General features: G+C 38.8%; 1 protein-coding gene across 3 annotated transcripts; it reads left to right on the forward strand.

Annotated features, from left to right (window-relative positions):
- The first annotated feature begins 564 nt into the window (after positions 1 to 564).
- LOC118823365 (kelch-like protein 28) lies at positions 565 to 49,276 on the forward strand. 3 transcript variants are annotated; one of them, XM_036592912.1, is made up of 6 exons: positions 565 to 670; positions 4,036 to 4,296; positions 4,485 to 5,122; positions 27,142 to 27,585; positions 46,494 to 46,702; positions 48,376 to 49,276. In XM_036592912.1, exons 2-6 carry the CDS (start codon positions 4,036 to 4,038, stop codon positions 48,537 to 48,539), a joined length of 1,716 nt encoding a protein of 571 aa, XP_036448805.1. In that variant the 5' UTR covers positions 565 to 670; the 3' UTR covers positions 48,540 to 49,276. The 3 variants fall into 3 exon arrangements, with proteins under 3 accessions (XP_036448805.1, XP_036448804.1, XP_036448806.1); XM_036592911.1 differs by having other exon boundaries at positions 570 to 881; XM_036592913.1 differs by lacking the exon at positions 48,376 to 49,276 and adding an exon at positions 45,252 to 45,299 and having other exon boundaries at positions 570 to 881; positions 46,494 to 46,512.
- Positions 49,277 to 53,701: the final 4,425 nt, after the last annotated feature.

Here is a 53,701-nt window from a genome sequence, read left to right on the forward strand (position 1 = left end):
ACTTGTAGGTAATGTTAGCCAAAGTTGTGGGAATGTTGCCTGCTAGCCGGGAGAGCGCTTGCTTTCCTGTAAAACTGGTACATACTTTAGAAAATGAACTGGGTTTGAAAACAGCATGATGTTCTTCAGAGATGTTAGCTGTCAAAGTGTACTATCTGCATTTCATAAAAGGTGGTTTTAGTCAGTGGCCTAATTGCATTTCCTCAGTCAGCCAGTCTTTTCTTTTCTTTTCTTTTTCTTTTTGAACAATAAGTTTTGCCCCACCACTTTTGGAGGTGTCGCGCCACACCTTTGCGAACATTCATGTCTAAACCTTAGAAAAAAATGAGGTCCAACGTTTCACATTACACCTTAACATCACTACCTTCAGTGATATCTTGACATTGAGAGGGGTTTGGTAGAAAGGCAGCCTCAAGGGAAACCAGTGTGAACCAAATTTGACTGTAACATTCTACTTCTGTCGTTTCAATTCATATCTGTAATGTATACATTCTTCAACCGTATAGCGCCACACTTTGGTTAAAAAGCGTTACATTTTGGCGTACCCGGCTGGCGGAAGTGACGCGGGTAGGAGCTTTTGTCTGTTTGTTTTTCTCCGAGGTTTCAGTCTCCACCTTGTTGACCAACGTTAGCGCAACAAATCACATTTTATTATCGCATCATCCCAAAGGTACTCGACCCAATTCTTTTTTTGTCGTTTTTTTTACAGCGATTTCGTGTGCTATGGCACGCTCTCGTAGCTGTCTTGCTAACCGTAGCCAGGTGGTGCACACAGCCTGGCAGTGTTTATTTTTAGCAACAGTCGCGACTAACGAATGTTAGCCGCTCCGGCTAGCCATTAGCGTGTTAGCTCGCTCTCATCATCTTCAGGATTCTGACAGGTAATCTGATCTTCACCATGGATATCGACTCTAAGTGTCCTCGTAATTTCTAACATCTGGTTGAAGTTGTAGCGTTGTAAGGTTCAGTGGCTAGGCCGAGCCGTGATCTTGCTACCAAGTTGAAGAAGCAGATGCTTTCGGGGTTCGGAGCTTTCTGGGTTTTGCTGTGTTGCTAGTAGTTTAAACTGTTATTTACGGGATCATAGCCGTGCGATCGCGTTTACTAGGCTCTAACAAACAGCAAAGCATCGCGAGGTTCTAGACTGAATGTGTCACAGGTTGGTTAGAAACAAATGAGTTATTAGCAGAGAGAAGTTAAGATATCTGCGTGCCACGAACGTAACTCTGTGTGTGAGATGGTCTTCCCTACTTTCATGTCTTTATTTAGTAATTTCCTCTTTACAGAAAGACCTGACTGGTTTATACAATGGAACTACCAACATATTCTGTATTACAAACTTTTTGCGTAAATGATTTTAGAATGAGATCTCTTGGCCAATGTAAGCATGCTACTGGGTCGCTTTCATCTACTAGCAACGATATTAAATATGTATCTTTAGCCAAAAGTCAAGTTCTTCCAGCTGGAAAAGAGGAAAGGGGTATCTCATAGAGCAGTCCTCACATTTGATTATCCTGCTCTGGGAAATACCCCACAGGAATAAGTAATGTCTTTCTCACAGAATGCCACAGGGATTAATTCCTATAATAATCAGTGAAACTATAACAATATTTGTATACAGAAACACAATCAATCTGTCAATTCAATTCTTCTTTCAAGCTGGAAATAGATTGGAAAAGTTATAGAAATGTATATATTCACTAAAAACATTAGTTATGTATACATTCGCTACAAAAATCTATATACTGCATATTTGAATGACCGTGGTGAAAGACATACCTCTGCTTTTGTTTTGCATTTGTAGTGAGATTGGCAGCACTGTAGAGTTAAAAACCAGAGACATCTCTATGGAGTTACTTTTCTGCCAGAATTTTCAAATAAAATAATAAAATCCACAAGCAAAATGTTAAGTATGCAAAAATCCAAAATATAGTGCAAATACAAATAATGAGAGTTAAATTAAACTTTTCTATTTTTAAACAAAACTTTTAAACTTTTTTGCTACTCCTTTTCACTAATATTAAATACATTTATCTCTAATTTTAGCAGTCTTTGCTTCATTTTTTTCTGTCTGAAACAAAAATATTAGCAAAATCAGTAAATAGAAAAAATGAAAGCAAAGACCGGCAAAGTAGGTAATACAATAATATTGAAATTTTGCTTGTGTATTTTATGTTATTATAAACGATTATAAACAAACGAAGCACAAAAGTAACTCCAAAAACACCTGCTGCTAATTTAATTTATATTTTTTTGTCATCTTTGATGTGTATATCATGAGTATTTGAGGATTAAAGGCTCTGCTGCCTAATAATGGGGTGTGCTTTATGTGGAGAACTCACTGATGTGAGTGACATATTCAGTGCATCATGGATTTCAAGATGTTGCAGCAACCCTACCCTGAATCACCTACCTTGCCATGCTTGCAGTTGTTTTGGTTAAGTTGCATGGGGCATCATGTTTAAATTTATTTTGTATCATGACTCTTTAGTGTAGTTTTTACCCTAGTTGAATTACACTTAACCGACACAAAAAGGTGGATATGTCTGCCATTTAATCTGCATTTCTCTGTTAATCACATGATATTGTGCTTTTGTTGTAGCTGTTTGACATGTAATCTGACAAAGTAGAAAATTTGTAGATCTTTAATTAGTCTGTCTCACAAACTACATTTTTGAACAAGAAAACACATGAATGAAAATAAGTCACAGTCATTTTTTTATCATTACTTCGATCAGTAATAACCACTTGAGGATTTGAACTAGCCTCTTAGTGAGCTTGCATTCTCACTTGGGGGAAAAAAAGCACAGTGTATCCAGCAAAATAGAAACCTTTGTGCATCTTTTACACAGTGATAGAAACACAAAGTACACATTTTCTCACTGATATATTTCACTCTAGCATGGACAGGGCACGTGGCATAACTCCTCTGGTGGCAGATTTAAACAAATTTGAAGGGTTATTGCCAAATTTTCAGACTAGTGAGACACTCCATTCAATAAGGTTAATAAAATCCTTTGGGGGGAAAAAAAAATGCACAGTTGCCACACTTTTATGGTGAAGCATAACTAGTAAACTAACTAGTAGATCAACTTTGGTGTAAGCTCTGTTTTAACCTGCATATAAACACAGTCACGAAAGTAACTTTTTATCATTTAAGAAATATTGCTAAAACTAGACATTTTCTGTCTCAGAATGATGTAGAGAAACTTGTTAATTCATTTGTTACAAGCAGAATTGATTACTGTAATGTCTTCTTACTGGGCTTATTAAGAAAATAATACATCCTCTACAACTCAGCATGGATCGTAACAAAAGCAAAGTAGAGCAGTTATCAGTCACGTATTAAAAGAACTACACTGATTGTCTTGTCTTTTTTCTTTATTGTTATTATTATTAATAGTAGTAGTAGTAGTAGTGTATGGATAATGTCAAAGTTTGAGCTTTTTTGAATGTGAAATTACGCTGGTGATGCAGTTTTTTTCCCCCTTAGATCTGCTAGACACAAACACCCACCAACATGTTTCGGTTGGAGTAGCTTTGTGGTTAATAATATAAAACATAAAATTTAATAATGATGATTAATAAAAGTAATGTATAATAATTTTAGTGGCTGATGTTTTCGTTATTGGAATTTTAGCCCCTAAAAATTTGTATTGGACACACATTTTTCACATCAGTCAGGCCCTAGGTTGAAGCAGACCTATTTTGCATGGTTGAAAGAACAAGATTGAAAGCTAAGAGATGTAAAACTGCAAACCTTTCTACGCAATGTTTTACTCATGACATGAGAAGCACAAGTCTCATATTCTCTCAAATTCTGTATCATAGATTAGGTATTGCCCAGGGACAGTTACAGAATAGGGGTATTAGTTTATGAATTGTGTCTACAGTCACAGGCAACATAAGGCCGATATTTACAGATGAGATGCTACAAGATGTAGTTTGTTTTTGCGGGTAACATGTTGTGTAAAAAAGTGTTTATTAATTTATTAATGAAATAAATAATAATGTTGTATGTGTCTCTCTTAAAAGATGGATCAGCAGTCCCAGTCCTATATGTTTGCCAGTCTGACACGACCCCATTCAGAGCAGCTGCTGCAAGGCCTACAGCTGTTGCGGCAAGACCATGAGCTGTGCGACATTGTGCTGCGAGTGGGAGATGTCAAGATCCATGCCCACAAAGTGGTCCTGGCCAGCATCAGCCCATACTTCAAGGCTATGTTCACTGGCAATCTTTCTGAGAAGGAGACTTCAGAGGTTGAGTTCCAGTGCATTGATGAATCTGCGCTACAGGTGACAGAGTTTGGTTCTGTCCACTATTTTCAGTTTGCAAAAAACAGGTTAATACCTGGTTAAAGCTGTCTTAATCAGTCATTACCCAGATATACATATTAAACTAGCCCTAATTTTCAAAATAACTTGATGACAAGCTATGTTATTTCAATTTTTCATAGTTCAGCAGTTTTCTGTATCTTTTTCAGGCCATTGTGGAATATGCCTACACAGGAACAGTTTTTATTTCACAGGAAACAGTGGAATCTCTTCTTCCAGCTGCCAACCTCCTCCAGGTCAAACTGGTGTTGAAAGAGTGCTGCAGCTTCTTGGAGAGTCAGCTGGATGCTGGGAACTGTATTGGCATTTCCCGTTTTGCAGAAATGTATGGCTGCCACGATCTCTGTCTGGCAGCCACTAAATTCATCTGTCAAAACTTTGAGGAGGTCTGTCAGACAGAGGAGTTTTTCGAGCTGACTAGGGAAGAGCTGGACGAGATAGTTTCCAATGACTGCTTAAAGGTGGTCACAGAAGAGACGGTCTTCTATGCCCTGGAGTCATGGATTAAATATGATCTGACAGAGAGGCAGCAGTACCTGGCTCAGCTCCTCCACTGTGTGCGACTACCGTTGCTCAGTGTTAAATTTCTGACCCGCCTCTATGAGGCTAACCACCTTGTCCGTGATGACCATGCCTGCAAGCACCTTCTCAATGAGGCCCTCAAATACCACTTCATGCCTGAGCACCGGCTTTCGTACCAGACAGTGCTGTCTACAAGACCACGCTGTGCCCCCAAGGTCCTTCTTGCGGTGGGAGGCAAAGCTGGGCTCTTCGCCACTTTGGAAAGGTAACAGTGGAGCCATTGCGTTTCATATATATGTATGTGTGTGTGTGTGTGTATGTGTGTATATAAAGTGTGCTTTATGTGTTAGTCCAATGTTGAGTTAGACCTTCAGGCAGGAGGTCCATCCAAACATGTGGCATATTTAGCATATTGCATATAGCTAGATTTTTGTCGTGTGTGTGTGTGTGTACATATATATATATATATATATATATATATATATATATATATATATATATATATATATATATATATATATATATATAATATCAGATATGTGTGTGTGTGTGTGTGTATATATATATATATATATATATATATATATATTTATATATTAATCGTAAACAATGAATGCTTGCTTTGTGTAAATTGTAATAATAATAATAATATGTAGTAAAGTTAAAGTAAATGTAGTAAAGTTAACACGATTATCTAATTAATACAGTAACTATTAAATTAATTAGAAAATTCGACATTTCAAATGTTTCTGTTTTCCTAAAACTTGTCTTTTGCCATGGCCAGGCATGGAAAGATTACTGAAAATCTCTACTTGGGGGAAAAAAACTGTAGTGATCATTTTCTGGAGTACAGTTAATTAATGAAAGCAGTAGTTGCCTAACATATTACATGAGAAAAATATGTGAAGTCCTGAGACTGATTACAATATGCTCTGCTAGTGCACTTTCAAGCATCTTTTTGAGTAGACAGAGAGAGAGAGAGAGCACACAGGCTGTGATGCAGTGATGAACTGAAAAAACAAAAAGTCTCTTATAATCTTAAGATGTATCATCTGCGAGGTGAGATCAAGTGGCAAATATATTTTTGCTAATTCATATAAGTAAGTTACATTCCAGATGCGGCATCTTTAGGGTTTTTTTCTACAATCAGATTTAGGTATGGATAACGTTAGGATTTGATCAATACTAATATTGATACTGCTTAACGATACCGATTCTTAGTGATACTCTTACTGATTGCCTTCTGTAATTCAGTGCAAAAAAATAAAGGCATGGCATGGAAAGATGTGAAAAAACTCAAGATGTGAAAAGGCTATGTTCACTACAGTTGAAAATATTAACAACCATAAGCAATACAAAGTCAGATACCCTGTTTGTCACAACAGCTCACACTCAAGTTTAAAGTTGCGCTGCCCAGCAGTGAGCAATTTATGCTAGCTACTGACTTTTCATTCAGTACAGACTAAGCTTAATATTACTACTCCCCATCCCAAAAAAAGCTGATTTTAGCTGTCAAAATATCCTATTTTTTTTACTGCTGGAAACATTTTCTGGTAAGGACCTTTAGACTATTAAACTATGAATTTAAGGTGTAAGCTGTAAATTTAAGGTAGTAAATTTAAGGTGGCATTGAAATTAACGTGACAGTAAATTTATGGTGCCCCTTGTTTTAAACTAACCTTTATGGTCTGAACATGACAAACACTCATCAAACAGTGGAACATTTTACAAATCTGTCATGGGAGAGTGGGAGAAAGTGTCTGATTAGCTGTTTTTACCAGCTGGAAAAGCACGGCTATTTTTGTAGTAGGCATAATTTAAGAAAGAAAACAGATTATTTTTAGCTGATGACGAGCGCTCGGCTACCCCATTACAAATGACATCACAGTATTTAGACACCAGCTAGCGACGACTGGATTTCTCTATTCAATTGTAATAGTTTATATCAACACCAGACAAACAGAGTCCTCCTTTTAGGTACGTTTAAACTGAAAGCGGTGCTTTTGTGTCTTGTCTGATCTACAGTATCATCAATTCTCCGTTTTTGTGGAGTGACGAAGCGCTGCTTCAAGTTAGCCAGCTGCTAAAAACAGCTAGCCTGGAAAGATAGCTTAGTGCTCTCCCGCTCTCCAATGCCTCACAGCTTCCTCAGTTTGCTTTCGTTTAAATCGGGACTGTAACTCACATGAACTCACTTCTTTCTTTCACTTTCATTGCTTGGAAATGCACTAAACTTAAATATGACTGTCCGAGCACTGTAACAGCGCTGTAGTTGTGAGGATTGTGATTTAACGCTGCTAAAGCTGGTTAGGATGTAACTTACAGAAAGAGGTGAGTTCACTGTAGGACAGTACAGTTACACCACTGACCTCATCACTCACACTCGGTCACAGGAGAGCAGATCGCCGGTCGCTCCACTCAAACAGGGAATGTGTAACTCCGTGTTTCAGCCGTTGCTAAAGACTCATCTTACTTGTGGCCCCCTCCCTCTCTAAATCATGTTGAAAAACTCGGAAGTGCGCCCTCTCCTGGCGACAGCAGAGTAGTGTCGCTTTCCTTGCAGCAGAAAACGCCACCAAGGCTTTCGCTAGAATGCAGAAGTGTAAGAATGGAGTATTATATCGAACATTTATCGAACATGTCGTATCGCTCTATCGAGGAAAAGTTATATCGCAATAATTATCGTTATATCGCCCAGCCCTAATATATATATATATATATATATATATATATATATATATATATATATATGAGAGTGGCATTGTATTTGAGGTATCAGTAAATTTAAAGTGCCATTGTATTTATAAGGTGGCAGTTTAAGGTAACACCTAGCAACACCTCCAACACATTTTAACATTTTATAATGTAATTAGCTGGCTTTATCAAGGCAACTTAGTTTGTTCACAAACCAGGAACAAAGTCTCAAAAGAGGAACTCATCCTCCTCTGGTCAACATGGTAGCAAAACAATAACATGAGCAATATAAACAGAGAATAAAGTTTTACCATTACTATAAACTATTAAATTATAGAAAAGGGGAAAAGCAGTTGAATCATTAAATGGTTCACATCTCTGCATGCAGAAGTATCATCAGGCGGATCAATAGCATGAAGGTGAGGTTTGCACAGCATTGTACAGCAGGAAGCTCCATGGTAGTCAAACTGGTCCAGAAGGCAGTAGGCACCCGAACAATGCAGATGAAGCAACAGCATCGGACCACACAGGATGGACAGTTGTTCAGCTCAAAGAAACACAGAGTTAGTTCTGTTAAGAGAAACAGATAACCGTATACAGTTTGTATACAGAGTCCAGCACAGACTCCACCAGGTCTAGCTATTATAGCCTAACTAAAAGGGAGAGCCAGAAGATAACAGAGACATGAGGGCACGCTGAGATGTCAGCAACCCTCCACTCCATCAGCAAACTTGAGTGAACGTATGAGAGCAGCAGGATGACAGTGCCAGCACTCCAAGTTTACCATAATACTCCGTCCATGAACCCCCAGATTTGCATTTTTTATCTAATGAGAAAAAGTAATTACCAAAGGCTTGACTAAACACTTTTAGCCTAGACTTAAAGACTGAGGGTGTGTCCCAAACACTGACTGTAAGATTACTCCTAAGCTGTGGGGCTTTATATGAAAAAGCTCCAGCCCCTGATGTAACTTTATTAATTCTAGGTACTAATTATAGGTAGGCATAATGGTTCATAATAAGAGAAGTTCACTCAGGTACTCAGGGTCAAGGCCATTTAGAGCTTTATATGTCAGTAAAAGCATTTTACTGTTCTTGTGAGGACTCTGGCTGCAGCGTTCTGGACTAACTGAAGCTTGTTAAGGCTTTTGCTGGAACATCTGGACAGCAGGGCATAACAGTAATCCAGCCCTAAGATCCTCTAGAGACTCTAATTTGGCAATAATGCACAGATGGAGAAAAAGCTATCGTAGTAACATGGTTACATGTGTTTCGAAGGACAGACTGGGATCGATCGTGACACCAGGGTTTTTTTTTTTTTATAGATGTGTAATGTCCCATAGATTTTATGTGTTTTGTACTTTACACTTGTAAATTGGCACCACCTACTGGCAATGTTCTATATGTGGCCTAAGTAATGTGACTTGTCCTTGGTTGATGATGTCATCAGTGTGAGCCTGGTTCATGCAGTTATCAGTGGAAGCATGGCTTCCCTCTGTTTCATCTTTAACCATTTGCATTTTGGCTTTGTTGGTGTGTAAAAAGTTTCTTCCACTGTTTATTTCTCTCTGTTGATAAGCATTCATGAATTTGTGTAGATTTAAAAGTGGATTTAGTAGATTGATTTGTTAATTCCTCTTGTGCCTACTATGCATATCCAAAATTCTCCCTTGCTAATCCATTTCACTGATACCATTAAAATTTTTCTATTGATGTTATCATGTACAATGCTTGTATTTGATATCTACTCAGCTGAGTCAGCTGAGGCCTCACTGGATATATTACGCCTTAAGAGAAAAGCAGCAGCTGCTTTAGCTAAAGCAGAAGCCTTAGAAGCTGCAGCTGAGCAAGAAAACGAGGATGTCCTCAGCAAAGTCCACCTATTGTCTGATGCTCAAAGAACAATAGGTGGACTGATGTACAAAGGAATATGTACATGGACATACTGCACACGAAAGTAGCATAACCATGCCTGTGCTTGAGGGTCCTTTCTTTCATAGTGTTCATCTTGCTGGTTCAGTGCCCCAGTACAAACCCACAATTACCATTCAGCACCAAACTGATGAACAAGGTAATGAGTATGAAGAGAGTAGCAGTCTCCAGCAGGATCCAAAACCTCTCACAAGAACACTAGGCCCAGATGTCAAGAAGACATTTCCAAGTATGTGTCAAGACACAAATGGACACATCTTTCCCCAGGTTAGACACAAGGATGTCCATTCACCCAAATTACCACAAACAACATCCCTAACAATGCCATTTGGAGTCCATTTGGTGTCTACAACAATGGCAGCACTCACAGACAGATGACTAGTGATCCACAAAATTATTACAACACTGCTCAGGGGTATACGGGTCATACCAACTTCACTCAGGGGAGAGTGTCAGACTTTGTGAGATTCATTGCTAGACGTGAGCTTGTTTCTACTGGGCTTATGCAGTTCAATGATCGTCCAGAGAATTATAGAGCATGGAGAGGTATTGATAAATGCTATCAGAGATCTTAATCTCTCAGCTAGTGAAGAGATGGATTTGCTTGTGAAATGGCTAGGCAGTGAGTCAGCAGATCACGCAAAAAGGATAAGAGCTGTGCATATCAATCATCCTCAACAAGGACTCAAAGTTATATGGGATAGACTCAATGAATGTTATGGTTCAGCAGAGGTTACAGAGAGCTCCTTGTTTAAGAGGTTAGAGAATGTTCCAAAGATCTCAAACAAGGACAACCATAGGTTAAGGGAGCTTGGAGACCTTCTCCTGGAACTTCAAGCAGCAGAAGCTGATGGTGATCTGCCCGGTCTTACATACCTTGACACACCCCATGGTATCAACCCAGTGGTGCAGAAGTTGCCGTTTTATCTGCAGGAAAAATGGCTCACACTTGGTTCCAAATACAATAAGGAGCATAACTTGTCTTATCCTCCATTCAGCTACCTTGTGGAATTTGTATGTCATCAAGCAAAAATGCGCAATGACCCAAGCTTTAGTCTCCTGACAGTCCAAGAAGGATCATTAGGGCAGAACATGATCATCGAAGGCTTGTTGCTGTTCACAAGACAGAAATTCCTTCTAATAGTTCGCCTGTTGAATCAAAATCCAAGAGGAAAATAGATCCAGCAAAGCACTGTCTCCTGCACAACAAACCTCACCCTTTGCCTAAATGCTGTGGGTTCAGGGAAAAACCTATTGAAGAAAGAAAGGCATTTCTAAAGCTACAAGGAATTACAAGTGCTGCAGATCCTTAGTGCACATGGCAAAGAACTGTGGCAATGACGTCAAGTGTGTGGAATGTGGAAGTGACACTCACGTTTCGGCACTTCACCCAGCACCTTCTCCATGGTCCTCCAAGTCAGAATCTCCAGAGCACGGTGGGGAGGAAGCTGCCAGCCCTGTAGCCCTGTGTCTTCAGCATGTACAAAGATCTGTGGAACGGGCATCTCAGGAAGCTCATGCTCAAAAATCTGCCTTGTCAAAGTGTATCCAGCAGGCCATCCAGGAAAGGCAGAATGACTATATGCTGTATTAGATGACCAGAGTAACAGGTCAGAGTTTTTTGACCTTTTCGATGTTATAGGCTACAGCTCTCCGTATTTCCTTAAGACATGTGCTGGAATATTAGAGACAGAAGGCAGACGAGCATGTGACTTTCAGAATCAATTGATGGTAGCATCACTCTCCCTTTGCCAACCCTGATCGAATGTAATGAGATTCCTCATAATCGTCTAGAGATTCCCACACCAGAAGTGGCACTTAAATACTCCCACTTGAAATACCTGGCTATTATGCTTCTGCTGGGCAGAGATGGAAACATTCTCTACAAGAATTATAATGCCTACAGATCCCGAGGTCATACTCTAGCCAAGTTCAGAGAGCTCTGCGTTTTCTCGGATGCTTCAGAGAAGGCAATAGCTGCTGTAGCATATCTTAAGGTTGTGAACAAAGATGGAAATTGCCACACAGGATTTGTCTCAGGCAAAGCAAGACTGGCCCCGCATCCAGAACAGACCATACCCCGCTTGGAGCTTTGTGCGGCAGTAATGGCAGTAAACGTGGCTGAAACCATCACCTCTGAAATAGACGTCAAGATTGATGCAGTCACCTTCTACAACGATAGTAAGGTCGTTCTCTGGTACATTTACAACGAGAAAAGGAGATTTTATGTCTATGTTAATAATAGAGTTCAGAGGATCAGAAGAAGCGCACTTCCAGAGCAGTGGTGTTATGTGCACACCGAGCATAACCCTGCAGACATTGCAACACAGCCAATACCCACAGTCCATCTGAAGGATACCATCTGGTTTACTGGTCCCAAGTTTCTCAGGCAGATGAGCCTTCTGCTAAGGAGACGTTTGAACTTGTGGAACCAGCACAAGATTCACAGATATGGCCACAAGTGACGTTTGATATCTACTCAACTGAGTCATTAGTCATTTCAGTTCTGTTGTACTCAGTTATGTTTCCAGACTTAAAATGTTACAGAGAATTGTGTTGATTTTTCTCTCAGTTTTACCCTACTCCAAGTGCCTTCAGTAAACAGAGATATACTGGAATCTCTCGTCGAGCTAAGCAGAGCACTTCGGTTCAGGACAGATCAGATCCTGATGCAACTGAGTAACTATTAAGTTTAAATGTTAAATTGGACAGTTTATTTCTAGCAGCTTTTGGTCCAAGACGAGGAACCTCTGTTTTGCCTGAGTTGTGTTTAAGGAAGTTATTGGACATCCACTATTTTATATCTTTTACACAGTCATTAATCTTGAAGAGTAATGAGTAACAAGAGATGGTTTACAGTTTTCACTAGCGCTGTCTTTGTACTATAATGAGGTTTAAATCCACACTGAATTTTTTTTACATATGTGATTCCTATGCATATAGGAACTGTGCTATGATCTGGGATCAAAATCAGGTTTCTTAATCAGATGTCTAATTACTACTAGTTTGTTTTTGATGTATAGCCAAGGCTGAGAGAGGGGTTTATTATTGACAAAAGAGGCTTGGTTATTTTTGGCAAAATTGTTAGATTTGGATCTGCAAACTTGTGAGAATTGGATCTGCAAGCAAAAGATTTTGAGGAGGAAATCATTCTAACTAGCTCATTTTGTTGAAGTAAGGTAAACGATTGCAGTCTCTCTGATTTCTTTCAATTTTATTACTGAAGAAATTCATAAAATCATTGCTGCTGTAGGCTGATGTCATCTGGGCTTCAGTAGCTGTTTGGTTCTTAATCAGTTTAGAAATCTAGAGTAGAGCGATAACTATCTTCTAAGCACTCTGTCATAATGTGTAATTCGGTAGGTTCAGATGGACAGCTGATAGGAGCTGACATCTGTGAGGTTTCTGATAAAGCTCCTAACCTTGGAGGATTTTATAGTTTGCTTAACATGAGAGCATGGCAAAGAACATGTATTACGACTTAAGCAAGAGGTGTGGTTGCAATAATGAGTTGACCCTTTTATTTTCAGTAAAAACCAATAGAGTCACTTCCGGTTAGGAATGCGCTCCGAGTAGACGTGCGTTGGCACCGCTTCCGTAGCTACACAATAATATACTTTATACCTTTGCGGCAACAGAGTTATTATTTTGTTAAAATTCCCCAACGCCTTTCTTATTTGGATTAGTGTTAGTCTGATGTTGCGCAATTTGAGAGAGAGAAGCCTATTTAAAACCGCACCTACCACTGCTCGCTCGCAGACAACTCTGGAGCAGTCGCTAATTGCGGGGGCTAACACAGGGCGACATGCTAAGGACTCAACTGGCTCTCGAGCCCATGCAGCAGACAGCCCCTCCCATGACACGGTTGCACCCTTAGAGAGGCCTAACTCACCGGCAGTTAACATCATGGCTGACTCAGCTGACACTCCGCCTTGGTTCCTGCCAGCGCTCGAAAGCTTGAAAAGTTCTTTGCTCTAATCTCATTCGGGGAGCATTAAGGCCCTGGAAGCCTCTGCCTCAGATCATAGCAATAGGATTGTTCAACTGGAAAATCAGTGTAGATCACAGTGTAGAAAACTCCGCACTGCTTGACAAGCTCGATGACATCGAGAACCGCTCCCGTCGCTCAAATTTGAGAGCCATTGGTATCCCGGAGAAGATGGAGGGTGCAGATTCAACACACTTCATGACGGAACTACTGTTGGAGGCATTCGGCTCGGACTTCTTCCAGCATCGGCCCATCCTGGAAAGGGCGCACCGGCGCGGCGGTACAGACTCCAACAAGTCGAGGCCCTTCATTATGCTCTTTCACTCGTTTCAGGGCAAGGAACGCGTCCTTAGGAGGAGCAGGAACGGTGTGAGTTTTCAAGGTCACAACATCAGATTTTTCCAGGACTATAGCGCGGACCTCTCTCGGCGACGGGCTGCCTTTTGCACGGTCAAGGCCGCGCTATATAAAGAAGGGGTCGGGTTCAGTATGCTCTACCCGGCTCGACTACGTGTTGTTTCCAAAGATGGTTTCAAGTTTTTTGAAACTCCGGAAGAGGCCCAGGCCTTTCTCTGAAAGATCATTGCAATCGCTGAGCCACTCTTATGTGTCCTGAGGTAAAGCAGCTTCATGGTGCTTAATACCAGTGACATAGTTTTGTTTATATATTTCACGCTCTGTTAACCAGTTAACTAGTAAGAGTTTACATACATGTGGCTACGACTAAAGTTTTCTTAACGCACAAGCTGCATTGTATATGTGAAGAAGGTGTATTTCTCTAGTTTTGCCTACATATTGTATACATATAGTGACTAGGCTTGCCCTTTCTGATAACTTGGTACCGAAGGACAAATAGAAAATGCACAAACATAAAGGCGAACACATATAAATAGTTAGCTTATGTAGTTAGTAAATATATGTGGAGATTTAATCAAGACAGGATCTCAGGGGGTTTTCTTCCCTTTTTTTTTTATTTATTTATTTATTTTTTTAAACCCCCCACTTTCTGTTGTCGCTGGGTACATTCTCCCGTTGTATAGGAATATGTGTTGGCGTTAGTGGGGGCGGCGGTGTATTTAAAAGTACATGTGCTTGACGTGTTCTAGGCCAGTCTGTTGGAGGAGTGTTCACTGGAAGTACATTCAAAGTGGGTTTGACTGTTTAGAGGGCTGTTGTTCCCTCTTAGGGTTGGGGTGTGTTGCTGTTTTGTGTGTGTGTTTTTTTTTTTTTGCCCCCACTTTTTCCATTCCCCGCTCCCCCAATGTCACTTGCTCTTTCTTCTCGAGGTCGCTATGCTAACTTTTGCACAAAGATCTCAGATTCTATTAGTTTTTTCTTACACACTAACAAAACTGATTCCGTTTCTAATTCAGTGCTATGGGAGACACTCAAAGCTGTTATTCGTGGTGAAATCATCTCCTACACCTCTTATATTAAGAATACCAACAAGGAAAAGTTGGACGAGCTTTCTAGTTCCATATTATCTTTGGATGGTCAGATTTCTTCCTGTCCCACTCCAGAATTGATTAAAAAGTGGCTTGACCTACAAGCAGAATTCAGTTTGCTTTCTACACAATATGCCGAAGCTTTTATTTTACGTTCTCAAGGTTTTCTTTATGAGTATGGGGATAAAAGCGGACGATTACTAGCGCATCAGTTAAGGAGACAGGCTGCATCTAGAGTAATACACCAAATTAGGGACACTGAATTTATTGACTCATTCTAAAGATATTAACAAGGTTTTTAAAAATTACTACTCTTCGTTATATACTTCAGATGGCCCAGTTAATACTACTGCTATGCACTTATTTGTAGATAAACTAGCACTCCCGGTTTTAGACCCCATATTGGCTGTAGAGTTGGATCGTCCATTTACCTTAAGGGAAATTTCTGAAGCTATTAGATCCATAAGTAGTGGTAAATCCCCAGGACCAGATGGGTTTGGAATAGAGTTCTTCAAGAAATTTGACAACCGTCACCTCTCTTGCTGGAGGTATTTAACGAGTCCCTGAGAAGAGGTTCTTTGCCCCCTTCTCTGACACAGGCTAATATCTCACTTATTGTTAAAAAAGATAAAGGTCCTACGTTTTGTAGCTCATATCGTCCCATCAGTTTGCTTTGTAACGAGGACAAAATCCTAGCTAAGATTCTGGCCAAACGCATTGAGACTGTCCTCCCATCTATTATATCAGAGGACCAAACAGGATTTATCAAAGGGAGGCACTTATTCTCTAATATTCGTAGACTTTTAAATATATTATATACGTCTGATAACCTGATAAAGCTGTTGTTTCACTAGATGCAGAGAAGGCCTTCGACCGTATAGAATGGGACTATTTATTTTTAGTTCTTAATAAATTTGGGTTTGGAAATACATTGATTTCCTGGATTAAGTTGCTCTATACTGCACCATTTAGCTCGTGTCCATACAAACTCTGCATATTCTGATTATTTTTCTTTACATAGAGGTACACGCCAGGGATGCCCCTTATCTCCTTTGCTTTTCGCTATGGCCATAGAACCTCTTTCAATGGCTCTTAAATCAGCTCCTGGTATACAAGGAGTCACTCGGTACGGAATTGAAAATAGGGTCTCCCTCTATGCGGGCGATCTCTTGATATATGTAACTCACTCCCTCTCTGCCATTCCTGTTATTAATTCCATTTTAGTAGAATTTGGCTCATATTCGGGCTACAAGCTAAATTCTTCCAAAAGCGAATTTTACCCAATTAATGCTGCTGCTTCTATAATTACACAAATGGAAATCCCTTTTAGGCTTGTGCCTGATGGATTTAAATATTTGTTAATATTACTCGTAAAATATCACTCATTCAGGATGCTAATTTTTCCCCTCTACTTACTAAAATGTGCGGTGGAGTAGTATCCCCCTCTCTCTAGCAGGTAGGGTACAGTGCATTAAGATGACTGTCCTTCCTTTTTATTTCAATGTCTTCCTATTTTTCTTCCCAAGTCCTTCTTTGTTTCTATAGATAAGGCTGTCACTGGCTTTATTTGGGGTGGTCGTGTCCCCCGTATCAGGAAAGGAATTCTTCAGTGTCGCCGTTCTTTTGGTGGCTTGGCCCTCCCTAATTTTATGTATTACTATTTCGCAGCCAACATACAAAAAATTGCCTTTTGGTTTAAATACCCAGAGGCTGTATGGTGTATCATGGAATCCCTCTCCTGTCACTCATCCTCTACTCGTGCCTTGGTCTATTCCTCTCTCCCCATATTCCCTTCTCATTTCTCCTCCAATCTGTTAGTAGCGTCTACTCTAAAGATCTGGACCCAGTTTCACAGAATGTTTCACTTTACAGAGGCGTCTGCCTTGAGTCCAAGATGTAAAAATAATTTATTTAAGCCCGCAACCCTGGACTCCAGATTTACAAGTTGGGAGGGGAGAGGTATTACCACCTTTAGGGATTTCTTTGATGACACATTTAGCTGCCTAGAACAGACCTTTTCCGATTTTTCCAAGTTCGAATCCCTTTTTCCCATGTTTCTGGAATGCCCCCCAACTCTTCCTTGGAAGGACTTTTTTACTGTGCAAACCGAGGGAAGGCTTATTTCAATTTTTATAATAAGATTTTGTCTTTTAATAAGGCAAAGATTTCTGAGGCCAGGGTTAAATGGGAGGCTGGGTCTTAGGTTGGAGGAGAGATTGTGGACTGAAGCTTTAGCTAGAGTTAACTCGTCATCCTCTTGCGCAAGACTAAACATAATGCAGCTGAAGGTTGTCCATAGAGCTCATCTGTGCAATGCTAAACTAGCACAAATCTATCCCGAGGTTAAGCCAACGTGCCCTCGCTGTGACGAAGATCCGACGACTCTCTTTCATATGTTTTGGTCTTGCCGCAAACTGTGGAGACTTTGGGACTTTCTATACTCTACTCTTTCTACTGTCTTTAATAAACATCTGAGTCTCTGCCCTTTACTAGCTATTTTTAGTATTTACATCGACACTACCCAGTTGAATTCCCAAGAAATAGACTCTATTGCCTTTGCTCTGTTACTAGCAAGGCGTAGAATTCTTATCGGCTGGAAGTCTCGCTCTCCTCCCTCTCATTCCCTTTGGCTGAGAGATGTTGTTTTCTTTTTGCACCTCGAGAAGATCAAGTTTAGTTTGAGGGGTTCTGTGGATAGCTTTTATAGATGCTGGTCACCTTTCATCACCTTTTTCAGGTCCGTTCCGCAGCTTCCTGCAGAGGACCTGGGTAATTCCCCCTCTTGAATGCACTATAACGCCAATCTCCCAACCGCTCCCCCCCAACCCTTTGGGCCCTTTTTTTTTTATTATTATTATTTTTTTTAATTATGTTATTTATTTATGTTAATCACTTATATAGTCATGCTATTTTATTTGCGTATTGACTCATGCTTATATGGTCTGATGTTGTAATTGTTGTTTTAGTACTTTGGTGTGTATATGTTTTTCCTTTGAATTTGTGTTGTAAGACGTTTAAAAAGCAATTAAAAAAACAAAACAAAAAAAAACAATAGAGTCTAAGATAGATGCAAATACCTTACCAAAGGTGCTGTAAAAATTATTAGATGAATAGAACAAACTTCTTGAGATTTTGTGAAATTTTGTTTTATTTGTGGAACAGACTAAAATTGGGTGGAGGCCACTGACTGTCCTGCACTGATGGCAATCTGAGAAACTATGAACTATGCTACAGGAAGAGAGAGCAGTACCCTCCTGCAAGGAGTGGATGCCGTGCCAGCTCAAAAGACCAGGCTTGCCCTTAAAAGTAGACCAGTTATCTACAAAGCTCACATTGTTTTCTGACTTGCTCACTTGAAATGAGTTATGAAGACAGTAAAGTTAGTCTCAACAACCTTGTTAGCAAAATAACGGAATTCAGAAAAAACAACCACAAGCAACTAAACTATATAATGGTGGAAATAAGTTGAACAAAGATTAGACGAAGTCATGGCATGCATTGAAGGAGCAATGACATATATACGGAGGAGGTGGTCACAAAAATGCTAAAGCTACAAGAACAGCTTAGCTCGTGGCTAACAAATCAAGTAGGCCATTCCACACGGTAGAATGCAAGAGTCTACAGTGTGCCTGAGGGTTCTGAAGACAACACCACCATGGAGGCTTTCCTTGAGGGATTACTGAAATTCCAGTTGGATACTGACTCCTCCACTGACATGCAAATGGAGAGAGCGCGCACTGGGCGCTATCCTTAAGATGAATGGATGAGTTGAAACCCAGGTCTATTGTGGCAAAGTTCATGACTAGCAAAATAAAAGAAGAGATTACAAGGCTTGCTTGGGCTAAGAAGAGCTTCACATGGCAAGATCGTAGAATAAATATCAACCATGACTTTGCTCTAGACGTCCTAATGGAGCGTAGGTTTAAACTGATTTTCCCATCAAGACTGAGAGTGTACTACAGCAAGGGAATGAAAGAATACATATACGGACATGCTGGTCATCGAAACACCACAGTCTCTTCTGGAACAAGTTCAAAAGCTGCAGTGGCAGACTGTAAGCAGAAAGACTATACATGTTGGTAAATGAGAGGTTGCAAGCTACAAAGAGCAACTCCTTCAGGTGACTTTCTTCAGACTTGAAGGACTGTACTTAATCGTAGTGACTTTGGTGGCATTTGATAATTGGAAAATTCTAAAAATGTTGCGACGTGGAAGTGGTCATGTCGTTTTTTTGTTTGTGTTGTTTTCTCTTTTTTTGGGTTTACAAACATTGTAGAGGGTCCTTTCAATTCATGGTACACTTTTGAGATACAAATTGAACAGTACTGTTAAAGCATCAAGGCAGGGAAGTACATTAGACAAAATTAGAATAAGATCATTCAACGTGAATGGAATTCTCAATCTATTTGAACGCACTAAAATTCTTACAGCTGAAAAAAAGACCAAGCTCATATAGCCTTTTTACACAAAGTGTACCTCTCTGAGGTGGAATATGCAAAATTAAATAGGTAAGGGTTCAAGTGTTTGTTTTCTTCAGCATACAGATCGGGTAACAAACCTGTTGCAATCTTGATTAATAAAAACTGTCTCTGTAACTAAAGACATTGATGGCAGATTTACAACAGGTTTCTCACAAGTTGAACCAGGTTACTTGGTCCTTTTTGAAATAGATAAACAGAGGACCCCATATTCTATCAAACTGCTCTAACTGGTCATTGTTTAAAAATCGCAGCTTCTCCAAATGCAATACGTTAATTAGTTCCTTTATCCACATTTCATATGTTGGTACTGACTCTTGTTTTCACATTTGTAGTATATATGGCTCAAAGTGGATTAGGTATCCAGTCCCTTCTAAATGCTTCTGACAGGCAATTAAATATACTGCCCCAAAATGTCTATAGCTTGCTACATGCCCATAATGAATGTATCTGTGTACCTTCCATTGTATTTCATTTGTTACATAAAGGTGAAATATTTGGAAAACCCTAGTGAAGCTTAGTTTTACAGAGGAATAATTCTATGCAGGCTTTTAAACTGGAATAATTATGTCTTACGTATACTTATGTATATTCTTCAGACAGACCTCCCATACATCATTTTCTATTTCCATTCCTAACTCGTCTTCCCACAGAAGCTTAATTAACTCTGTACTAGTGTTCATGTGTCTTAATAATATTTGATAAAAATTGGAGACTGTCCTTTGGTCCAGAGGATTAAATCGGTTGATTTCTTCAAGTGTATTTTGTGTGTATGTGGTCTGAGATGTGACCTGGCAAAATCCCGGACTTGTAAATACCTAAAGAAGTGTGAGACAGGAAGTTTGTACATTCTTTGAAGTTCCGCAAAATGATGCAAACTTAGCATCTATATGTAAGTCTCTAATACATTTTATCCCACTTTCTTTCCATTGAATGAACACAATATCATTTAAAGCAGGGGGAAAGGCATGGTTTCCACATATGGGGCTATCCAGGTATGTATCTGGGCTATCTATATGTGCTTTGATCTGCTTCCATATCTTAAGAGCACTGCTTATGATAAAATGCCCATCGTATAATGATGTACTCACTTTATTAGGTAAGTATGGCAGCAAGTGTGGTTTTATTGCAGAGAGACCTTTCTATTGACAACCATGCAGGACAGTTAGCTGTAAAGTCTGCCGGGCCTTGTTTCCACCATGAGAAAATATTTAAGTTTGCTACCCAATAGTACAGTTTAAAATTAGGTAGACCAAAACCACCTTCTGCCTTTAGTTTACATCAATGTTTTTTAGATATCCTTGGTATTTTATAATTCCAAAAGAATGATGTTATCAGCGAGTCTAATTGTTTGAACAAACTGAGTGGGATAAAACATGGGATGGTCTGAAAAACATACAAAAACCATGGGAGCACCATCCTCTTAACTACATTAATTCTTCCAGCCAATGACATGGGTAAAGCCTTCAATAGTCATTATTTTGTTTTAATTGCTCTATTTTTCCCTCCCAATTTACCTTTAGCAGGTCTCCTGAATTTTTTGTCACCCTTACACCAAGATATGTGAAATCGCGGTAAGCTATTTTAAATGGGGTAGACTGTAAAAACTGCACATTCACATTTTAATGGGCATCAATTCACTTTTTTCCCAATTAATTGTAAATCCAGAGAATGATCCAAAAGTATTTATCAGCAAAAGAAGTGGAGCAATGGACACTGAAGGGTTGGAGACATCCAGCAATATATCGTCAGCATACAGAGATACACTATATTGCCAAAAGTATTCACTGACCCATCCAAATCATTGAATTCAGGTGTTCCAATCACTTCCATGGCCACAAGTGTATAAAACCAAGCACCTACGCATGCAGACTGCTTCTACAAACATTTGTGGAAGAATGGGTCGCTCTCAGGAGCTCAGAGAAATCCAGCGTGGTACTGTGATAGGATGCCACCTGTGCAACAAATCCAGTCATGAAATTTCCTCGCTACTAAATATTCCACAGTCAGTGGTATTATAACAAAGTAGAAGCGATTGGGAATGACAGCAACTCAGCCACGAGGTGGTAGGTCACGTAAAATGACAGAGCGGGGTTAGCGGATGCTGAGGCGCATAGTGCGCAGAGCTTGGCAACTTTCTGCTGAGTCAATCGCTACAGAGCTCCAAACTTCATGTGGCCTTCAGATTTGCTCAGGAACAGTGCGTAGAGAGCTTCATGGTATGGGTTTCCATGGCCGAGCAGCTGCACCCAAGCCTTACATCACTAAGCGCAATGCAAAGCGTTGAATGCAGTGGTGTAAAGCACGCCGCCACTGAACTCTAGAACAGTGGAGACATGTTCTCTAGAGTGACAAATCACGCTTCTCTGTCTGGCAGTCAGATACACGAGTCTGGGTTTGGCGGTTGCCAGGAGAACAGTACTTGTCTGACTGCATTGTGCCAAGTGTAACGTTTGGTGGAGGGAGGATTATGGTGTGGGGTTGTTTTTCAGGAGTTGGGCTTGGCCCCTTAGTTCAAGTGAGAGGAACTCTTAATGCTTCAGCACACCAAGAGATTTTTCATGCTCCCAACTTTGTGGGAACAGTTTGGGGATGGCCCCTTCCTGTTCCAACATGACTGTGCACAAGTGCACAAAGCAAGGTCCATAACAACATGGATGAGCGAGTTTGGTGTGGAAGAACTTGACTGGCCTGCACCCCGATAGAACATCTTTGGGATGAATTAGAGTGGAGACTGCGAGCCAGGCCTTCTCGTCCAACATCAGTGTCTGACCTCACAAATGCGCTTCTGGAAGAATGGTCAGAAATTCCCATAAACGCACTCCTAAACCTTGTGGAAAGCCTTCCCAGAAGAGTTGAAGCGGTTATAGCTGCAAAGGGTGGGCCGACTTCATATTAAACCCTATGGATTAAGAATGGGCTGTCACTCAACTTCATATGTGTGTGAAGGCAGACGACCGAGTACTTTTGGCAGTCTAGTGTATATATTGCAGACTTCTCTTCATCTTGATGGGCATTATTTCTGTATGCTGACTTATGCTTATAGCAAGTGGCTCTATAAGAATCACAAACAAATATGGGGAAAGACAACAGCCTTGACGAGTTCCTCTGAATACTGAAAAAGGAGAAGAAATATTTTGATTGGAAATAACTGATGCTGTTGGTTGTTTATACATAATTTGTATCCACTGCAGGAAAATAGGTCCAAACCCAAATTTCTCTAAGACATACATCATATATGGCCACTCAATCTGATCAAAAGCACGTTGTGCATCGAGAGAAATGATAACAGCTTCCGTCTCATGCTTGGCGTAGAGAATGTTAAACAGGCAACGGAGATTGAAGAAGGTGCGTCTACCCGGCATGAAACCTGACTGGTCAGGATGTACAATTGAGCCTATGTGATCTTTTAACCTATTCGCAAGTAATTTCCCTAGCAGTTGGTCTCTATAGGTAATAAGGAAATAGGTCAATAGGATGAGATTAATAAAGGTTTCCGACCTGGGTTTGCGATCAGAGCAATATTGGCTCTGTACAATGTTGGAGGAAGATTAGCTGTTTCCAATGAATGCCGAAACATGCGAAGTAGTAATGGACAAACTTCTTTGCTATATTTTTTATAAAATTGTAAATCCATCTGGACCTGGGGCTTTATTGTTTCAAAATGAAAAAATGGCTGCATATATCTCCTCCAGCATTATGTCTGCATCTAAAAAATCTAGACCCTTCACTCAGTTTTGGAACACTAAACTAAGAGAAAAAACTGTTTGTGTCACTTAGCCCACCTTTGCACTGTGATTTATACATTTCTGTGTAAAAATCAGCAAAACGCTGATTTACTGCTAAGTCAAGATAGAGCCATTGCTCGATTTTATGCGATGTATGGCTCATGCAGATTGGGTTTTCCTCAACTGGTGGGCTAATAGTTTGTGAGGTTTGTCACGTATTTCGAAGTCTTTTTGTTTGACCTGTTGAAGAAATTTAAGAACATCTTTAGAGATAATCTGATTATATTCTTATTTTAGTTTCATTATATTATTCAGTATGCTAGTTTTTTTAGTTGCTCTGTATGTTTCTTCTAATTTAGTTAATTTGTCATTAATTTCCTTTAATTTGGCCTTTACTTGTTTTCTTTGGAGGAGATTAACTTTGAGTCTAGAAGAAAATAATCTATCCTAGAGTAGGATTTATGGACAGGGGAAAAGAAGGGGTAGTGTCTGTCTGATGGACGAAGCAGTCTCCATATATCTACTGTGTTTAAGCTATCCATATATTTGCTCAACACTGTATCTTGATTTTGATGTATGAATTTGGCTTGGTTGTCTGTCTAATACAGGGTCAAGGACACAGTTAAAATCTCCACCAATAACTACATTACTCTGTGATAAATCAGGAATTACAGCAGATAATTTCTGGAAGAATGCTGGGTCGTCAAAATTCGGACCATAAATGTTGACGGTCGTAACAGGTGTCAAGTTAATAGTCCCACACACTATAACGTATCTACCATTCTGGTCTGTAATAGTTTCCTTGTGTCTAAAAGGGGTGTTTTTGTTTATGATTATAGCCACTCCTCTTGCCTTCATGCTGAAATTTGACTGATATACATATGATGCCCGGGTTGGACAAAGCATCCTATGTGCTGTTTTTTTAATATGTGTTTCTTGGAGAAAACATGTGTCTGGTTTTAAGAATTTTAAATGTGAATAAACTTGGCCTCGTTTTACTGGGCTGTTCAAACCCCATACATTCCAGCTTACAAATCTTGCGAGCCTACTGCCATACTTGGCGTGCTGGCTATGTAATGTATGAGTATTTCCTGCCATGCAATCGTAAAGACACCTTTAACTGTACAACTAAACCTCGTTAACCCAAGAACAAATACGAGAACATTTTCAACCTCCCTTTCCCAAACAACCTCCCCACTTCCCTGTCTTAACTAAACTACACCTTAATTAACGCCAGCAATGAAGTAAATCGTATGTGCCCCTTCTTATGAGCTAAGTTACGTCAAGAAAAAGTCTGTCTCCTTCTTGTGAAAATACAAGTGAAACTTAAGTCCTCACCTTTTAGGTGAAACTGAATTCAGTCTGAAACCACGTTAAACTTCAAAGTAGTGCTGTACAGTCTGTCTTTCTTTCTTTACCGTTTCTCCGTGTTTGCGCATTAGTAGGCTCACCGGTCTTTAACCTTCCTACGAAGGAAATTCTCTGCCTCTGCTGGTGTAGCAAAGGTTAAGGTGATGTCTCCTGCAGTTACAATGAACCTCGCAGGATGTTGAAAACCACATCTTATGACCCTTTCACTGCATTTCCTCATGATTTTGTGGAATGCTTGCCTTTTTCTGATGATGTCGGAGGCCAGATCCTGATAGATAGACACCCGGGATCCCTTGTAGTGGAGCTGTTTCTTTTGTCTAGCCAAACATAGCACAAGTTCTTTGACTTGATAGTGATGGAGCCAGGCTATGCTAGGCCGTGCCCTACCCTCGATGGCCGGCTGCAGGCTCCTGTGTGCGTGGTTGACCTGAATTGGCTTGCTGAAATGCTCGTTTCCCAGAATTTCAGGGATTAATCTGGCAACAAATTCTGTCAGTCTACCGTTCTCCTCCTTCTCTTTTATACCGAGAATTCTAATATTTTGCTGACGGGAGTGTGACTCCTCCAACTTAGCCTGCAGCTGGGATGCATCTTTTTGTAGCGCCGCACACGTGTGCTCTAATTCCTCAGTTCTTTTTTCATGCTCCATTGAAGCCTCTTCTGTTGTTTTCATCTGCACTGTGATATCTGCCAGGGCTTTATTCTGATTTGAGAGCGATGCAGCAATTTCTGCACGTTTGTTGTTCACGTTGCTACTAAGTGAGCCGATAGCAGCCATGAGGTCATCATTGGTAGCTGAGCCGCTAGCATTGCTAGCTTCTTCATCTGAAGCCGACCCTAATGCGGCATTGCTGTTGTCATCGTTTTCACCTGTTTTGTCGTTTTTCTTGACTTTGTTTGGTTTCGTCATGACTTATAGAATCTATCTGACATCAAGTTTCGGCCTTTTTGTCTGTAAAAAAAAAAATGAAGGTGAGGGTAAATTGAGAGAAGGAGTACGGAGCTTCTGGAAACACGTCTACTCCATCTAACGCTACCGGAAGTCCCCCACTAAACTATTATTGATTACAGCTTGAAGAATGGCCAAAAAATTTAAGATGTTTGAAAGCTGTGAAATGTCCCTTTCCTAATTAGACTTGATTTAAGATTTTGAATTGTTCTGTTTTGTTGTCATACAAAGCTTTTGTTCTATACGACTAAAGATGGAAGAGCACAAGCTAAGAAAATACTGAAGCAAATTGGAATTTCATTAAACATTTATTGCTATTCCAATAAAAATGGCACAGCCTTGTGGACAGCCTGTGCTGAGAGTGCGAGTGGGAGAAGTGTGGTTTCCCATCCTAACAGACTGAGGCCTGAGGAAATCTTAAATCCAGCTGCAGACTGTGTGACTGATTCCTAGGGTCTTGAGCTTGGAAACAAGTCTAGAGGGGATAATTGTGTTTAATGCTGAACTAAAATCAATGAACAGCACTCTTACCTAAGTGTTTTTGTTCTCCAGATCATTCAATGCAATGTGCATTTCCAGGTAGATCGCCTCTTCGGTAGATTTGTTCAGATGATAGGTGAACTCATGAGAACTCAAGGGAGACAATTTTTAACACGAGTGAAGACCAGTCTTTCAAAGCACTTTATTATGATGGATGTGAGTGCAACTAGGCAATAGTCATTGAGACATGTGATGTTAGGTTTCTTTGGTATGGGGATGATGGTTGTGACTTTGAAGCAGGTAGGAACAGCAGACTGCGCAAGGGAACTTGGTCGACTTTGAAGGTGGCAGAGAATGAGATGAGTTCAACTGAGAAGGAGGCATCTGTGGCCGATGAGCTGGTGACTTTGCTCTTGTAGTCAGTCCCCGCCTGGATTCCCTGCCACATGCGCCAAGTGTCTGAGTTTGAACTTACGGGCTGCCAAAAATGCATGCATCTGTCCCATGTTTGTTCACATCTGCCTGAGAGCCTGTGGTGCCTGATGTTCTGAACATGTCCCAGTCTGTGCATGCAGCTGTCCTGTAGTGTTGATTTTGCACCTTCTGGCCACAGGCGCACTATTGGTACTGCACCCTTAAACCATTTCAAGTGCTGCCAGTACATTGGTTTCATGAGCAGTGAGATATGGTCTCTTTTTCCTGATAGGCAGAGTACTACTGTAAGCATCCTGCATGTTTGTATAAACATGATCTAGTGTGCTTCTCTGTCAGGTCACACAGAACACATGCTAGTTGAATCTGGAGAGGACTGTTCTGAGATCTGTCTCATCATTGAAAATGCCACATTAGTGCAGAAAGTAATGAAGCAAAAAGTGTAATAATTTATTTTTAAATGTAATGGGATAAGTAAAAATAATTTAAAAAGTAAATACTTCAATAAAGTACAGAGACTTGAAAAATTTACTTTAGTATCGTAACAAAGTACATGTATTTTATTGCTGGTCGCCATGGCATAATAGCTAATAAGATGTGCAACTTAGGAAACAATGTTATTTCACAGTGAGCTGATGTAATAAGCATGACAGCCGCACAGAAAAAGTGTTGTGTCCAAGGAGTAACTATTTTAATTTAGCTTAATCATTTAAATAAAATGTATATCAAGTTAAAATTAAGGAAGGAAGGACTTAAGTGATTAAGCTTTATTCCTCTCTCTTTGGCAGTATGGAGATGTACTTCCCTCAGACAGACTCCTGGATTGGGCTGGCCCCACTCAATGTGCCCCGCTGTGAGTTTGGAGTTGCCGTGCTGGACCAGAAGGTGTATGTTGTGGGCGGCATTGCCACACACATGCGACAGGGTATCAGCTACAGACGCCATGAGAGCACAGTGGAGAAATGGGACCCAGACAGCAACACCTGGTCCTCAGTGGAGCGGATGGCGGAGTGTAGGAGCACGCTAGGAGTTGTGGTGTTGGCAGGGGAGCTATATGCACTTGGGGGATATGATGGCCAATATTATCTTCAGTCAGTGGAGAAATATGTAACCAAGGTGAAAGAGTGGCAGCCGGTGGCACCCATGACTAAATCACGCAGTTGTTTTGCCACTGCAGTACTAGATGGTATGATTTATGCCATTGGGGGCTACGGACCTGCTCACATGAACAGGTAAGCTGAATACTTGAAGATTGCAACACATGCTTTCTGTATGGGTTTGTTTGACATGTATCGATTAGATTAGGTGATAATCTATAATCGGTTAGATAGGTTATACCGTTAATGAGAGGTCCAGCATTTTTTTCTTCCAAAATAATCTAGTGTTTTTAAAAGATTTTGCATTCTTTTCAAATGTAAGACCTAATACATTCAAAACCAAGAGAAATGAACAGGCTGCTGTCACATATTAGAGTGATCTGAAATCGTCACATATTCATATTCTTATAAAATGGTTATTTCACATAAGTAGTCCAATAGAACAAAAGATGTAATTTCAGTCTCACTGTGCACATATCCAAAAAAAAAGAAAAAAATAGGCTCCACTGCAGTATTTGAAAATTAAAAAATTGAAAATTAAAACTTAAAATATAACTGCTGGCCAAATCATGAGAGTTCAATCAAATTTGATCCTAAGCAGAAATTTAACACACAATAAAATAATCATCAAGTAGGCTAAAAAAAACAAAACATTTAGTCCAGAATGTCGCATTATGCCCATACTAATGAACTGATTTAATTCTAGGATTAATTGTCAGAGTAGCATTTTCTCGCCTAAATTGTGCAGCTGTGTTTTCATAAATAGCAGGTCAGACATGGTAGTGGTTGAAAACATTGCCCATTAGTGTCATGAATGAGGTAGAGACAGCTTCTAAACAAACGCAGTCCAAATGCCAGCAAATAGGCTGCTGGGAGTCAAAACCAGAACAGAGTAAACTTAAGTAAAATCTTTGCACAAAATAGCAAAAATGAAAAATCTGTTACTAAATGAACTTCATGCAGCATAAAAACAACATTTAAAATATACAGTGCACAGAGCGGTCAGACAGAAAACAGTAGTTTAATCCATTTTAAATACACATTAAATAGTTCTTTTAAAAAATATATGAAAAATATGAAATTAAAACCTCCCCACAATCAAGCACATAAGAAAATTTAAGATTATATGACGTGATAATTCTGATAAGCACCTGTGTTTAGCTTGTATCTGAGTAGCCTATCTAATGTTTTATCTCATTCTCATTATTATAATTATTATTAATCTTTATTTTTGCAAAGACTTTTTTTGTCTGTTACCGTAAAGACTGGTTCATTAAGTCTTGCGTACATCAGTTATGTTATTAGTTGTAGTACGAACACAAAGGCTATGATTTCTAAAGTTATCCAACAACAAAGTGCAAAGGTTTGCAGGGAAATCCACTGACTTTTGAAAATTGTCATTAAATGATTAAGATGTTAACAGTGATTCCAATGCTTCATTACTAAGTCAGAAAAGCGGTGATGATGGGAACAAGGGGTTGTATTACAGAAACATCCTATCTCTGAAATCTTATCTGTTTAGTAGGGCTGGACGATTAATCGAAAAGTAATTGAAACCGACATTCAGAACCTCTACCCGACATAATCTTGCCCATCTCGGATTATTTTGAATTTTTTTTTTCTTTTTTTAATTCTATTAACCCTTTCCCCACTCTGTGTTTATGTACTGTCCCCTTAAAAATATACTACCGTGCATGTAGTCATGACTCCGCCATGTCCAGTCTGCGACATGGAAGCTAGAGCTATGTTCACACAGCAGTTTAAAGTGTCCCGAATCAGATTTTCTCACCAAATCAATTTTTTTTTTTGTTTGGCTGTTCACAACACCTTTTAAATGTGACCTGTATGTGGCATCACGTTGCTTCTCTTAATTTTACTAACTACATATAATTTTAATAACATTTTTTTTAATTTAAAGACTCTCTGCAAACATTTTTTTAAATACTTTTCTTGGATGCCTTGTGGAGGCTTTCAGTACAAAAAGTAATGCGTGAGGTGCTTTGTATTTGCTTAGTTTTGTATGGCCCCATCTGGCTCCACTAGATGTCACTGCGTCATATATATATACACAATTCTTTTTTCTACACAACTAACATTGTTGCACATTCATTACATATGACAATGGTAGCATTGTCTGAAACGTTCCAAATATTTTCCTGTACCTGTTGTGAAAATGCCAGTAGCCTACCTATTTCTCCTAGCAGTCTTTGTTTGGTGAGCGTGGGCCTGGACCATCAGCGTTCATCTAACCAAGTGAGCAGTTGCAAACACTGCGCATGTTCAACACGCTTTTAATAACCAGCTGTGGGGCACAAATTATTAAAAAAATAATAAATTTACATACATCCAGATGTTAAACATCATTTACAGCATGGTTGTTGCTATGCAGCTAGCCACGTTCCTCATCAGTTGTGGTAGCCACTCCTAATGGCAAGGCAATATAATGAGTCAAGTTGAAAATGTAAAAAAGTATAATTTGGTACCCTGCCATTAGAGCAGAAATTAGAGATTAAACATTTGGGACCACACCAGCCAGAGGATTTCAACATCATTCAGTCTGGAAAGGACAAAAGCATGGCTAGCTGTGAGGGTAGGTAAAAACACTCTTCTGCTGTCCTTGCCTGCCCTTTTATGCGCTTGCTATGCTGCCAGTTGAATTCATTCATGGATTGGTGGACTTTGAGAGAAAGCTATTTGTCATGGGTGAGTCATTTTGCTTTATTACGAGGTGTGTTATTCATAGGCCTGTTCTGTAATGCAATGCTGTATAACAAGGTTTTGTGAGATCTAATGCTGTTATCCTATCACTCGTATTCCTATCTCCACTTCCGCTATCTACTGCGCCATGTTACGTTATTTTGTGAATGTGTGATTTCACTGATGGAGTGCGTTTGTGTTTGAATTAGGTTTGTGTATAGTTTCACTAACGAGTTGACTGCTGCTTTCTGGCTTTCTGTGCCAAAGACGCCACTGTGTACATCACACATGAGCTTAAACCTATCATGGTCAAATATACTAAAATACGCTAATGAGAGAATTACTATATGGTGACAGGAAGCTTGCTTACAGCTACAGAATGTGCCTGTACTAGCGTAGCTTACTTGTTTGAAATGTTAGGATTGTGTAGTAAGCTACTTTTATCTAAAATGTTAGATAAATGATGTGTTTAAAATTATGACGTCTAATATTCCACATTTATCTAATAAGCTGTCAAACATGGTGTTCTGGTAGCAGGTAGCATGCTACTACAGTAACTTAGGACCGAAGCTATAACAAAAGAACAGTTCCTAAGTTCATAATCTTATTCTAACTCCAGACAGGAAAATAGTATTACAGAAGCATCCAAACTAGATAAAATTCCCAAAATACTATCCTAACTTTAGGACATGATGTGATGAGTACTGTAACCTTCCTTCAGGTCATTAAGAACATATTCTTATCTACAACAATGGGCTGGCAAGCAGAAAAAAGTACTTGAGGTAAAACTACTTGATTAACAATTACACCACAGAACTAAAAAAGACAGTATAAACCGGCATCCTGTGCTGATCACCCTCAGCATGGCCTTACCACTCTGTGTAGTGTAGAAGAGAATGCATGCGCAACTCTACGGAGAAGTGAGCTTGATTTGAAAGGTGATTGGTTTTACTCAATATGTGGTTGATCTAATAATGCTATGGGTGGGTCATTGAGACAAATTACAGATGTGTTAATTGTATCTAACAATTCAGGAACTCTCAAAAACACTGCCAGTTAATACTGATATTAACACAAACAAGTGATAAGCTAAACTAAACTATTATAGACGGTTCTGTTAGGTTCTGCTTTTAATAAGATGATGGAAGTAAAATTGATTCTGTAGGAAGCAGAACCTGGGCAATTTTTGTAAGCCAATGTTGTACACGCCATTGTTAATGAAATTGGTTAACTGGAGTTAAATTAATAATGGAGATCATCTCAGTTGGTGGTTTGATAAAAAAATTAGGGGTCTGGCCCCCCTCCACCGTGGGCTCCAGTGCGACTATTCCTTCATTAGTTACGTCTCTGTACTCGACAGTGGCTTCTTCCGAGTAATCCAGCTTCTCTCTGTGACGCGGAAACTGATTTTGTGGCGCCGTTTTGCCGGCTGTCCAAATACCAAAGACAACAAGACAAGCTGCTCCAGACACCTGCTGAAGCAGCTTCCAGTGGAGGATACATGAGTGTATGCTACCCATGAAGTCTTTTACAGATTTTACAGTGACGTTAATGCACGTACATCAGAGAGGAGGAACAACATGTAGGAGGCCAGCTATGTTTTTCATTCTGTGTTTTGTTTGTATTTATACTGACCGGTTGAAGCACAACATAGGCTGGTTTTGCTTGTGACCAGCTATGCTGGTCTGTGCTGGTTTTCTAGCAGGGTTCAATGGTCAGGACCCCTGACAGAGCAAGTATTATTTGGGTTGTGGGGCAGTCTCAGCATTGTAATGACACTGACAGTCACTGAAGAAAAAAGAATCTTTGGTTCAGTAAGCCTTACAAAATTCAATAGCTTATGCTTTAAATCTGCATTTTTTAGCTTTATATAAAGCAGTGTATCTAATGCAATGATGTAATTATTTTCTGAACTCAGAGAAACATATTGAATAAAAGAATAATTGTGAGTTAATTCAGCATCTACGTAATTCAAGTTCGTTCAAGTTTTTTCAGGATCTATTCTATATTGTTCCTAAGCCATTTTGCACCAGGCAGCCATTTTATGGATCCATAGAGCAAGGAGTTTCAGAGTACTTTGTCAGGCAAGATAACTTTTTTCAGCCTAAAATATGAAGATACACTCATGTGTACAGTTTGCTAGTACTGTATTATATTTGCATTTGGGCCAGTAAGAGATCTACTTAATCATTACCTGCCTCATCAGCTGCTTGGAATAAGGGGAGGACCAATGCAAGTTAAAATAAACTTTTACTAAACAGTCAACAGTTTTTCCTAGTTTGACGATTTGAAACAACAGTGTGCTTTGAATAAGACCAGTAATTCAGTTGGTTGCAATCTGCAACCTCACCGCTAGATGCCACTTTACCTTACACACTCCTCATTTAAATCTTACTGAAATACAGTCAGAAGAAATGTCTGCATCTTAAAGACTGTAGTGTGACATACCTGACCAATAAGGTCCAGAAACTGATCTAAATCCTCACATTTAACAGTACTAAGCTTAGTAATGAGCTTTTTCAGTGCATGTATATCCTTACTCTGTTTTTTTTTTCACTTTTCACAGTCTGCACATTTGCGAAAATAGAGCGCTGTCACAGAAGCAGCAAGCAGTGTTTAACACAGCACCCATGGGATGGCCACAAAAGGCTTTTAGAACGATGCTGAAACCAATTACCTTGACGAAATGAAAAATTTAAACACACATCTTCGAAATGATGTGTATTTATATGTTCCTCTTAAAAGCCATGGCATAACGTTTGAATTTTAAGTTATCTGTACACTGCGGCAACAAGGCCTATCAGACATAGAGAGATCATCCACTGTGGCTAAGGACTCTTTCTGGGCTGGGAGCTTCCGGGTCCAGCCGGCTGAGCAACACTGCAGCGCAGCTACACCCCATCAGCTAAGGAGTTTTTCTGGGCCAGCGATGTGACTCTTTACTGTAATCTGCAGAGTTTTTCCCCTTGCCAGTTTTGTCGTTTGTCATACTTTACAACTCTAAAGTTGTATTTTAAAATACATAAACTGCTTTTGTTTTGAATTAGACATTTTCAGTATAACCTTCATAAGTTTACATGCACAATTTGCACAATGCATGTATATATGGAGCACAATAAATAAACGCAACTTACAGTAGTATTTTGGTGCATCAGTTCATTTTAAATTAGTTTATACTCATTACATTAAAGAAGTTTAACTAATGTTCAGGTAGATAATTTAATATACAACAAAATCCATTTTTTCCCAACTTGCTTGAAAATCCCCATGTTGAATGTACTTAAAATGCTGCCCAAGTAAATCCAACAAATATTTTTTTTTCTCAGTGAGGTGGTGGCATGTTAGTGCGACAGGATCAGATACAGTAGTACTGCTGGAGTTTTTAAACTCTGTGTCCATTCATTGTCCACCTGTAAAGTCAGAGACAGTAGCACAATAGCTCATCTGTTGCTGCACAATTTGTGTTAGTCATTAGTGGTCACAGGACGCTGCCCACAGGGTGCTTTTGGTGAGTGGACTACTCACAATCCAGCAGTGAGGTGTTTAAAAACTCCAGCAGCAAAACACCAGCAGTCTGATCCACTCATACACAACACAATAACAAACCACCACCACGTCAATGTCACTGCAGTGCTGAGAATGATCCACCACCCAAATAATACCTGCTTTGTGGTGGTGCTGTAGGGGTCCTAAACATTAAAGTACAGGATGACAGAGGACTAACAAAGTATATAGAGATACAGATGAAGTGTAATTGTAAAATTACTAAGTGCACCTTTGGCAAGTGGAGCTGATAAAATTGATAGTGAGTGAAGATATAAGGAGGTGTACTTAATCAAATGACCAGTCACTGCATATAATGTCAGTTTTTTGTTTAGTTTGTACATGTAAATGGGCATTCACTGTGTAGTAACTGATTGGCTACCAGGAGTATTAGAGGCGTGCTTTGAACCGTTTTTTTGCAGTAGGCTTAGTTAATCAGTAATCTTTTTTTTGCCTCTCTTGCCCAAGTTCCTCCATATGTAGTGCATGTCATGGATTAAATCTGTAAGTAATGCCTTACCATGCCAGTTGTTATTCTAGGGATGCTTCCATGCTATCAAAGGTATCTAGGAGTTATTTTTTCCTCTCTATGGAAGTTGGTACCACAATCGCAAATGATCTCAGAAGGCCATCCTGTTCTGTCTGTGAAGTGCCAGAGGGCAAGCAAGAAAGAATCCATGTCCATACAGGTCGAGATACACTTACCTGACTTTCAGACACTTTAAGATTATGCCCTGATCTTTCCTCTCCTCTTGTCACTTCCCCAGCTTATGTACATGGACTCAAATAGTCAAGAATAAGGAATAAATGTTTAGATAAAAGCTGAGCTTCTAAAAAAGAAAATTAGGGTATTCTCCTCATACCCCCTTGTTGGCGAGGCTTGTATCTCCAGCTTGGAATTCTCTTGTTGTTCTGTCTCTTTGACTAAGATTTTCCTTGTAAGAATGTGTTTAGATACAGAGCACACTAACTTTGGCTAGACTCTTGATACATTTTACTGTGCTGGAGTTTCTTAGGGAGGAAAAAGAAAGGGATGTTTTCATGGTGGCAGAATGATTGAGTTTGTACGCAATAGTAAGTAAGAGTATAAAAGCATTACTTATAGGTCATTTTGTGTGTGTGTTTAGATATACAGCACCAGGGCTTCCGAGGGGCGCAGCCATCTTAGGGTTAGGCTCTATTGTCAGGAGCCCGCAAGTCAATCCCCAGTGATGCTACAGCCATTCAAAAATCTGCAGCTGTGATGAATCACGCTAGCAGCTATCTATTCTTACCAAAAGTCTTAAAAACTGTCACAGTTTTTGTGATTAAAGATGAAGTGCAAAATGACAGCACTGGTATTTTGGTATACATGCAAACTTATTGCTTTTTTTTGGACCAGTTTTTCTGTTTTGAATCTTGAACATGCCTTTCAATGAAACGTGTGGATCTGATGAGCTGTTAGTTTTGGGAAGGAGGGGTCTGCTACCGGGAGATAATTGTGAGCGAGAATCCCTCCTCTCCCCCCAAATATAGCACAGCAGCAGTTCACAGTGATTAAGCTGTTCAGATATAGTGTTTAATTCTTATTGACCGGTTAGATCTAAAATGAAATTGGAATATGATAAAAGTCATAGTTTAAAAGTCATAAAAAGTTTTAAGTCATAGTCAAAGTTTAATTTTTGCATATTTGGATTTTTTTTCTTTAATAGTATTTGAATGATGGATAAAAAATGGGTAGTATGTGTAAATTGTTAGCAATTTTGACATTTTGGGCCAGATTACTGAGGAGTGCCTGCTAACCTGCTATGCCTGCTGAAAGTTAGCGAGAGCAGCTGGCATGATTTTCTGTGACCTCTTATTTAAATGACTTGCTCGCCCTCTGGCAAACTGGTCAGTTTAAATAGTAGTGCTAAAATACAGATCTAGGCAGTGCGAACAGCTGCAGACAGGGGAAAACAGACAGAAAAAAGTGCATTCAAGAAGAGCTGGAAGTTTTGACTGCTGAGGCAAACCTCAGCAGCTAAAACACAAGCAGTTTGGGAAATCACAGTGAAGAAAATAAAATAAATAATAAATACAATCAAAACTATTAAAAGATCTGTGGATAAATAAAAAAAAAAAAAAGAAGTGGCATGCAAAAAGCTGGTTTGTCTCACACAAGCAAAAAAGTCTTGTGATTTCTTTTTACATTTTTTAAATTGCAATGGTAACACTGTACAATAAGAGTACATCAATTAATGGTACTTAAGAGAGTAATAATCAATGCTAAGTGGTTAATAAATAACTTAATCATTAACTGGCCTTCTGGCTTTCTTGTAGCTAGCCAGGTCACCAGAGTTGTAGGCAGCGGCCCGAGCTCTTTGATCCAGGGTTTCTGGTTGGGGAAATGTTCTGACATTGATTTTTGACACAGTGTCATCAGTGCTCAGTTGATGTAGCTTGTGAGGAAGTCAGTGTATTTGTTTATTTATTTGTCAGTTCCAGCTGCGTCACAGAACATCTTCCAGTCTTTAGATTTAAAGCAGTCCTGAAGTGTGAAGATGGCCTCTTCACTCCATTGAAAGACTGAAAACTGAAAACTTCTTTCACCTGTTTAAGTCTTTGTATGCGGGCAGGAGAAGAATGGAGGTGTGATCAGCTTTGCCTAAGGCAAGGCAGGGGAGGGGTTCATTACTCTCCTTGAGTGCAGTGTAGCAGTGGTCAAGAGTCTGCAGAGTAATGCTATGGAACACATATAAACAAGTTTATGTTCATTCTTACACTCTGCTCATTTAAATGTAATGAAATGAAAACTTTCAACATCAGTTATCACGCTTGAAATCAGTTTACTTTCTTATCACAAACTTTTTGTTTTGAGCTGAAAGATATCAGGTGAAAAAAAGACTAGGCCATTAGCATTTCGTCCACTTGGAATTATAAGGTTCTATCTGCATTCTGAGCAGTTTTGAGATATTGAGCTTCAAAGATTTTGCATTCTAAATTGGAAGACTGATATGTGTAACAAGTCTGTGTCAAACATGAAAATGACAGATACCCTACTTTTATTCTAAATGTACAGCATCAAAATCCTATCAAATTTGTAAATGAGTTTTTAAACAGGTCAAATGCAGGTAGAACCTTCTAATCCTAAGAACTCACTTTCTGCTTGGAATTATAAGGTTCTATCTGACAAAGCATGAAAAGAAGCAATGACTTTCAAGGAGCACAAACAGGTTACTCTGAATCTGTTTTGTACGATAAAATGTATTAAATATAGTGTTGTAGCAGAGTGTCTACATTATGAGAAAGTGAAATTTAATGCCTTGTTTGGCATTTTTATGACATTTTTATTGTTTTCTTTTTTTTGTGACATTTCTTGTTTTAGGACAAATCATCTCTTCTTCTTTTTCAAAGAAGCATTGCTGTTTAAGTATAAAGGTCAGTGCCAAATATTTTGGCCAGTGCAGAGGTCAGTTTAAAGTAGGAACCATTAGTTTAAGTGTCCTTTAGGTTTTACAGCAGTCAGCTACTGTAATGAACTGCCCCAGCAAGTAAGTGTAGCTGGTCAATCTAAAGGCAGTATGAGCCAAAATGTTTTATTTTGGGAGAAAGAAAGAAAAAAAAAGCTGGATAAATGAATTAAATTAATGTTTATGTAGTAATTAAGACCCCATCAATTCAAATGTTTGTAAAGAACTGCAAGGAGACATACAAATATTCAAACTTAGAAATAATTACGTATTTAAATTAATTAATTATTAATTACACAATTGTCAAGTCTTTACAAAACAGGGTCATTACGAAAAAGTTACTAGCATGGTACCATTTACTAGCTAAAAGCTATATTAAAATCTAATATTGCAATCATTCTGCAATAATTAATATTTTAATACAGAGGTAGCTGTTAGAACGATCTTTCTTCAAAACCCAATCATTAGCATTAGCTGGCAGACTAACAAGCTAGTGTTACCTGGCTAGCATGGTAGCTAACAATGAAAATAAAACTCCTTTGCAAATCTAAAATGATTAAAAAAATACTTAACTTACCTGTCCCATCATCAATGAAATCCTCCATCTTGAAGTTTTGCTCAAGTTATACATTGCATGATGTTTTCTCCTATTTGATTGCTGTGCTCGTTTTTTTCACAGTCACTGAGCAGTGCGGTGACATGACAAAGAAGCAGAACCTGATCGGTCCTCTTGTATGTATTCGAAGTGCTGATTGGCCTTACAGAAATAAGTTAAGGTTTGACTTTGGACATAGAACCTTTTTGTTTTCTAGAAAAAAAAAAGACCAAAAATGTATATAACTTAAAAACACCTCACATAATTTTATGCATTTGTAACAGAGTAAGAAAATGTAAATAACTCAATTTTGACAAAAATGTCAGATAGAACTTTATAATTCCAAGGGGACGATTTGTCTGTTCATCTAAAAGACTGACTGGCTGTCTCTATGTAAATTTCAGGTCACATGTGACCTGCTGTGGCTTTCTGGGGTCTCAGTATGGCTTTAATTTAATGTAGCAATGGCTGAAGGCTGAGTGGAGTCAGTTGTGGAGTGTCAGTGCCGGTGCACAAATTTTTGGATGCTGCACAACACTGTACAGTGACTGTACATGATCAAACCAGAGTCCGGACACAAAGAGACTGCTGTGCAGGGTTAACTACCTTCCAGGATGCTGTAGGGTGTTTCTGAATGATAAGGGTTACGATCATGCATAGCCGTTTTTTGCTTGGGCATGGTGATTTATTGACAGTGTTATCTCGTTGATTCAGCAAACAGACAGGAATTTAGCATTAACTATCCTATATAGACCCATCAGAGATGTCAAAGCAATGTGTGTTTCTTAGACTTCTACATATCAGTTTTGTATTATTAGTCTGATTAAAGTCAGAATGCTCAGTGCTCCAAAAACCAGCCAAAAACATCTTTAGTCGCAAGAGATATGAAAACATTTCTCCGAGGGGCACGTCATGTGGTCCTTTTAACTGAAATACAGAATCTAACTAGGTGTTTATTTGCCTACATGATCTAGGACTTGAAAACATGACTCACTAGTAACCTTGCATCCAAATGTAGGCACATCTATTCTTGTTTACGGCAAGGCAGCAGAACTTCAGAGAATTCACGTTTCGCGATTTCTAGGGTGGAACATACAGTGACAAGTAAAGCAAATGTAGGGTTGTTTACTTGATCACCTTTAAAGGAGGATTTTACTTAAAAAAAATGTTGCTTGATCTCCCAAAAAAAAAAAACACACACAAGTTTGAGTATGTCAGTAAATGTGTTGAGATTAGTTTTGGCCTCATAAAAAGGTGAACTGCATCTTTTTCCTCACTTTTTATTATTATTTGGACCCTATTGTTTTTGCTCACGTAGCACGTAGTCAATAGCACAACATCAGCCCAATCGGCCTAAAGGGGGCGCTAAAGCGCTGAAAACGGCATTTTGCCTTATAGCTCCCAAATCAAATTTTTTTGAGACAAAGTCTTTTTTTGCTGATTCCTTGGGTCCAAACAAACAACTTTGCAATTTGAACCATTTAGCTCCGACCCCAAAGATTTTTTGCAAATTTGCATAATATGCGAAACCTACTTTTGCGAACTAGTTCTACAGTTTTTGCCCCATGCTCATGTATTTGGTGTCAAAAAACTCAGAAGAGCCTGAACCTCAATAATTATCAAAAAAATGTTGACATTTCTAAACCATATGGCTGCCATATGCTAATGAACCCTTCTGGAAAAACTCAAAATAATTCATAATGAATTTAAAAATCTATAACTCAAGAACCCTCCAGTCAAAAATTTGAAACTTGACAGGCTTATTTGCTAGACGATTCTGAGGTAGTGTATCAATTTTTGTTCGCATATATCATTAGGGGGCGGAGTTAATGCTACATAGTTGTTTCTCAGCATCTGTACAACCAATCAAGCTGAAACTTTGAAGGCACAATCTATTAGACAGAGCATAAGTGATGCTCTAAGGACAATTTGATACATTGAAATTTATGGTCGCCATTGGCCAATCAGCATTTAGCAGGCTTTTGACAGGCTTAATGTTGACCATTCATCATGAAACTTGAATGGTGTCTATATGTAGCCAATTTCTAATAACCAGTGAAGTTTCAAGAGATTTGACCACTTGGGGCGCTATTCATAAAAATATGCCTGTTATTTCATGCTATTACTACATTATTACAAATTTGACCCAAGACCTTCATGATTCTATTGTATTGCAGTGTGCAAAACAGTTTTGCCAATGCATGTTTATTACAAAACTGCATAGTTTTTTTGTAATCGTTAACTGTTTGAAAACAATACTTTTCGAACTAGTCTCTGGATTTTGATCCAAACTTTTTGAAATTGGTCTAGAAATACTCTCTGCCCTCTCTACTCAGGCACTCGACATGAGCCCAATTGGACTAAAGGGGGTGCTATGGCACACCATAATGCGTTTAGCCCTGTAACTCCTTACCCAGACTTTTTACAGACAAAATACATTTTTTTCCTGGTTCCTTGGGTCCAACAAAACAACTTGTAACTTGGACCATTTAGCTCTGCCTACTTAGATTTTGAGCTAATTTGCATAATATGCAAAACCTACTTTTGTGAACTAGTCCTACGGTTTTCATCCTATCTTCATGTTTCTGGTGTCAAAAAATTCAGCATAGCCTGAACCTTAATAATTATTGAACACATTTTTAATTTTAGAAACAGTATGGCTGCCATATGCTAATTAATCCTTCTGGAATAATTCAAAATAATTCTTATTTAATTAAAAAAATCTATAACTCAAGAATCCTTCGCCCAAAAAATTTGAAACTTGATAGGCTTTTTCGTAAGTAGACTCTGAGGTAGACTATCGATTTTTGTGCACATATGTCATTAGGGGGTGCTGTAAATGCTACATAGTTGTTTCTCAGCATCCGTACATCCGATCAAGTTGAAACTTTGCACGTACCATCTATTAGAAAGTGAATACGAGTGAATCTTTAAGGACACTTTGATAAATTGAAATTTATGGCTGCCATCGGCCAATAAGCTTTCAGCAGCCATTTGACAGGCTTACCATTGGCCAATCATCATGTTACTTGACAACCATCTCTATCTCTCCACCTTCTAACAACCTGTGAAGTTTCAAAATATTTGGCCACCGGGGGGTGCTATTGATTAAAATCAAGTATATCTTGTACAGATTTTCATTTTTGGTCAAACAACTTAGATAACCTCATGCAGTGCAGTGTTCCAAACAATTTTTTCATTACAAGTGTATTAAAAAATGTATACTTTTTTTCAATCATTAACTGTTTGAAAATAGCACTTTTTGAACTAGTCTGTGGAATTTGAAGCTAACTTCTCAAAACTGGTCTAGAAATACTCTGTAGCCTCTCTAGGTAAATAATTATCCAACACATTTTCAATTTTTTACTCATTGTGGTCAGCCTCCATCACTGAATCATTGCGGCCATGGCATTGCTATCTTAAATTGATATAGCTCATCAGTCATTGGTCCGATCATCTCAAAATTGTAAAGTTTTCTATATATTGAGACTCTGATGTGGTTTGCAAAATTTGATCGAGATTGGCCCATATGGGGACAATTTAGCACTCAAAAATACCTAAAATGTTTAAAGCTGTTATTACAATGATACTACAAAGTCTACAGATAAATAAGAGGTGCCTTGTGATTCAGTTCACTGTTATGAATAACTTTGTAATTACATGTTATGTCATAAATGGACTCCTTGTCTGGTATTTTGAACTGTTCATTTAAAGACTACAGCTTATTATACCAAGGTCAAAAGGTCAATCTGAACAAAACTCTGTGAACATCTTTGATGAAGGTCAGCCTCTCTGCCTATAAGGCCCAAACTGCATTAGGCCTTATTAGGCTTATTTGGCTCAAAGTGCATAAGAGCTTCTTGTGCTTATGTGTTCTTGGACCCGCTCATTGCCGCTTGCGGCTATATTTTTTATTATTATTATTATTATTATTATTATTATTATTGCATACTTTGTTAGCCCCCTTTTATCTGGTTCTTACACAGCAGCATTGCTAGTTTTGAACACCTCAGTGTCGCTGCTGGACTGAGAACCAAAACCAAGCCAAATATATCCAACCAATAGCATACTGTGGGAAGCGTCCTGTGATCACTGACCACTAGAGGATAATTAACGCAAACTGTGTAGCAACAGATGAGCTACTGTCTCTGACTTTACGTTTACAAGGTAGACCAACAAGGTAGGTGTGTCTAATAAAGTGGAGAGTGAGTGGACATGGTGTTTAAACACTGCAGCAGCACTGCTGTGTTTCATCCACTCGTACCAACGCAACACACACTTCAGCAACACATCAGTGTCCCTGCAGTGCGGAGAGTGATCCACTACCAAAATAATACCTGCTCTTTGGTGGTGCTGTGGGGGTCCTGACCATTAAAAAATGGGGTAAAAGGGGATTAACAAAATGACCAAAGAAAAAGATGGACTACAGTCTGTAATGGTAGAATTACAAAGGGCACCTATATGGTAAGTGGAACTGATAATATTGACAATGAGTGTAGAAACAAGGAGGTGGTTTTAATGTTGTGGCTTTAATGTTATAGTTAAAATACTAGTTAAGCTAAGTTACTGTATTAGTTATTGTTAGTTATTATATTAGTTAATCTGTTTATTCAGATGTTAAGTACTGCAGGAACAACCAGTGCCTTCTCATGTTCCTTCATTAGTAATGAAGCAAGGCATTATTACTTATTGATAATTACTATGTTCCTTCACAAGTTGTTGGCGCATAGTGACTAGGTTACTAAGGAACCATATTGTAAAGTGTTACCCATTTCTCTTTTCATTCATATGGAATTCATCCATCATGGATTAATGGTTACTAACAGGGTCTTTCAAAAACAAAGATCCCGAGGCTGGGTCATCTACAACGGAAACAGACAATGACTGTCTCTCTGACTGAGAAAACCAAGAAACCAAGTACAAACAGAAATAAGGAAAAAGTATTAGTACCGAGCCGTATTGCGCAGCAACATAAACAAACAAGTGAGCAGGATATTTTCAAGTGACAAAGATCTTTGTTCCTTGCTAAACAGGACACCAAGTGGGCTTCTTTCCAGTTGGGAAAAGTAAAAGGAGAGTTTTACCACTCATTCTGGAGCTGGAATTTTATGAGAACTTTATGAAATTGTTACCTTTCTGCTAAAATCTGTATAATATTTTTTGGAAGAGTTGTAGACATCTTTTCTCCACTTCATGGAAGCATTTCTTTGCATTCATTCTGGGGGGTGGGGGTGATAGAAATGTGAGCCGTCAAAACTATCCCGTCACATCTCATTGGGCTCTGGTGCTCGCAGCTGGTATAGACAGGTTGATTTATTATAATGTGAGCATTTTGGTTTTATTGTTGTCGCTTGCTTGTGCCATTTGCTTTTAGGACATATTGAAAGTGGCAGGAAAGGAAAAAGTTTGTCACTACACTCCCAAAGTTGTTTTTCAGGTAGATTATAGTGATGCCCAGGTACAGCAGGCCATACTTAATGTGAGCAATAATGTTAGTATAGATGACAGTGTTGGGATAATTACTCGAAAAGTAATCCATTCATGTTACTAATTACCTTTCACAAACTCTGCTGGGAATACATTACTTACTACTTTCTGCAAAACAAAAGAAATAAAAAAATACTTATTACTTCTGTGTTACTCTGTACCAAAAATCTCACAATATTGGCACATAATTAAGCTTGTTTTAAGCATATTTCTTTAAACAAACAAAATTAGCTGCTAATATAGTGAGATATCACTTACTCATACATGAGTTAAATAATCTTGTACTATTCTTACAAGAATCTCAAAATGAGCCTCAGAATCACTAAATCCACACCATGTAGAATATTTTCAGTAATACAAGTGATCAGATCAATTTGCTGTTGTCTAAAAATACTCCGCAATCATGTTCAGTGTGTCAAGGCCTTTATCATATCAGGGAACAGAAAACGGGTAAGTTGTGCTAAACACTTGGAGGTCTTTTCAAGTGAAGCTTTGAAGCCAAACAAATTATAATTGCAACCAAAGGCTAAGGAAGTATGCATTTCATCTAAATCTAATGAACTGAGCCAGATCTTTCGCAACGTTCGTTTCTTTAGAATACCATCTATGCCAGCACTTTGTAGGATGCTAAAGATGTCATCCAGCATCATCTTATGCCTGGCACACTCTACAGAATTTTAAAAATCCTAACCAGTGTTGAAAACGTGACAAACCCCACATATAATGATATTTTTCAACAATTTTCTTTCTGTTGTTGATCATTGTTAGTCTTCAAAGTCCCCCACAGTACGTGATCTGCTCTGAATTAAACACCACACACTTTCAGATTATGCTCTAGAACAAGAGTCCTGACCAGTGGTTCCCTTGCAGGAGTTTTTTGCAAACTAATGTGACTTTAGATCTAAAAATAGCAGGGCTATTGCTATGCTAGTGGCATGTGCTTTCTGGATGGAAGAAGCCAAGCAGAAGAGGTCAACAGGGCTAATAAGTGCAGTAACGCGAGCTTGAGGTGAATACATGTATACATACACACATTAAGATAAATTGTTCTCAATTTAGCCATGTACAGAACTTCTTTTGTACACACTGACAAGTTCAGCTTGGCTCTTATTGGTTGACAGTCTTTCAGGTATAATATTAACACTACGCATCACCAGAGACTCAGCATCCACCCCACACTACAGGATACTGAGTGATAAATATTGAACATGTAATATTTTCAGTTCACCATTGGCACGGCCCAACAGGACCAGGAGTAGATTGAAGGAGTAAAGATTGGATTATAGACACTCCACACAAGATAATCTGAGAAAATACCCATTTAAGATCAACCTGATACCGGGAGACCTTTTTTGCGATTGCTGGGAGGAGCAAATTGGCCTTAAAATTGGCCCAATTGTCCTGTAGTGTGGGCCAGGCATAACTCATTGGGTGAGTTTGAAAATGTTTAGAATTTTTAGTGTTTATTGTGTTGCATTATATCATAAACCAAAATCCAGAGGCTATTTTGATTATTTTATTATTATTATTATTATTATTATTATTATTATTGTTTAAGAGTCAAAGATAATGGCGTAGCAAGGGTGGATTACTCAGTTCATCATGTAATTTTTTGTGACTTCTACTGCTCATCAGCTCCTTGAACGTTAGCTTACATTAATAGATGTCAACCTTAGAGACAGTATATTACATTCACAGCTTTTAAATTGAATAAATTCACTGATACCTGTGTAGTATCTTTCTGTCAGTAAAATCATTTGCAAAAACAGCAGTTTATCCAGCTAAACAGCCTCTCACACAGTTAAATACACACATAAACTGAAACAGAGCGCGAGAGAGATTAACTGACAAGTTTTACATGATGTTGGATCATGAGATTGAGAGAAAATGTTCCACTAGCCATTAATGCACTAGCCCCACACAATGTGATTTAAAGAGAGATTTGCTAAGCAGGTTCGCCTCTACAAGCACATGTTTGAAACCTGTATCATATCACATAGAACATAGCAATGATGAGAGTGCTAAGTATAAATGCTATGTGTTCACAGGTTCGAGTGCCATCTGTGGAGTCTCGCATGACACTCTGCTTCCAAAGTGTAATTTAAGTAATTTAAGATATCTGTCCGTGTACAACATGTGCATGACAAGTTAACTTGATACTCACTCACCTGCAGTCTGATCAGATTACTGTTCAGGTCATTAAGACCATGAAAAACAAATCTGAGAGCAACATAATTACTTGTGCTGTGACTTTATGGGGTAAGCTGTATTACACTTTTTTTTTGTATCACAGTCTTTCTCCCAAACTGTGACAAAACCGTATTTTAATTGGGTAAACCATATGTTAACTAAAATAGCTACGCTAGCAAACAGGCACTCGCAATAAAACATATGCAACAGATTGTAAGTTCAATGAATAGCCACTATTTTACTCTAAAACAGCAAAGTAAGAACAGTAGCTTTTTCTTTAAAGCTGCTTTGTGACAATACCTGTTGTAAAAAGTGCTAAAATTTTACTTTGGCTAGGATCAGCTAGCCATTTAGTTAACGTCTGCTTCCTCAGGCTGAAGCTGAGTTATGAAGAGCAGAGATACAAGTAGGTTTCGGGAGGCAGATTTAGCAGCTGATAAAAAAACTTGTTTTCTTTAGTTCATTTGAAAACACCTGAAGATGACTGTGAAAGACTAGTCAAAGGTCAAAGACTATTCCATAAACAACACAATGGTTTTATAAGTAATACAGAGCTTAACAGAGGCATAGGATTATATATGTTTATATAGATTATTTTACATCAGCTTTGAACATGACACCGTCAGTCAGACTTTAGTTTCATTAGACAAAATTTTGCATTTACATTTGCAGAGTAGGTCTGATGTGTTAGTGCAAGCGCAGATTTGGACCAAAATGGTTTCGAAATAGCATTGAGCTGGCAGATTTCAAGTACCTCACCCTCCCTTTGCACCACTCTATCTGCAAGTCTTAGCATTTCCCAAAGCTTGTCAAAATAGCAACTGGGCAAAAACAGGCAAAAATGCTCTTTTTCTCAACGAAAATAGTAATACACATTAGTTACAGCAGTTCACCATTAGATTGAACTTGCATTAGCAAAAAAATAGGTCTGTTTTCTTCAAACCCCTAAACCTAATGGCATGAAATGTTCAGACTGGTTCTTGTACATACACACAGCCTATTATTATATAGAAAACATAAAATAAAGCCAGACTCCATATAATATATAAGGCAGACGCCAAATGCTTTATTAAACTTTTTCAAACTTTGCTTCTCTACAGTGTGGAGCGCTATGACCCCAGCAAAGATGCCTGGGAATTGGTAGCACCCATGGCCAATAAAAGGATAAACTTTGGAGTGGGAGTCATGTTAGGGTTCATATTTGTGGTTGGAGGACACAATGGTGTATCACATCTGTCAAGCATCGAAAGATATGACCCCCACCAGAACCAGTGGACAGCATGTCGACCCATGAATGAACCTCGCACAGGTAAGCTGTGTTAATTAAAAAGATGTGTATCCTTAAAGTTTCCATCCACCTAGTTTGTATTTGGATGCAATGTGAACATTTTCCCAACATACAACCCCCAATTGCAAAAAATTCCAAAGAAGTTGGGATGCTGTGCAGAATGTAAATAAAAACAGAATGCAATGATATGCAAATCATGTAAACCATATTTTTAAAGGAAAATACTACAAAGATAACATATCAAATGTTGAAACTGAAAAACTTTATTGTTTTTTGGAAGATATATGCCCATTTTAAATTTGATGCCACCAGCACATTGCAAAAAATGTTGGGAGGGGGGCATGTTTACCACTGTGTTTCATCACCTCTTCTTTTAACAACACTCTGTAAGCATTTAGGAACCTAGGAGGCCAACAGCTGTAGTTTTGAAAGTGAAATGTTTTCCCATTGTTATTTTGATACAGGATTTCAGCTGCTCAACAGTTCGGGGGCTCATTTCTTGTATTTTGCATTTCATAACCTTCCAAGTGTTTTCAATGGGTGACAGATCTGGACTTCAGGCAGGCCAGTTTAGCACCCAGACTGTTTTACTATGGAGTCATCCTGTTATAATACATGCAGAATGTGGTTTGGCATTGTCTTGCTGAAATAATCAAGGCCTTCCCTGAAAACGACGTCATCTGGATGGCAGCATATGTTGCCAAAACCTGTATACATCATTCAGCACTAATGGTGCCTTCACAGAGGTGCACGCCATGCCATGTGCACTAATGAACCCCATTCCATCATGAATACTGGCTTTTGAACTGTGCACTGATAAAAAGCTGGGTGGTCTTTAGCCCAGAGGACACAGTGTCCATGATCCTAGAGAAGGTGGCAGCATTTCTGGATCCTGGTTTCTTCTTTGCATTTTACAGTTTTAACTTGCATTTGTGGATGCAGCAACGAACCATTTTCACAGACAGTGGTTTTTGGAAGTGTTCCTGACCCCATGCATGCTGTTTTTAATGCAGTGCCACCTGAGGGCCCAAAGATTATGGCCAGCAAATACTGGTTTTCAGCCTTGTCTCTTGCATACAGAGATTTCTCCAGATTCTCTGAATCTTTTAATGTTATTATGTACCATAGATGATGAAAAGCAGAAGTTCTTTCCTATTTTACTTTGGGAAACATTATTCTTGAATTGTTGCACTATTTGATCGTATCATGTCATGTTCACAGAGTAGTGAACCTCTCCTCATCTTAACTCTCTCAGCCTCTCTGGGATGCTCTTTTTTATACACAATCATGTTACTGCCCTGTTGCCAATCAACCACCAGGTTTTTTTTTGCGTTACACAACTTTACCAGCCTTTTGTTGCCCCTGTCCCAACTTTTTTGGAATGTGTTGTTGACATCAAATTCAAAATGTGCATATATTTTTCAAAAAACAAGAAAGTTTCTCAGTTTCAAAATTTGATGTGTTGTCTTTGTACTATTTTCAATGAAATATAGGGTTTAAATGATCTCAATGGGGTAGGACAGAAATAGGACAATTTTAATTGATTTAATGGGAACTACATTTTGTAAAGATTGGTTATGTTTTTTAGTTATTTTTTTGTAAATACTGAACGAATCCCCCTTTCATGATATGATGTGTTTTCTGTTCTGGACTTCTGAACTAAAATTTAAGCAGTATTTACTTCTTTTTTTCAGGGGTTGGCTCTGCTGTTGTGGACAACTACCTCTATGTGGTGGGTGGTCATTCAGGATCATCATACCTGAACACAGTGCAGCGCTATGATCCCATCTCGGACAGCTGGCTAGACTCCAGTGGCATGATGTACTGCCGCTGTAACTTTGGCCTGACTGCCCTTTGACCCTGGGCACCTCTGTAATTTGTGTAGGATACTGTGTAAGAGAAGAGAGACAAAAATTGTTCGCATTTCTTTTGTCTACTCCCAATTCTTCTTTGGAACCGTGTTCCTCAGGAGGTGCCGTTAAGGATTTTTGGGTTCACAGTAGTAGAAGGAGTAAGACTGGAAAAGAGCTTGGATAATGTGAGTCCTTCACAGCTGTAGGGAGTCTGCAAAGCACTAGACAGAGGATGACAGGAAAAGTCTGTCCATTTTCGGTTGGAAACGACAGTTATTGTCTTCTTTTTTTAAACCTTAGACATAAAGGTTACAAGCAGATTTTTTCTGTTTCTTTTATCTTTGGGTCTATGCCTGTCTCTGATATGTATGCATGTCACAGAAAGAATGAATGTGTGTGTGTGTGTGTGTGTGTGCGTGTGTGCGCGTGTGTGCGTGCACGACAAGCGCTCAGGCACGTTGATGAACTCTTTGGAAGGGTTTGAAATGTCTGCATCTAAAGTGCTTCAAAAAAAGTGAAAAAAATACTCTCACTTAAAAGGGCTGTCTTTCTTTCTCTTACACTTAGTTTGACTCAACAATGTAGAATATATCCTCTAGTGCATCGCCTGTAAATGTTATCTGCACTGAGTTACTGAGTAAGGGATGTGGGTAGGTGTGCATTGACTGAATACACCACTCAGGCATAACATTATAACCACCCCCTTGTTTCTACGCTCATTGTCCATTTTATCAGCTCCACTTACTATATAGGTGCACTTTGTAGTTCTACAAGTACAGACTGTGGTCCATCTGTTTCTCTGCATACTTTGTTAGCCCCCTTTTACCCTGTTCTTCAGTGGTCCCTGGACCCTCACAGAGCAGGTACTATTTGGGTGGTGGATCATTCTCAGCACTGCAGTAACACTGATGTGGTGGTGGTGTGTTAGTGTGTTGCACTGGTGCAATTGGATCAGACACAGCAGTGCTACTGGAGTTTTTAAACACTCACTGTCCACTCTATTAGACACTCCTACCTTGTCAGTCCACCTTGTAGGTGTAAAGTCAGAGACGATAGCTCATCTGCTGCTGCACAGTTTGTGTTGGTCATCCTCTAGTCTTTCATCAGTGGTCACAGGACGCTGTTAGCTGGATATTTTTGGTTGGTGAACTATTCTCAGTCCAGCTGTGACACTGAGGTGTTTAAAAACTCCAGCAGCACTGCTGTGTCTGATCCACTCTGACCAGCGCAAAACACACTAACACACCACCACCACATCACTGTTACTGCAGTACTGAGAATGATCCACCACCCAAATAGTACCTGCTCTGTGAGGGTCCATGGGGGTCTGGACCACTGAAAAACAGGGTAAAAGGGGTCTAACAAAGTATGCAGAAAAACAGATGAACTACAGTCTGTAATTGTAGAACTACAGAGTGCACCTATGTAGTAAATGGAGCTGATAAAATGGACAATGAGCATAGAAATAAGGAGGTGGTCATAATGTTATGCCTGATCAGTGTATATTCATGTTCCACTTTGGTCTCTTAAGAAATCTTCCAAGTTCTACACAGCTCATCTCTTCCTTGGTAGCTGTAGAACAGTCATTTTTTTAACCAGTACAAACGTCCTATCAGTTTTTCCATTTTTTGTTTTTGTTTCCCGCCTTTCAACTTTCAGCACTGAATGTGACCATGCCTTTTTTTGTATTTTTTAGCCATTGTAAAGGAGTTTTAGAAAAATGCCATTGGTGCTAGTTAACAATTCGGGTTTTTGTCAGTGTCGTCTTGCAGTGTTTGGTTCTTTTAAATCTGTTACATGTTAACAGCATATTAACTGTTATTCTTTTCAGTGTTGGGATGAATATGCTCTGGCAAGTTGCCCTGCCCAATGATCTATTTATGTTTACCTGTGCTTCAAAAACAAATTTCTCAGAATTTCCTAATATAATGAACCGAATTAATATCTGTGTCTACTAGCTTACTAACTGAGTAAGACAAATACCTAATCATGAATAAGCTTGGTCTAAGTGACTTATGAGAGTGAATGTGAGAACGGATGGTAAAATATAATTAATATATATAATGACATATATAATTGATATATAAATCCTGTTAACTTACAAGTATATACTTGTAGGTTGCAACAGTGTCCTCCACTGACTACATTCATTCAGATACACATAGAAATGATTATACGTTGAAATTTTTAAAATAGCCACCTTGTGAAACACAATTTGAGAAGTTCATAACACAACCCACATTAGAACTATTCACTTTTTCATATCAGCTTATGAATTGAAGAGAAAGTTTAGTGTAAACAGGCAAAGAGCTTATCCAAGGCTTCTAATGATAATGAACTTTGCATGAATAAAAAGTGTATTTTCAGTAGCCGAAGAACCGGTTTTATAAAGTGGTCACGTGTATAAAAATAATCATAATTGAGTGAAGTAGATACAAGACGTTTTTGCATTAGCTGTCTTTTACATTTTTGCACCTTATGCTGTCTGATGCGTCACTTCTATTGTTCTTTTACAGAGACAGCTAATGCTAGCACTTATTAACAGACATTTAATTTATTTACATTAATTTATAACATTCCTAATTGTTTTCATGTTAAACATTTGACATGGAGCATTAAGGGATGTGTATTTCTTGTTATCTAAGGTGAATTTCCCAGACCCAAACTAATCATAGACTTGAATTTGGGTTAGATGATTATAAATCTGTCACAGAAATCTTTTTGAGAACAACTTCAAGTCTATTCCAACTCTTAGAAAACTGTTCAGTACATGCAAAGATAGATTCAGCAACACAAGACACACAGGTTTTCAAAAATTATATACATCATGATATTTCATTAGCATGAGAAAGCCACTGCTTCTAATACAAATTTAAGATGATAATTTTGCAGTAGCTCATTTGACAAATTCCATAAGAAATACACTATATGGCCAAAAGTATGTTGACACCTGTACATCTCACCCATGTAAGATTGTTTCCCATCGCATTCCAAAACCATGGAGATTGATTTGGAGTTGGCCCCCTTTTTTCAGTTATAACAGCCTCCACTCTCTCAGAAGACTTTCCACAACATTTTGGAGTGTGTCTGTGGGAATACGTGCCCATTCAGTCAAATAAGCATTTGTGAGGTCAGACACTGATGTTGTGAACAAGAAGGCCTGGCGGTGATGCCAGACTGTTGCCACAAAGTTCGAAGCATTTGATTGTCTAAAATGGCGGCATACTTTACACCACTCCATCTGACCGTTGGCATTGTGCATTTTGGTTTTAGCCTTGTATGCAACTGCTTGGCCATGGAAACCCATTTCATGAAGCTCCCAACTTTTACTGATGTTGCTTCCTGAGGCAGTTTGGAACTCTGTAGTGAGTGATGCAACAGAGGATAGGCTCTATGTGGACTCGCCAGCACTGCTTCATGGTTGAGCTGTTGTTGGTCCTAGACACTTCCATTTCACAATAATAGCATTTACAGTTGACTGGGGCAGATCTAGCAGGACAGAAATTTAACAAACTTGCTTGTGACAAAGGTGGCATCCTATGTTAAAGTCACCAAACTTTTGTTTAAAGTCAACAAGCTCTTCAGTATGACTCATTGTACTGTCAGTGTTTGTATGTGGCAGTTACAAGGCTATTTGCTTAATTGTATCCACTTGGTAGCAATAAGTGTGGCTGAAAGACCTGAACTAAATAATTACGATGGGTGTCCTCATAGTTTTGGCTATAAAGTATATGTTCTAAAATGTAGTTATCGTTGGGATTCTCATACTAAGCTTGTATAAAAACTATTGTGCTGTTTTGGACAGTTTTATTAAGGGCTTACATGTTCTAAAACGTTTTGAATGGGTCTTGTTATGTCACTGGTGTAAAGGCTCAAGTTGATCAGTACAAAATTGTCATAGAGGCATGAGATTGAACATACTAATGCATTGGGTGATTTTTGCACACAGGCATAGCTTAATACGGAGCTCTTCATTGCACTTACGTCATTTGATACCTTGAGTTGAAGACATTTTGTCAATGCAATAAGACCATTATCCCTTTTGTAATGTCCTCTCCTTATTGCCAAGACTGCTGTGACTGCAATGTATGACTTGTGTTTTTTCTTCTAGGATTTCAGGATCCTATGCTAAATTTATTTCATATGTCATTGAACATGTTTTCCTATATTCTGAATATTCAGTTTTTGCCTTAGGAATATAGTTTGTTGCTGACGGAGAAGAAATTAATGTAAAGGACCCTATGTTTGAATAAACTACTTAATTTTTCGTGATCATGGCCACAAAAACGGATAAATTATTTAGTTTTATTACACAAGGTAGCACTGAAACAAAGAAGCAAAAAATTTGTTGGTTAGATATGATTCCACATTCATTATTCTGTCTTGCAAATTATGATCATTCAATAGGATCATAATGTAAGGCATATAATTTTTAAGAGGAAAACAAGGAACATGAAGACATATGTCTTGGTTTAGCAATAAATAGTGCTGTTATTTATCCATGAGTAATAATGACTTTCTGTACATTTTTTAGAACTATAATTATTGGCAATGTAATTAAACATACAGCAGATTTATGTAATAAATTGATCTGGTCATGAAGGCGCAAATACTAGATACATGTGAGAAAAGAAACTGTTTACTAATAATTGTAATAATAATGTTAAAAGTCATATATAAAACTATTTCATCGTTCATGTGGTTAGAGCATTTAAAAGCTAGAAAATCACGCTGGCGTGATCTTGGATTTGTCATTCTTTGTTGAAATGTGTTGTTTGTTGCATGCAGTAATGACAATTTTAGTGATGTTTCTTTGAGGTGGTTTCATTAGTTCTTTTTTCACTGCCCAAAAGAAATGGCCATATATGTATCTTGTGTAATCAGCAACGTGAACCTGCAAAGTAAAGGGATGTATGTACATGGAAACCTTTTTTTTGTTTGTTTGTTTGTTTTTTTTTAGTTCTTAATCATGGCCTAACTACTCTCTTGCCACCACTCTCACCAAAGTGCTTGTTTTATGAGGGAACCTAGGTGAAATCAAGATCAGCGTTGGGCTCTGATTTTGTCCTGCTGTCTCGAGAGCTCTTTGAAACTGATGTCAATGTTAATCACCCAGTTTGTTTTTGTCCGTTTTTCATGGATGTGTCTGACTCCTTTCTGAAGTGAG

This window comes from Colossoma macropomum, unplaced genomic scaffold (genome assembly GCF_904425465.1).
Source record: "Colossoma macropomum unplaced genomic scaffold, Colossoma_macropomum, whole genome shotgun sequence".
NCBI classification, from domain to species: domain Eukaryota; kingdom Metazoa; phylum Chordata; class Actinopteri; order Characiformes; family Serrasalmidae; genus Colossoma; species Colossoma macropomum.

Excerpts from the sequence above, each read along its gene's own strand:
- LOC118823365 (XM_036592912.1), top strand. The coding sequence starts at position 4,036 with ATGGATCAGCAGTCCCAGTCCTATATGTTTGCCAGTCTGACACGACCC. Across the intron at positions 4,297-4,484 it reads TTGATGAATCTGCGCTACAG|GCCATTGTGGAATATGCCTA; the intron begins GTGACAGAGTTT and ends TATCTTTTTCAG. Across the intron at positions 46,703-48,375 it reads CATGAATGAACCTCGCACAG|GGGTTGGCTCTGCTGTTGTG; the intron begins GTAAGCTGTGTT and ends TCTTTTTTTCAG.